Source organism: Arvicola amphibius, chromosome 2 (assembly GCF_903992535.2).
Source record: "Arvicola amphibius chromosome 2, mArvAmp1.2, whole genome shotgun sequence".
NCBI classification, from domain to species: Eukaryota; Metazoa; Chordata; class Mammalia; order Rodentia; family Cricetidae; genus Arvicola; species Arvicola amphibius.
This window is the reverse complement of record NC_052048.2, coordinates 108,522,669-108,594,757: the sequence shown is the minus strand read 5'-3', so window position 1 is coordinate 108,594,757 and position 72,089 is coordinate 108,522,669.

Below are 72,089 nucleotides of genomic sequence, written 5' to 3'. Positions count from 1 at the left end.
CCTCTCTGTATTGTAGCAAGCTGTGTTTCAGAGTTCCCCTGAGGTTGCAGAAGGATAGGTGATTTGGGGGCAGGATGGGGCTAGAAGTTTGCTACCCCCTTCCAGTTTTATAGGTGCACTGTTAAGAACCCTGTGTTCCCTTCTCTGTTTTCGCCACTTATGGGCCCCTTACTAGTTTCATGATCTCTATATTCCTTCACTCACATAAATTTACATGTATAAAAATTAGAAGCTTGAATCCACATATGAGAGAGAACATTTGGTCTTTGTATTCCTTACCTGGGATTTTTCTCATTTGTAATATTTTCTAGCTCCATTCATTTCCTGCAAACTTCATAATTTCATATTTCTTTACTGCTGAATAAAACCTATTGTGTATATCCACCAGACATTCTTTATCTATTCATTTTCTAATATACAAGATGGTTGATTCTTTTTTGCTCATTTTTGTGAAGCAAACAGCCAAGGAATGTGGATGTTCATACCTAAACTTGTCACTATTACTTTTCCTAAAAAAAAAAAAAAAAAAAATTGAATGTAGCTATGCATTACAGAAAGTTATATTAAAATGAGAATACTTGGGGCACAATAAATAGCTCAGCAGATAGTGTACTGTTTATCCAGAGAACCTGAGTTTGGTTCCCAGCACCTGCACTGGGCAGCTCACTCCAACCTGCAATTCCAGCTTCTTTGGATCAGACTCTGACTTCTTCAGAAAACTGCATTCAAGTGCTCACACCCACACAGAGACACACGGAACCAGATAATTTAAAGATAATGAAAGTAAAATATTTTGAAGATAATACTATGAATAAAAGACATACAATAAGAACACATGATTTTTTTGAATTTCTAACATGATATTTTCTAAGTATTTACTAGGTATATCGTCTCATTTCACAATACTCAATTTTATAATCACAAAAATATATGCATACGGTTAAAGTTAAAATATGGAAAATGTTAATAGTCTCATATCCAATTTTATTCCTAATTCATCAAATAATCCTTATTATCCAAGTTGTTGTATATGCATTTCCATAATTTATTCTGTACTCATAAAAATGCATACACACTTTAAAATATATTTCTTTATTTTAAATTCTTGCTTTCTTTTTACTTTTTAATAGACCAAAACTCAGTCCCATGTTGGATATTAACTCATAGTGCAAATCTTCCTCTACTGGAAAGAAATATTATATTATTCGATACAATAATCATTTATTCATCTACCTTTACATCTTTTCAGAATATCCTCTGGATATTCTTTCATTTTAATCATACCACTCTGTTAGAGGAAGTTGCTTTTCAGATGATAGTTAAATTGGCAACAAATTTATTGTGATTAAAACATTTCCTGATGTGATGAACAGTTTCATAGAGAGTAAACTTATACTCTTGTCACAGTTCATATAATGAATATAACATTAGTCAAGAGGAAAATGAATAAAAAAAAGAAACACAAAGGCATATCTGTTTTCCAGTGCAAACTTCTTTTTTCTTTTTTCTTTTTAAATTGTTTATATTGAGCTATATATTTTTCTCCTCTCCCCTCCCATTTTCTCCCCTTCTCTTTTATCCTCTCCCATGGTCCCCATGCTTCCAATTTACTCAGGAGACCTTGTCTTTTTCTGGTACATTTTTCCATGTACATTAGATTGCTGTATCTGGCTCAAACTTCTTTTCTGAAAAATAAGAATATATGCCTTTCTCATGGGGACACTGAGATGTAAAGAACTAAAGAGTCTCATCAGCATGTCAGCAAAAGCCAAGCTGTGCATGCAGACAGAGAACTTAGTGCATCCTCAGCAAATAGATTCTCCCTGCAGCAAGAGCCTATTATGCTGTGGTAAGGGCTGGGACACTAAAAGCCAAGTGCTTCCTTCCAAACAAAGAGACATTAAAACAAAGGGCAGGAAAAGTTGCTATGTTTCTGTGGTCATAATGCAGATCATTTGCATATAAGCAGTATGAATGAAAAATTTCTCCAGCAGATTCTAAGATAAAAAGTGAAGAAGACTGTTTCCTTCTCAATAAATCAGAAGGAAACTATTTATCTCCATGAATGCAAATGAAAGTTTTCCAAATGGTGTGGTCATAACATGGTGATTAGGTGCCTGAGTGCTTGCCAGATTCCTTCATTTCTCTAAATTATAATAATTACAATTGACCATTACTGATAATTATAGTGATCAGAATCAAATTCCAAATTTTTCATTCTCCTTTCTGTAATGAATACAATTTCCCTTCCACTGTAGCCATCACATTTTCTACTTTGCTCAAATTATTTCGGCACCAAGACCTGTCTCTTTATATCCTTCTGTATCTGTTGTTACTTCATGTGATGGTGGCTGTTTGGGTTTCTCCTCAGGTCTCAATAGGTGTTGAGATTTAAAAGCAGTATATTAAGGTAGAATTAAAAGATTAATTATGCAAATTGTCTCAAAATATTTTATGGATTCTGAGAGACAAAATAATTTTGGATCCTTTTATTATTTCTGAAATTAAAGTGGGAGCCAACAATCAAAGAGCCTCAAAAATCACTTGAAGACATCAAACAAATTAAAAAAAGAAATGTCTGCCAAATACTTTCAGTTTCCCACTAGCACCAAGTGTCTGAGTCCAATGAAGTCTTCATTCTGGCCTGAGAGGTGTGTTTTTGTTATGACATTCAGGAAGATTCCTTAAAATTATATTTTTTAACCCTTTCTTTTCAATTAATGCATTTGGTTATCCAAGTTCGTTTTCTGGGAGTGAAAATTCCTCTACATAAACCTGCCCTTACATATCCATAGCCAACCTCAGCATTAGATTTTAACTTTTTTTCTTTTTAAGGGTTTTTTATTCATAACAAAGGTTTCAGAAATCACAGAGACCATTTGGAAATCTGCATAAAAACTATAATGCTTAGAAATTTGTCTTGAAAGAACAGTTATTAAAAGGCATAGATAAATGAATGCTTCTAGGCATGTTTATTGTTTGCTTTTTTACATCACATTTAACATCTATGAATGTCTAAAAAGGAATCACCACTTACATTTTGGTACAAATGTACAATAAAAATTATCCAGATGTTATCAAATAATGTCATCCAAAATTTGCATACAGATACTTACTGACATGAGACAAATCAGGACATTTAATTCCTCTTTATGTATAAAAATATATCTCTTTTCAACACAATATTTCTGTATATTGTTTGAAAAATTCTCTCACTTATGAATTATATTTAGATATTATCTATCTACCACAGCCTTCATTCAACTCTCATTGGTGCCCCCCACTTTCCCTCTTACCTTTATGTGACTTTATTTAATTATATTAATGGTCCCTTAAGACCAATTAGTATTGCCTTTATGGGCTTAGTTATGGGGTTATCCACTGAAGCATGGGAAACCTACAAGGGATTATATTTCTCCGAAAGAATGAATCTTCCTTCCTGAGTAGATATCAACTACAAGTAACTCTTCAGATAAAGACACGGTCTTGGGCCTATCCTAGATCAGTGTTAGAATTGTTTCTTGATCTTAAGCCAAACTCTAAAAGGTAGGTTTTGTTTTGTGAGTGTTGGTATCACAGAGAAACTTAATATTACATATTTTATATAAACACACTATTCCTGATTATAAGTCTTGCATCTGTTGACATTTATCATCACAATTTAAGTGATGTGTCTTAGTTTAGAGCTATTCAGAAAGCAAGATATATTGCTATGAATTGAATCTGAGATTTCCCCACAAGTATGTGTTATGTAATTTGTTTTGCTGCATCTGGAAGCACTATTTGTGGGAGATCTGCATACTAGCAGGGGAACATAACTTGAGGAAGAAAATCATTGGGATAAAGGACATTGAGGGTATGTTTTCACTGCTTCCTTCCTGCCATGCACTCTAGGATCTTTGCCTGCTTTGATGTGAACAGGCTGTGCCATGTGTTCCTGCCATCATTAATGGAGCCCCTCTTCCTCATAGCCTCATCATGATAAACTAAAATCCTCATAAACCACGATACCAAAGCAAACCTCTCTCCCTTAAGTTGTTTAAGTGTGGTATGTGGGTCATAGGAGTGCAAAAGTAATTAGCTGCATATATTCATGCTTATAATATATTTAATATGAGATATTTTGAATAAGCCCCAACAGCTTCTCTTGTTCCTTGTTATCTGTTTGACTCCAAATTTAAAATTTGAGCCTCTTGTGGCTTCAATTTTCCAATCTACAAAATGAGAATCAAGATGCTCACTTCCATATTGTGTTAAAGAAATTAAGAATATATTGTGATAACATTAATTAATGTTACTAATATAGAAAATGACATACAAACTATAAGATAATATAAAAGGCTCTATCACTATGGATTCTAAGACATTATTTTATTCCAAGACTATGAATCTTGCAACACTCTCCTATGTGTGGGGAAATCATTTCTAAACATTAATTTTAAAAATATCTTTATTTCAGTAGAGACTACACAATGTTGTGTTGCCAACAGAGATATCAGTCAACTATTGCAAGAAGATTGCTACTGTAAAATGTCCTATCGACTGGTAGTATCACAGATAGCTAATAGTGATTTTGACTTTAAATATTACATAAATAATGTTCCAGGACTGGGGATTTAGCTCAGTGGTAGTTTGCTTATGTATCATGTATAAAATCATGGATTTAATCCTCAGGAATATAATCATAAAAAATAATGTGCCTATATCCAGGTTTCAAATATCATTTTAGGCTCTTCTACATAATCTTTACAGCACAAGCTTACTATGTCCGCTATTCTGTTTACTTTGCTGGTTCAAAGTATACAGCTGAGTCCACAGGAAATGTAAATAAGTACCCTACAAAACTTATAATGTAGCTTCAGAGATTATTAAAAATTTGTTTTATATTAGTAAAAATTTATTAGTCTATGTTTGAGAAATATATGCTCAACATCTCTGTAAAGCAACACATATAAAAACTCACTGGTTATTAAAAGCTTGAGTCTTAATTTGTTTGATAAAATTAAGTCTCCTTGCATCAGAGCAATTACATTGCACAAATTAATTACTTGTGGTAGTTAGACTTGATCTTGAATTAGGAATATTTTGAAATATGATGTTAAAAGGAATAAATTCCCTTTACTAAGGGAAACTACATATTTCCTACTTTGCAAGAATTTGCATATATGAACTCTCTAGGAAAAATCAACAGGTCAGAGACCAAGGAGGACTCTTCTAGCCCTAGCACAAATAACTCTGCAGGCAGAATTGCTGCCTTCTCATAAAAGACCTCTATACTTCTCAAGGCTTTCAGCTGACAAGATGCTTCCACATTATACCATGTAATCTTCTTTATTCAAAAAACAAAGACTGGAATGTTAAGCTGATCTCCAAAAAACTCTGTTACAGATATATATTTCCCCATAATATCTGGATACTATGAGAGGAAAAAGTTTTTGTTAAAATTAACCATCCAATAAATCTAAATATTTCACAGAGAAAAATATTTGGTCAACAATCAAGTCTATAGTATTCTGTTATGACAACACAAATGGATTGAAGTAATTGACTCAAAATTAAGCCATTTTTGTAAATTGAGTATAAAGGAAACTTTTTATTTTCTCATAGTTTTAGAGATTAAAAGGTCTAAAATGAAGGAAACAGCTTTTGATAGCCAGCCAAAGCTTTTCTGCTGTTATTCTACACATAAGGCTAAGGATAGAAAAGCAAGATACAGTATAAATCCCCTTTTATAAAGTACACAAATTCTGTTCACAAGAGAGAATCTCATGATATAATTGCCTGATAGAGGCCTTACTTTTCAACACCATCTCTTTGGTAACACCTAAATTTTTGAAGAACATATTTAAGTCACAGGAGTCTATGAACAAAGACTTCTAAAAATAGAACTGACTTGAGCTCATTGAGATTTTCAAGAATTCAATCATATATAAATGCAAATTTCCCTCTCTCCTACATTTTGGCAGTCAACAAGAAAACAACATAACACAGAAGAAAGAACTTGCTGTAAAACTTCAAATTGACTTACCATATTATCAGCAGATCAGCATTTTGGTCAGCATTTTGACCACTAGTAGCAAAACAAAAGACAGTCTTCTTTGGTGTCTTTGATAAAAATAACATTTTATTGTAGTTTATTAAATGAGGAAGAGTTTGATAACAAGAAGGCTCTCATGTTCTGGGATGCTGGAGAACACCAAATGTTTGAAACTCTTAGAAATGGTGTGAGTACTAGTTTATTTCCATGAATAAGCTGTTCTCCTTTTATTTTTTATTGTTTTGCACTCATGATATGTATCATCACAGTATTTTGCCACTCACATCTAAAACTGACCACTGACATAATATTATTTTTTTCCTACTTCAGAATCCTATTATTGAAAGAATCCGAGCCTTTAATTTGAATAAGTAGTAAATGATATGTAGAGAGTGACAGAGTAGCAAAGAAAGAATATGAAATACTTAAAAAGCATGAACTAAAATTCTAGTTCTAGCCTATAGAAGGTAACACTAAAGCAAAAGAATAAATTGAACTGAGTATCCATAAAAGTTGACACATGTCAGTTACTTACTAGTGTTACCTTTTATATGTTTTAAATAAGAAAAATATATTTCTGAGTTTTAGCTTAATCTACCTGTCATTTGTTTGGCTCACTACAAAGTATACTCTGTTCACACCCTGGAAATGTGACATGATTGATATTATTCAAATTTATTAGACTTCAGACTTGAAGGTATTACTTTTACCTTTCCCTTTTGGACTTCCGTGGCTTCTCAAGTGTTGGCATGTTGAAACCTCTTTCCTTGGCAACCTTTTCTTTAAGGAACAATTGGAGGTTACTAGAGTTAAAATATTTAGAGACTTATTATCATTAATATTGCCAATATTTGTCGAAGAGAACTGAAAAAGGATTGTTGTTATAGGCGTCCTCTTGTACATAAAATGTTTGAGGATAGAGGGAGTATGAAGGGTCTAAGTTAGCATTAAAAACAAAGCAATTCTATTTTTAAAACATAATATGGAACTGGAAAACTATTGGAGTAAGTCATAAAACAATCCCACACCAGTTTGGAATTATGATTAATAAAAGGGTGATTTATTTAAAGGAAAAACTTACAAATCACCATCCTAGCCCTCTGTACAATCAGAAAAAAGAGTCTGGTAACTGGAAGTAGAGTCCAAAGCAAGAGAGAGAGAGTGCATGGCTACTGCTGCTTTTTCAAGCCAAAGAGACCATGCCCAGGTGGGCTGGTATCTTAAAAGCTATTGGCTGAAGGAGCAGAAGGAGCTCCCACAACACTTTCCCCTTTTGTTTAAGTAAGAGAATTCTAAACCTACTACAAAATTATATCTAATAAGAATAAATATCCTATTCTAACTACCTTAAATTTTGTATAATAAATAACTTGGCCAAGTCATGAGAGGAAAGTAACTACATTTATATAGTCTTCAACCCCATTGAAAGTCTGGGAAGGGAAATAATGTTGCCTGAGTAATTAGGAAGTACAATCAAACAACTTCAAAAACATGCAACAAATCACAGAGACAACTGGCTACTTAGACAATCACCCAAAGTCACGTTTGCAGAATTGAAGCAACCAACTTTGGCTAAGGCCTAAAATAACTGACAGATTATTTTTAAAGGCAAGAAATTTTTCCAAACCATCTTACCCTGTCTTGACAAGATTTGACAGTTCTGCTTATCCATTTCTGGATAGTATGTATTTTGTCAGTGATTGATGTATGGGCAGTTCCTTGCCCAGAGGCTGGTTTTGCCAAGAAGAAGACAAGCTCCAAGTGGAGTGTCTTTAGTGCTCAACAATCTCTCAGGAATAGATTGGTGTAACCAGGAGCAAATGTGTCTCACTACCACAGAACTATAAATTAGATTAAATCCCATTTTCTACAGCTCTTTGAAGAGTTTGAAGATTATCTATTTATATAGAATATAATCTCTATGTATCTAAAAAAACCGATTAGTCTTAACTACAAATATAATAAACATAGATGACTATTGACCTATAATTCTTAATACCTATCTAACTTAAAGACTAAGACAACAAACAACTGCGTAATAAATGAGAGCAATGACCTCCAAATGTAAACAATATACAAGTATCTTGATCAGAGGTAGAAATGTACACTGCAATATATGGTGGTGTTTGGTTATATGAAGAGCAAGTAGGGCATTGCTTAATAATCTCCTTAGCTTGCTGCCGTGTAATGGAAAACACTTTCTTTAAACCTTTGCTATTGATGTGATGTTTTTATGAAATTCTGAGGCCTGCAACATGCTTCCAGTCAATAATTGATCCATTTCTGCATTACCTTGTGCCAGAGGACCTGACAGGCCAATTACGTAAAACTATCTTTACTTCCTCAAACATTCTTTCTAGAGTATCTATGTTTGAATCAGATAGAAAACTGTCATTCATTTAATGGTAAATTATAGACTTAGGGAATTGCCTATGTATTATTTCCAATGGCTGACTCACAAAGTATTGACACAAGGTTGGGCAATTGACCATCCCCTGTGGGAGCATAGTCTGCTGGTATCTCCTAGTAGGCTGAGAGTTATTATAAGTATGCACTGTGGAGGCCTACTAACCTCTTTTTTCTCTGTCCTTTTCTTGTAAAGGTATAGTGAAGAAGCAATCCTTTAAATCAATAACTTTAAGAGGCCATCATTTTGGTAACAGAGAAGGCAGAAGAATTCCAGGCTGTAGAGGGCCTATAGATTGAATTACCTTATTGACAACCCTTATATCTGTCACCATTCTCCATTTACCAGATTTCTTTTTTACAACAAATACAGGAGAATTTCCAAGGGCTAGTTGACTCCTCAATATGTTGAGCATCTAATTGCTCTTGTACCAATTGTTCTAAAGCCTGCAATTTATCTTCAGCTAGAGGCCATTGTTCAACCCATATTGGCTTCTCAGTTACCCATCTTAAAGGCAAGGCTGCTGGTACCTCTAAAGGTTCGTTAGTTGTTTTATGTTCTTGTACAGCTTGACTGGCTGGTGACCTTTGTGCATAGTACCTTATTACATCCTTCCCAGAATTATGAGATCCTGGGACTGCAGGAATGTACTGGGTATTCCATTGCTGTAGTAGGTCACAGCCTCATATTTTATTGCAATATCAGCTACATATGGTCTTAGCTTTCCTCTTTGACCTCTTTGGCCCAATACAGTCAACCCATCTTTTGCTTTGTTTAACTCAAGATATGGTTCCAATTCCTAATAATTGAACAGGCCAATTTGGATGCCAAGATTCTGGATTGAGGATACTCATATTCACTCCTTTGTCTATCAAGCCAACAATAACAATTCCATTTATACTTACTCTCAGCTTTGGTCTCTGATCATTTATAAAGGTTTGTCAAAATATATGCTTCTTATTTCCTATTAGAATTTCTGACTTATCCTCCAAATTTGAGCCATCATTCAGAACCTTATGGTCTTGCAAGAAGGTTTTAGAGTTTTTAATTTTTCTGGTGTGACATGTCCTCCACAGTTACTGGGAACAACTGAGCCACTTTTGGCTTGGGGGCCATTGAGAGGCCCCTCAGGAAGTTTCCCAATGGTATTGGGTTGCCTTGTCTATCTGTTTTTGATCTGCATTCATTGGTCCAATGGCATCCTTTACCACACCTCCTACATATGTCTGAAGGCAGAGTTTCCTAATCTTGACATTCCCAGATGAGGTATTATTTTTAGAAATCTCTTGCCTGCAATCCTTTTTCATGTGTCCTAATTTACTACAATTAAAACATTTGGCAGATTGATGTCCCCTCATTGCTTTGGAAATCACATCCCCTACTCAAGATTCATCATTGTAGTTAAATGACTAGAAATTCATGGCATGCTGAATCCATTTATCCATGGGTGCTGATCTAGACCTTAAAAGCTCAATTATCTTTTTGTGTTCTAGGTTTACATTTTCAAAAGCCAGCGATTCAAGAACTATTTGTCTAGCTTTTGGGTCTGTTACTCCTATGTTCAGAGCCTTAATTAATCTTTGCAAAAAGTCAATATAGGTTTTACCCTGTCCTTGTGTAGCCCTGGTATATGACTTGGTCCTTTTCCTTAGTTCTGGAATTCAAGCATTCAAGCATTCAAGGCTGTTTTGTGGCATAGGGACAATACTTCTTCATTGTAAAGAGCTTGGACCTGTGAATCAGCATAAGCTCCTACACCAAGAATATGATCCCAGGAACCTCCACACTCTTTTCTCTCCCTTGCTGTTCCATATGTTTGGATTCTTCTCTGAAATAAATTCCAAACATCAATGAAGATCTAACACCTCAGATGCTAACTTGAGAAATCATGGGGTATAGCCCTAATAATAGGAGTCCAAGTCCTTATCATTTCCTTAACAAATGTAGAGGGCGTGCTTAATTTCCTTCAGATCATTCATCCTTATCAGCGTCCATCTACCTTCTTTGGCTCCCTTTGGGCCTTTAGAAGTTGATGCTTTGTCAGAGTAAATTACTGGGTATGTCGCTAAAATCCTGGGTAAACCAGTTCTGACAGCTGGTGGTGACAATGTATCCTGCACTTGTGTCTTCTCACCCTGTTCATCAGCTCAAATAATTTCCTCAATCATTTCAAATCTCTTAATCATAATCTCTTGTAAAGCCTGAATCTCCTGACCTGCAAATGTTTCTAGAGATGTTCCTTCAGTATCAATTTTCTGGTCCCCAGTCTTCACCTGTGATTTTAAGGTCTTAATGTTTCCTTCCAAAGATAACATCTCCTCCTTGAAATGCTCCTGAACATCGTGTAAATTAACATTCTGGATGTATATTCTCTCAGTCACCTTATCAAAACTCTGTGATAACTTCTGAATGTCAAATTCAACAGCCTCGACGCTCTCAGGTAAGTTCTTAGTATCCTTAGATATGGAGTCAATTTTGCCTATTATGGTATTAATCCTATCAATTAATGCCATATACTTCCATAATGATATAATATGAAGAAAACTGAAATCTAATAACAGTAAATTGAGGTATCTCCATAGGCATATAGGCGTCTTGTGATTTCTTCCATAGTGGCAGCAAAAACTGTGGCAAAAGTCCACAGTTCAATGATGAAAAGTTCATTAAAAATGAAACCTGCCATTTTATCTGTTAACCAGTAGATGGCGCTGTTTCTGAGTCATGACTGTAACCAATACAATGGTGTCACGACAAATCCTGTTTTAAAATCTGCCCTGATATTTGTTTATAAACTGGGGGAAAATGAATCACTTGAGAGGTTAGATGTAGTACACATAGAAAGAAAACCCAGAGTCGAGGCACAGGGAACAAAAACCCAGGGAGCTTCTAGCTGCTGCTAAACAGCGTGTCTTGCCTTGGGCACCTGCCCTGCTGTTCCACTCCCACCCGATGCAGGGGGCCCATGACACAGCCACTGCAAGAGCTGCTGACTGCATGCCCAGCGTCCCTGTGCTGGGGCAAAGGGCCATGCTGCAAATGCCGCTGTGGCAGTATTCCACTCAGTTGTGGCAGGGATTTCAAATAGTGTGTCTATTTGAGCTGCTGGGACGTCACAGGCAGTTTTTGCCCCACGGGGGTTTCCTTGTTCGGCAACCGCTTGCACTCTGACTTGCACTGCCTAAACCCTGCGACGCAAGGGGGATTTAGAAACCACTCAGAAAAGATCAAACCAGGTGGGTCTCCAAGAGCTATTGGATCCCAGGAGGTGTGGAGTTCAAATCCAGATAGGGTGTGTGGGGACTTGTAAAGAATCCGAGGCATGTAAAGAATTGCGGCAAGAAAAGCCACTGTGCAATATTCTATATTGAACTGCTGGCTCCATGCACAGGGAGCGGCTGAGGGAGGACTCAAGGCAGGCAGCTGAGCCGGGGGATGGGGGCTTGGTGGAGTGGTTCTAAAACCAAATGTTGGGTGCCAGGTAATGGAGTAAATCACAAAATAATCCCACACCAGTTTGGAATTATGATTAATAAAAGGATTATTTATTTAAAGGAAAAACTTACAGATCACTGTCCTAGACAACAACCCTCTGGAAAAGAGTCTGGTAGCCAGAAGCAGAGTCTAAAGCAAGAGAGAGAGAGCACATGACTACCACTGCCTTTTCAAGCCAAAGAGACCACGCCCAAGTGGCCTGGCATCTTAAAGGCTTTTGGCTGAAGGAGCAGAAGGAGCTCCCGCAAAAGAAAATAATACCCCAGTTGTGGTAATTATCACATTTTATGGGTACTCAGCCACATAAAAATTAAAAAGATTAAAGAAAGAAGGCAATGTTCCACTTTGGTACTTTAAAACTGCTTTTTATGCTTCATTGCTACATTTCTCAATTTGTTTTTAGCTATCCTTACTGAAAACTAGAGGTGCGGATGTTTGAGATCTGAAACAGGTTTATAAATCAATACACATATTCAATATTACTTTAAGGAAGAGGAGAATTCTTAAATTTTTCAATGAATTCAGATGGGGAATAAAATCAATATAAGCCATGATTTCTACCATATCATAAAACATGATAATGTATCAGAAAACACAGTATCATAAAACCCAAATAGAAAGATGTCCCTTAAAAGAATCATTTAAATGTCTACTTTCAAAAGAAGGCAAAATAATATCAATTCCCATATCATTAAACATGTATTATTTTTTGCTAGTCCCAAAGAATCCAAGAAAATATGTGTATTTTCTTCTATAGGTTAATTTTACTTGATGTAGAACAGTTATTTATTTACTTATAATAAGTTTATGAAGGAAACAAGCTAGGTGGTGATGGTGCATGCCTTTGATACCACCACTCGGGAAGCAAAGGCCAGCCTGGTCTACAAGAGCTAGTTCCAGAACAGGCTCCACAAGCTACAGAGAACTACTGTCTTGAAGGAAACAAAATGAAAATCTAGGTAACTAATCTCTTCAATAAGATAACATTTTCCTTTTAGTGTTATCTAGTGTGCTGTTACTCTCAGAAAAGATGTTAGGAATGTGATCTTCTAGTAAACAGTGCATAATACTGGTCAACTATCAAAGAAAAAAAACCTCATGAATAAAAATCTATTCTATGTATGTATGTAATCTTGTTTGCCTACATATTTTCTGATTATCATGTATGCATGTCAAGTGAATAAAAGAAAATGTATGATATCAGCTCAATATGTTAACACTGGGTGCTGTTGTAGAGCTATTTCTTCTAAATAGAAACATTCCCTCCTGGAGGAAGGGAAGCACTTCATGGGACTTAGAAAGCAAGTGAAACCATGTGGCCTCAAGAACCTTAAAAGTCATAGGATTCTCAAGGAATCTCTCCAAGATTATATAACCATGAACAATTATGGAAATGAGATTCTACTGTCAGCTTAGTTGTTTGCAAGTAGTTCAGTGAGTTCCATGAATGTACTGCATTTGAATCATCATCCATGCTTGGGTAACAAACTATGGTGGATTTGCCTTTGTAGACAAACATACCCCATTAAGTAATCTGTTGCCTATGTTCTTGCAATTAACAAAATAAACTGGGCCACTGTTCCAGAAATTTACAGCCATGTTACAGTATACAGAATCAATGGAAATTTGTTCACATTCCCTCAGGGGACATCAATATCACAGAAAACAACTAATATCTAATAAAAGCCAATGGAAGCAGAGATTGTTTGAGGTGAAGTGATTAGATCACCCTGAGAATGAATGTTGTTGTATGCAAGAGAGGATGATTAGTATAAGGAGATATGCTACAGTGGCAATCCTGATGTGACTACTTTTCTGTGTGGTCTGGAATAAAAAGGTGTGCCTTCTTGCTACAATGGTGGTTGCATACCTTATAATGGCTGATGGATAAGAATATTGCAATTCCTAAGAGTACAACAGTGTTGTGGAGTTTTAAGCAAGATGGGATATTAGTTGTATGATATTTCTCACAAGAATTGGAAATGAAGTTGAATGATCTGCCCAGGAATAAACTGCACATCTAATGAAAGAAATTACAACAAAAAAATTGTCTGTGTTTACTTACATATATACTATCTTGACATTTATACTAATTGATAGAGAAAATAAAAAAAAACTGATGTGGGAGAGTCTTCTGTTGTTTATAAATGTTCTTTTACATTTAAAGGGGGATATGATATAGATATGAATAATTTACATTGATATGGATTTTGCTTTAGTGATTTAAATTTAAGGTCAATTTTGTTATATGTATATGTATTTCTGATCTTGACTAAGGTATTGTGATTGTGTAGTTTATTTTAAAAATGTAATGTATAATTAGGAAATATAGGTTGTTAACGGATAATCATCGATAATAGTCAAGCTTTTAGTCATGTTAGTTAGATTTTCTAGATATAGATATATTTCAGTTAAATAGGCATTCTTCATATCTTTCAAAGACTACAGAATATTGCAATTTAAATGTTTTAATAACTTAAAACTTTTCATGACATTGGCAGTACCAATCTACTTCAAGAGGAAGATGGGCATCAAAGAGGCTCCTTATGGAGTTTGATAACCATTTGGGCAAGAAACTGCTCTTGCCTGGATTGTTGCATAAACTGGACACAGAGAACCCTCAGCGAGAAGACTGCTGAACTTGCCTAAAGTTGAGATGTTTTTTTGGGGGGTTCCTGACTCATGAATGAGTCTGTGAGACATTCTGAAGGACACAACAGATACTGACTGAACTGCCTTTGAAATTTCCAACATCATGGAAATGTCTCTGGATACTATGGGCCTGGAGGTCGAAGATGGATGCCCCAATGGTACAGAAGAACTTTGGGTGACTCTCCAGGTAGCGAGATGTCTCTGTGATTTCTAGAGTTTTGGAAGTAGCTTACTTCTTGTTCACCTAGGTAATATTATATCCTTCTGGAGTCTTTGATGGACTTGAAGAATAGATAGATAGTTATAGTTTTCCTTAGTTTTGATAAAAGCTAAAGTAGATATAAATACTGTAACTGTAATTCTTACTTGATAACTGTTTTGTTATATGTAATTTTGCTATGTTAAAGTTAAAGCCTTCTTTCTTTGTTTAAACAGAAAAGGGGGAAATGATGTGGGAGAGTCTTCTGTTTGTGTTGATTTGATTTGTTAATAAAGAAACTGCCTTGGCCCATTTAATAGCCCCCCCTTAGGTGGGTGGAGTAGACAGAACAGGAAGAAGGAAGTGAGGTAGATGGCTCAGTCAAATTGCCCTGTCTCTCCTTTCTGGGACAGTCGCCATGAAGCCAGCCACCAGGTCAGACGCAATGAAGCTCCGGCCCAAGATGGACTTATGCTAGAATCTTATCAGTAAGATACCACTTCGTGGTGCTACACAGATTATTAGATATGTGTTAATCAAGATGTGAGTAAGAGACTGGAACAAATGGGCCAGGCAGTGTTTAAATGAATGCAGTATGTGTGTTGTTATTGGGGGGCATAAGCTAGCCAGGCAGCTGGGAGCAGGGCGGCAGGAATGCAGCCCTGCCCACAGCTCATCACTACAAAAAACAAATGATGTCTTCTAAGTGTTAAAGCAAGCAGGTAGAAAAGTACACTTTGAAGATAAAAAGAAGAAAGAAAAAGGAAGAAAGAAAAGAAGGAAGGAAGGAAGGAAGAAAGAAAGAAAGAAAGAAAGAAAGAAAGAAAGAAAGAAAGAAAAAGAAAGAGGGAAGAAAAAACACCAAGAAATTTAATGTTGGGACTAAGACTTGTACTGACTGAGGTAAAGAGAATCTGTATTCAAATTGAAATAAAGAGGGGATTGCCCATAGGTCAAAGATCCCAAGTAAGTAAGCTTCAAATTGGGGGAAAAAAAAGTCCAGGAGAATTTCCTGCTCCTAAGAAGCAGAAACAAAGAATATTGCAAATATAGGTATCCAGGACCTTATTCAAAATGGCTGGTAAACTAAACTTTTTAGTGTCCTCCCCATGGTTCTAGCTTTAGTATTATGACAGATGTGTAATTAAAGTAGTTATGGAATAATTCTCAAAAGCTATGTAGAGACAGTGAGGCAGGGGTGTGGTAGGAGAATGCATGGAGTCCCTGAGAAACCATTGCCATGAAGATATGAAAGCAAAGTCTGCATTGCACTGGAGACCCTGAGATGGTAGAGATGCTGGTGCCATGAGACATCTGAAAAGGAGACTTGCAGATAGTGAGTAAAACCAGTGTAAGGGAGAGGAAAGTGCCATGGCCAGCAAAGCTGGAAGGGAAGAACCATCTTAGCACTCTGACATCAGTCATAGAATTACAGGATTTAAAGTTCGGCCTGCTGATTTTTGGTCTTGCTTTTGTCCAGCATTTATTTACTATATCTTTATTCTTCACTTCTGGAATATTCTGGGCAATTGTGTGTTGGAACTACATAAGTTACTATTATAAGACAGCCTTGATTCTCAGAGGAGACCTTGGGCTTTTAAACTTTGTTAAGTCTGTGAAAGATTATTGGTATTTTAGAAGTTTCATTTATTTTAGAAGTTTGATTAAAGAATTTTACATTATGATAACATCCTATATGGGGTCCAGGGAGTAGAATCAGGAAATATAAATGAAAATATTGCCTCTCCCTACTATACATACACAGGCCCTTTTGTTTGAATACACGTTCTCCAGTAGAAGCATCTGGAAAGATTAGAAGGTTAATACTATGGAGTGAGCTTCTGAAATGTTTAAAATCCTGAGTAGCAGTTGATGGAACACATAAATGATCAACAAATGCAGGGGGTAAAAAAATTAAGGTTGTACTAGGATGGGCTATTATGAGATCTGAAATTGTTTTTCCAGCCTGGTTTCTTAGCTAATGAGCAACTAACCATCATTAGAAACTCTATTTCTAGAACTTTTCCAAATCTGTGATCTAGCTTCAGCAGCAGACATGTTACACATTAAGCCATTATATAAACCTACATACTTGGGGCCTGAACTTGGCTAACAAGGACAAGCCATGTGAATACAGATTTATATAGGTGGGTAATCTCTCCTATCCATGCTTCTGTACCTAACACTGCAATTTTTATAAGTAATTTATGAAGTTATGAAATTATGTATGCTGTATTAGACCTTGATAAAATTTCTTTTTTTAGTTTCCCCTCAAATATCCAACACCAACTGGCACTTGTGAGAAGTAGAGTTTAGTGGGCCTTCAGAATTCCTGACAAGTCTCTGTAACAGGGCTTCCTTTATATAAATCCTATCTCTTGAATATCCTGGAGATTGTCAAAGTATGAATAAGAACAGTAAAAGCAGCAGTTATGGGTTTGAAAGGAAGGTATGCTGCATAAATGAGTGCTTCCAGAAGCCATAAAGTTCTTGAAATAAAACCTGACTCAAGATTAAACCAAATCTTAATGAGCAATTGATCAGAAAGACCCCTGCATCTTCAGAGATTAAAATATTTATTTTTATGGCTACTGGTGATTTTTTTGAACTAGAAGAATTCACCCCGTTGCTGAAGACAATATATATTTTGATGAAGGATATGTAAATATCAAGCTCAAACTGAATTGGTAGCTTCCACCCTGCTGGTTGGCTTTCATAGTTTTAGAAAGCACTAAGGAGGATGCATTTGGATGTCACCAATTGTTCTTGTTACAGACCCTGTGTACTACATTAAAAGCACACCAGGAAAGAAGCAGCTGCTGATACAATAGTAACACAACTGTTATTCATGTAGTAGATGTGTTTCAATAAGATTTAAGACATTTTCAACAACAGGGATCTTACAACTCAGATTTTAAGCTAGGAAAAGACCTGTAGCTGAATATATAGCAGATCTCATTGGGGAAAATCCCTGTTATTATTTGGATAATTGAATATGTTGTGATTGCCAAAAATTGATTCTAAACATTTATGGTTTCTCAATCTCAGTCATGGTAGAAAATTTATTTTACAATGTGGGTAATTGTTACTGAAGGAACTCAGTCTTTCAATAAGTGAGTTTCTCAGCACTCAGTCATAAATGTAGGGAAAATACAAAATTTATATACCACCCTCTCCAAGCTCAGGGTGCATCATTAATGCTTCTGTAAGAAACCTCGTACCTACACTCTTAAAAATAATCAAATGAATATCCTGTTTCACTAAGCTTAGATTGTGAAGACTTGTTTCTTTGGTCTGTAGCTAGCACCCTGTCCCAAATAAATGACTACAGAAAAATAACTTAACACATATTCTAATACTGTTTGAGAGAAATTTTGAAGTTTATGACCAAGGAAGAATAGTATAGTGACTTAAGTGATTCTCATATACCATATATTGAATAAAAATGATAGATACTATAATTACTCAAACAATAAAAATCCTCACATCATTGTCTTACATAGTATAATCAAAGAAATTAGTATAGCATAAGAAATTCAGACTGGGAAAGATGAGTAATACTTGGATCACCAGGGAGAGTCTTTCTCAATAATTTAGAATAAGTTAAACTTTGATTGACAAGAGATTATTAGCATGAATTAACCTTGAAACATGGCACCTTAGTATAAAATGAACACATAATCTTAAATTTACTGAAATAAGACTTCTTTCAATTCAAATAAAATAGTCAAAAATAGCCCTGTAGTAGACACAACAACTCATTGTGAGATTATCACAATCTTTAAGTACAGCATGGATCTAGAATATTAATATTGATCAAGAAAAGACTTAGATGATAGGCATGGCATTTGTCACTAACATTCTGCTCAGTTCTTTGAGAAACTATGGGCTGTCTTTGAATCTGAACTCTTAAAATATTGTCTTTGTGAATGCATGTAGACATGAATATCATCACTTGGCATGCCATCTGCAAAAAACTAAATATATACACTTTGCTATTTGTCACTATAAGATATTTCAGAATGATGTGAGAACCATCTGCCAACAACTTTATTCACATTTCTTGGATCATCAGCAAGAAATCTCATACTTTTTGTTTCACCCAGGAAACATATTGTAATATGCATGAGGTAGATGGAGGAAATTTCCTAAAAATGTCTTTGACATGCACCAGAAAATAGGATGTATTTTCAGTAGCATGTCCTAGAATCATTTGTATCCATTACTCTGCCATGCGCCATTGATAGTGTGTTATATAAATGAACCCTAACCCCCAACTGTCAGACAGACACACGTGTTTTGGGCATCATTTACATTATTGTTGAGTAAGGATGAAAAAAGAAACCATATGCTTAAAATAAGTTGCAGTTTGCCTTTATATTATGCAAATATCTGGTTACATTATCCCCTAATTCTCCTAATCACATTCGATGCACAAAGGCAAAACTCAACTTTTGTGTTTGAAAAGCAGGTTCACAATTATTTCTGCAAAGAAAAAGAGTCATTTGCAATGATCTTATTCAGAGAGTTACAAGAACAATTATAGACAAACATGCTAATTTTGTTTCACCCTCTGACATAATCAGTCATTAAATGGATAGGCATTTTGTCTCTTTGATAAGAGAAGTAAACTGCAGACAAAGATAAGGAGTTGGACAGTTCATGCTATTGCTACTGGGCATCAATATAGTACACCATGTTAAAGCATTTTTTTTTAGAATAGTTGCCCTGTCCTAGCACTTAATAAAATTTCCAGTAATTTTAATTAAAATCTTAATGACAATGAGAAGTCTGAACTCTAAGTACCAGAGACTCATTATTTTTTTGCAGTACATATTATTTATATTGTATTTTATATTCTACTGTTCTATTTAGATAGCCCAATTATCATCAGAGAGGCTTCATCCAACAACTGATGGAAGCATATACAGAAAACCACAGTCAAATATTAGGATGAATATCTTGGAAGAGGGGGGAGAAGGATTGTAAGAGGGTTAGATGGTCAAGGAACCTAAAAGAACATGATCCACAGAACCAATGAAGCAGGATTAATAGTGGCTCACAGAGACCGAATGGAAAGTAAAAGGGCCTGCATGAATTTGTACTGGGTACTTGGAATATATATTATAGTTGTGTAGCTTGATGTTCTTATAGGACTACCAGTGGGAGTGGAGGTTTCTCTGACTCCTATTTTGACTACTCTTAGGCCCTTTGTCCTTCTGATTTGCCTCCTCCAATCTTGATATGAAGGTTTGTGCCTAGTCTTATTGTATCTTATTATGCCTTGTTCTATTAATAGTGCTGGGAGGCCTGCTATTTCCTGAGGGTAAATGAGGGTGGAGAGAAACTGGGGGAGAGGGAAGTTGGTTGTAGACTAGAAGGAATGATGTGGGAAAAAAACAGTGGCACGGATGTGATGTATGAGAAATAATAAAAATTATTAGAAATCAAATGATTCTAGAAGACATGATAATTAAGGGAATACCATTGTTATAATCGTTCTGCATTTGGATACTTTTTTTTTTGTTGTTTCTGGTGCGACTCTCAATATTTGGGCTCTCAAAAGTTTCCAAAACTGAAATGATCATTAATACAAATGCAGGCGAATTCTACTTCTGAAATTAAAATTTTAGTAGAAAATTTGACCTCAGTGTATATACTTAAAATATGTACACACATACACATGTAGAAACTATTTTCTATAATTCAAATGATTGGAATGTCATTGTCATTTCAATATGATCCTTATTGAAATTATTTGAGGGATATTTAAGTATATATAACTTCTGAAGTACATATAGTTTCATTCTAAGTAATACTTTATTAGAGTTACTGTTCAACCATTAGAGTTGAAACACAGTGTGAATAAATTATAGTAAAATACTAAAAATATTAATCTTTAATAATAGATAAACATACTAAACTAACAACATTGCATTTAAACAGAAAAAAATCCTGCTCTAAGGAATACAGAAAGATGGATAAATATCACCCAGGGAGAAGCTTCAAAGCATTGTCTTTCATCCATAGTTGCTTTTCCCCTGATATTCATAAATCTTTTAAGCAACAATATGACATACCTTTATTGGCTTATGAAAATAAACTGAAAACTAGCCCAAATAGGGTTAAATTACTTTGAAAAATAAGATTAAATAATGGGACAAATTCATTAAAAACAATGTTAATACAAATGTATAAACTAAGGATTTTGTCAAAACATCAGGCCAAAGTAGGAATTATAGACAAAAATATGCAATTCTACTGACTAATTGTATGAATAAGAAGATGTTGTTTGATTTCTTTATGACATTTTACTTATCTATAAACTGAATATAAATTTTAAAGGCACGGAAATAATAAACTAAAGGATTTTTAGTCACAGAATCAGATCCCAAAGAATGGTAGTTAAGTTGAGGTTGAACTGTAAATATGAGTTGTTTGGATTTACACTTCAGTGTGAATCAGCAGTGTTATAAGATTGTCAAAACACATAATGAACTGCATTAAGAGATACAGTATATTAACATTGAGGAGGGGGTTGAACTGTTGACATCCACCCCTTCTATACATTCATATGTTCAACATTGAGAAGAATGGAAGTAGATCCATATCTATCACCATGCACAAAACTCAAGTCCAAATGGATTAAAGACCTCAATATTAATCTGAACACATTGAGCTTGATAGAGGAGAAAGTGGGAAGTACTCTACAACAAATGGGCACAGGAGACCGTTTCCTATGCATAACCCCAGCTGCACAGACATTAAGGGCAACATTGAATAAATGGGACCTCCTGAAGCTGAGCAGCTTCTGTAAAGCAAAGGACATTGTCACTAAGACACAAAGGCAGCCTACTGACTGGGAAAAGATCTTCACCAACCCTGCAACTGACAAAGGTCTGATTTCTAAAATACATAAGGAACTCAAGAGACTAGACTGTAAAATGCTAATTAACCCAATTAAAAAATTGGGTGCTGAACTGAACAGAGAATTCTCAACAGAAGAAGTTCAAATGGCCAAAAGACACGTAAGGTCATGCTCAACCTCCTTAGCTATCAGGGAAATGCAAATCAAAACAACTTTGAGATATCATCTTACACCTGTCAGATTGGCTAAAACCCAAAACACCAATAATAACCTTTGCTGGAGAGGTTGTTGGGCAAGGGGTACACTCATCCATTGCTGGTGGTAATGCACACTTGTGCAACCACTTTGGAAAGCAGTGTGGCGGTTTCTCAGGAAATTCGGGATCAACCTACCCCAGGACCCAGCAATTCCACTATTGGGAATCTACCCAAGAGATGCCCAATTATGCTACAAAAGCATTTGCTCATCTATGTTCATAGCAGCATTATTTGGAGTAAAATCTAAACGTTCCAATTAAACAAGCAAATAGCAACACACATCATCTGCCTTTAAGATGAAAGTAGATTTGTAACAAGTCACGTAAGTCTCCTGTCAAAGAGTACACTATTAAAAATACTAGACATTACCCTTTTGCCTCAAATAAATATATTTTACAAGTTATAGAAGGAGTATATATGAGATAAAATCATGTATTTTTATATAAAATAGACATCTGATAACAAGCTATGAACAATAAAATCCTTTGAATTAGTCCTTCTGGTACCTTTTTGACTTTTCACTCAGGAAGGCATAGCATACTTTATAATTGAATATCTGACCTCTGCGAAACACTCATGCCACAGAGAAACCACTAATTACTTAGCAAGGTAGGAGAAATAATCCTTGTGACTAAAGTAAACCACTGTACTTTTCAACATGCCTCATTACTATTGTCTTACATGTCTTCCAAATGAAAAACAAGTAGTTCCTGATAGCACTACTTTCTGTAACCTAAAAAGGAGATGCAGTACAATTTAAGATAAAATATAAACATACAAGAAAGGGGCATAGACACCCAGAATTTTAAATGTAATTACTTCTGAAAATGATTCTAATAGAAATATCTTGAAATATTTCCTTACATATAAAATCATATTGGAATACTACTATTATTTGCTAATGAAGACATAAAGATTATTTATTTTATAAAATCCATTAGGATGTTTAACAATATGCACTGGTCATGGAATGTTCTAGTTAATACAGCTGATTTCCATCTTCCTTGCTATATAGAATACTGTGTGTCCAAACATTCAGGGGCAGGGTAGAAATGACCCTATTCTCTTACACAACCACTCTCTTTCTGCTCCTCCAGAACATAAAACTGATATATAGAGAGGAACTTCCTGGGGTGATTTTGAAAATCAAGTTTGAGGTGAGAACAGAATAATTTTGTTCAAGGAGTTACAACAATGCAGATTAAAAGTCACACAGATTTTGAAGATGCATAAATGAAAATAGATTGAAAGCGGAAGGTGAGAAAAGATGATCATCATATGGAAGAAAAAGGCAGAGTCTCCAGTAATACTGTTACATTTTCCTGTGCCATTAGTAAAGCTAATGAGGAATACCCAAGGAGTTTCCAGCAGTAGGCATTTTTATTCTGATCCTTTTCTCCACTATTGGTCTTTTTTCAGAACAAACAACTGAACTTTTCAAAGATAATTGATAGAGAAACTTTTAAGGTATTCATTTTAAGGACTTCATTCATTGCCACCAACCTGATCCTGCCTCTTCCACACATTACGGTGCTAGAATACTATTTAATTTTTTGATCTCAAACATCATTAAGCAAAATAAGAAAATGAAATAAAATTAGAAACTAGTAGATAATTTCAGCAATTATATTACAAGTACTATTTTGTTGTTGTTTTTTTCCTACAATAAAGCTTAATAGTTTATGAATATGAAGTCTTTTGTCAAACCAGGAAAATCAGTTTTTACCAAATGGTAAGATCTTGGCTTTTAGGAATAGTTGATAGAAAATACTGAATAAGCCATAGGTGCAGGTTTTATGTACTAAAAATCTATAAAGGTTGGGGGTGAGATATTTGCTTTCTCTGGCTTTATGATTGATGTAATTAAAGGAATTTTTAGTTTGTGGTTGGTAATGAGCCCCTATACTTAGGTTGGTGTAGCTCATTTTGAAAATCTCATACACATATTTATTAATTAAAATAAACTTTATAATCAAGATAATTTTTCCAACAAGATATAAATTTGCTTATTCTTGAAGTCTGAAGATTTGTGTTTCTGGATTCAGCAAACTCTTGAGGTGCATTTTCTGTATCCTACTGACTGTGGAAGAATTTTTCCTTCAGGCCCCTCTTACCACTAAAGTGTTTAGTATTCTTGAAGAAGAGATGGTTGGTTGGCAATAGGTCAGTTGTATATGCTGTGTATTCTAATTTGTTAAACTTCTGAAGCAATGGTTATGCAACATGCAGGTGAACACAGTCATGGGGATGCTTAGCAATAAAAAATATAAAATAAATATTAGCTTTTCTTTTATATAAAAATAAAGCCAAACTTTGGGATATTCCAAAAAGTGCAAGAAAATAAGCATATGGTACCATCCAATATGTATACTTTTCCCAGTTACAACTGATCATTTTATGAGAAGTCTAAGAAAGATTTTATAGCAATAATCTGTGAAAATTTCAACAAAGTTCTGAGGTACTAAAATTATAAAAATAGTCAAATGATATCTCAGTCTTCAAATTTAGGAAGCTATTAGTTCACCCACTAATCTCATATCTGAAAAAAACAACGGAACCAGTTATTAAATATGGAAGTCTGTTCACCTTCCAAAAGACGAAAACAGTCTACATGAGCCATCAGAGCTCAACGGTTCACGCCAAATTAAATTTGCTACTTTTGTGAAAGGTGCATTAAGATTTTCAAGGCAGATTGTATCACACATAATGTATTGCATTATTACATTGGTTCACAATTTAATATTTTCATCAATGACTAGAATTTATTTGTGGACAACTATTGTAACTGTGGCAGGACATAAAATTATCAATCACAGACAAAATATTAAAAGAATTTAATTATAAAGTTGATCATGACAAGTGGTAAGGTCTGTTTTCATGTAGTTACAGGATAGTTGACAATGCATGCATATGCCTTTGAAATTTTTAAGATGTATCTGGAGATGGAGGTTGCTCCAGGTGTGTTCTAAAGTAATGTGTTTTTAAACAATTCACAGCCAGAAAAAATTAATCCTATATCAAATTCTCTTTTAAATGACATAAAAAAGGTGACTTTTAACTATAAAACTATGAACTAAGATCTATAAAATAGTTAAAGGTTTCTATTTGTTTAAATGAATAATTTCACTTAATTAGAAACCTATGAGAAAGACATTCCTCATTCTCATGTAAGAACCTTGAAAACTGGTGCTCACAATTTAGTCAGGAAGTTCAATTTTACTCAGCAAACAAGAAATTAAATGATGAATTTAAAGTCATCAGGAACACATCAACACCCATATTTCTACCACAATGATATGGAGGATATGAAACTAAAAACCTTGATCCAAATATTAAATGATTTATGGGCAGCAACTGATAAAAGTCCTCTTTATTGACATGGTCTTAATATAATCCTTCCCCTAGATATAATTTAAAGAATTATACTCCTTACTATCATAAATAACTCAAAATAAACAACAATACCTCTTGAATACATTTAAATATTGTAATAATAAATATTAGGACAAATAAAAAAATTACTATCTTGAAACATGATAAGTTACAATCTAGAATATCTAAATATTAGATTAGCAAAAACTCAGAATCCTTTAATTATATCATTTTGAGACTTTCTAAAATTAATACATTATGATTGGGTAATGATAGAAAATACAGACAGATAAATGTCAATATAAAAGTCTACAAATATAACTCTGGGTGCTTGTAATATAATGAACAGTTAAGTAATAGAGACTAATCCTCCTTTAGAAAATGAATAAAAATTGGAAAACTTAGGAAAGAAAACAAGCAATTCTTAGAGGAGGAGAAGATCATTCAAGGCTTAAATCATTCTTACAAGCAACCATTAAAACTTATTATGCAGCAAATATGCAAATAAAACAACATGAAAGGAAATAAAGAGTTACAAAAGTAAATAATATAAATTTAAAGATATTGCATATGTTAAAATTGACGAAAACTACAAACTTTTGTGAGATCATACTTTATAACACTTATCTTCTCCCTTTTTTCCTCCAAACCCTTCCATATACCTCACCTTTCTCTCTTTCAAATATGTGCCCTCTTTTCTCCTTAATTGCTGTTACATTTATATATTTATATATTGGTGCATATATTCAGATATATGATTTTCCTAATATCATATCAACTAAAATAAAACCTCTTCAACCTCCATAATGTTACTTGTTTGGATATCTGTAAGACTCACCACTTGATAGATTTTAAAATGAACACAAATTTTAGGGGATTTAAAAATAAAATAGCTGTTAAAAGTTGAACTCAGATGTAGGTAACAATAAATTAGACAAGATTGCAAACATAGAGAATGGAAAGTTTCACTTTGCTCTACTTAGAGAGAAATCTCAAGCAGAGGAGTAATAGCATGTCTAGTATTTTATTTACTCCTGGGTCCTTGAATACCAACAAAATAAACTTTGAAATAGGAGACTCGGGTACTTACTGAGTTATCCTCAGTAATTTGATTAGCTATGATATTCTGTATTGACTTTCATCCATCATATATAGAATTCTGTGATGACGTGTGAGAGACTCATTGATCTCTGGGTATAGAGATAACAATTCATGTGGCAGTTTGATAGTATATACAATTTGAAGAAGAATAGCAGTTTCAGTCCTGGATCTGTTACTTCCCTAACCACAACTTCTTTGCCAGATTTAAATTATTACAAGACATGCATTTGCTCCTTTGGAGTCGGCCTTAAGTCCAATTAGGAAGGGATTAGTTAACCCTATAACCTTAATGTCATTGTTATAGACATGGACATATCTTTCCATGCCTGTCATTATTTCAGTTCACAGCATTCATGAATGGGTAAGCTCACAAATGGTTTTTCATCCAGTAGCCTAGAAAATATCTTTCCATGCTATAAAAGCTAATCAGCAAGGAGGAAACTTCCTGGTCACTAATAACTTGAGTTTTCCCTGTCTAGTGACCAAAGTGTATAATGCCATAATCATAAGATCTTAACTTGAAATTCTGGTGGACAACACAGCAAAAGCAGGACCCCATGGTGTGTGTGTGTGTGTGTGTGTGTGTGTGTGTGAACCTTAGTGTGAGTTACCCCTTCTTGCAAGCTCTCCTCTGTTCAACTCCCCCACAGAAACAATAGCATCAAAAGAAAATAGTTAATAATTTCAGCACGAAGAAAAAAGTTATTATTATTAAAATTCATACTCAATGAAAATTAAAGAATGAAATTTTATAAAATTACCAATAAATAATTAGTAATAAAAAACCTTTAAAAATAATTTTAAAAAACTTAAGTAAGGGTCAGTTGTAATGGCTCGAACCTCTCATCTTAGCACTCAGGATGCAAAGGCAGTTGAATGTCTTTGAGTCTGAGGCCAGCCTAGTTTACAAAGTGAGTTACAGGTCAGTCAGATCTGTTAGAGAATCACTGTCTGGGGATGGAGGACAATCAATCAATAATCAAACAAACAAGCAAAAATCAAAACTAAAACAAAACCAAACAAAAAAAAAAACTTAAGTAAGATTAAATAAAAAATAAGCAATTTTAGGAAGAGGGAAAACCAACAAGCCTACAAATATTAAATAGTATATAAAATAATATATGCTATAAAATCATTATACATATAAATATAAAAACTTTTAAAGACAATGAGTCAGTACTTTCAAATACTTCCATAGGAAATTTACATGAGTGTCCAGAAAAGTGAATTTTGCCTAATTGTTCAGATTAGTTTAGCCAAGGTGTCAATATATGTCTATAATCCCATAGCACAGAAAACTGAGGCAGGGAAATCAGTAGTTCAAGGCCAATCTTGACCATATAATATATATATATATATATATATATATATATATATATCCTTTCTTAAATATCCAAGATAAAGAGAAACAAAAAGAGATGAAGAGAAAAAAGAACTTAGGAAATGCATAAGTAAACTGGGAAAGCAGGTTTTCTGGAAAGTGCCACTTATGCCACAAATTGGCAGGTAGATTATGAACACCATGCCAGCCGTAATGTGATGAACATAATAAAATTTCCTTCTGGAGGTATAGAAATAAATTAGTTCAGAACCCCACAATACCAAGGCTGCATCTGATAGCCAAAATCCAGTTATCTAAAAAACCAAACAGGATACTGCTTAAGCAGAGAGTTCTATGATACCCACTTAACAATATATACATGGAAACCAAAAGCAATACATTTGTTTTTCTCTTTGGGTCTGTGTTGGAGACATCAGAGAGACACCACCTTTATCTGCCCTGCTTCTAGAGAGTTTCTCCTGGGGAATCCCAAACATCAAATCAGGACTAAACTTTTGGCTAAGTATATTGAACAGTTGAGCAATTTCAGAAAGAAAGGTTTAGGACTGTAGTTAAAACAAAAAACAAAACAAAACAAAAACATAAAGTGTGAACCTTGTGTGTTGATCCTTCACATAATAAAATATGTTTGTTAATAAAATATAAACTACATATATCTACCTTCTTGCTTGCTATAGTTATAAAAGAATCTAAAAAGGAAAAACCTTTTCACAAATGGATCAATATATACTCATATTTAAAATAAAATTATTACAGATTATTCACATATAATTCTTACTATATATTTATAGTATATATAATATGCCACTACTAACAGAATTCCTAAAAGAATGTTCAATATCTAATGCAAGAATATGCAAATGGTAAATCAAACATTAGCTAATCCTATAAAAATTCTATTCAATTATTATTATTAGCATTTCTAAAATACAATCACAATAATAAGCCACAATACCAAATAGCATATCCTATAATCATCTCAAATGAAAACATAAAGCATATTTCATGAATTCATTTATGATGAAAGCTTTCAGCTATAAGAAGTACAAATAACTTCACTTAGTGTGTGAAGGGATAGCATAGAAAAAACTATAATGAACATCAATCTCTTTTTGAAATTAAGTTTAAAACAAGTATTTTTGCTCTTTAGTTTCTATCCAAACTTGGCCAAGCACCAAACCCATGCAAACAACAATTAATAATGTGCAAAATTATAATCATTCTCTATGGCAGAAATCTTGATTCTGAAAAGAGAAAATGCTGTAAAGTCCCTATGCTTATTTGGTGATCTGGCAAAGAAGTTTAACTTATTCATCACTTGTTGACAAAGGTTTCTTTCTTGCCTGATCCCATATCCGTTCAGTCCCAAGGAAACATACAGAGGCCTATATTAATTGTAAACTGGTTATTCATCACTTGTTGACAAAGGTTTCTTTCTTGCCTGATCCCACATCCGTTCAGTCCCAAGGAAACATACAGAGGCCTATATTAATTGTAAACTGGTTAGCTTATTAGACAGGCTTCTTATTAACTTTTATCACTTACATTCACCCATAATTCATGTCTATATTAGCCAGGTGACTTGGTACCATTATCAGTAAAGCATTCTCATCTTACTTCCTCTGTGTCTGAGTGACAACTGCAGACTGAGACTTTCCTCTTCCCAGAATTCCCCTATTCTTGTCAACCCACCTCTACTTTCTGCCTGGCTACTGGTCAATAAGTATTTTATTAAAACAACACAAGTGGTAAAGTATAAGACCATTGTCCCAGAGCAGTCACTTATAAAGTTAACTGTATTTCTAAATACCAGTCTAAACAAAAAATAAAAGATTTTTTCCATAATCACCTTAAATATCAAATTAAAAACATTCAATATCACTGCAGACCAACATAAAAGATAAAGAGAAATGTACAGAAAATTACTGAGCAATGTAATATTGTGATTGAATAGAAGACTTTAACATTAGAAGAAATCAACTCTCCAAATTAACCTCTGTTCTATGTATAATCTATATATAGTCGCAGTAAAAACTGTAATCAATTTCTGTTTCTCTTTGTGGAACTTGGTTATTTACAACATATGTAAAAATGTTATAATGTTAGTCAAGAATGCTTTTCAAATACTTTTTTCTTAAAAATCATCAGTGACCTCAGAACTCTATTTTATGTGGGCAGTATATATGGATGATTATTTCATAGGATAATAAAACTGAGTAGACATAAATAACTGAAGGTAGGATAACAAGTGTATTATACTTTAAAATAAATCTGTATTTTAATTATGAAGGCGCCATTCTTTTCAAAACGGAAATAATTAGCAAAAATCTTAGTTCTGTTTTGCAGTTTTGTCAGCCTCTTTACAGAATGACTTTTAGCAGAAGACTGAATTACATCTGTGGCACTTACTATTTGTTTGAAGGATAAGGTGAAATTACTCAAGAACAAAGTTAAAATTTTGGACCTCCTGCCAAATCTAGGAACCCTTAGAAATTCCAGATATTCTTTGATAACATCTGACTGAAGTGACTAGTGGATAATGATGGGCCACACTTTTTATAGAGATGATTATCAAAATATGTGACATTGATTAAAAAAAAATTCCACCTGGTGATGGCAATTAAAGATCCTAGTAACAGATACACAGAGTCATGGGCAATTTATTGAATCAGGAAAGAAAGAACCCTGAAAAAAAATGTTCTTTTCATTCCTTTTGTTTGTCCACATGTGTGCATGTCTGTTTGTGAATATCCATGTTTATCTTATATGTATGTGCATTTAGAAACAGGTTGTAAATGGAAAGTACCTTCTTCAATTGTTCATCACCTTATCTTTTGAACCTGAAATTCACCAACTGGCTAGAGTGGCTGGCCAGTTTGCTTTATTACACACTCACACACACACACACACACACACACACATACACACATATATGTATACATATTTACACATATATGTGTGTACACACATATATGTACATATGTTGTTTAGAGAAAGATTAGAGCTACAAAAGGGGGGACCAATTTTATGCTACCTACAAAACACTGTCTTTTATTAGTAAAGAAAATAGGTACCATTTTAATTTTGTTCTCTATAAGTCATTAACATAAATGACATTGTTGTTTTTACTAAGTTGCTGAACAAATATTGTATTTCTCAGCCATTAAACATATGTATTACAGAATAAAATGGTGCATTCCAGCCTAAGCCAGTTATATTTAGGAATGTGCATATATATATGAACTAATGAGAAGAAGGCTATGAACTCAAAAGAAATAAAAGAGAGGTGTACAGGAAGGCCTGATGTTAGAACCTGGAAGGGATAAAAGATGTAATCATGTTATCAATCATAACATCAAAAATAAATACTATGGCTTAAAAAAGAATTGAGAATTAGCATTGTTTGCTTCTCAGTTTTTATAGCAACATATGATAAAGGGTGGTCCAATGTGATACTGGAGAACTGAACCTAAACAGAACTAGTTCTGGTAATTAGGGAAGACATTTAGTGTAGTTTAAAGCAGCTAACCAAAAAAAAAAAAAAAGTCAGCACTGCTTCAGGGATATAATCAGCATCTGATCCCTTGAACTATATGAAACTCATGGAAAAATACCAAGAGTGACACTCTAAGAAATCCTCTGAAGACATCAGAAGGATCAGAAGAGATACATAAAAAGACAGATAGGTAGCAAACACGAAAATGAAGGGTAAAATAAGTCAAAAGATAGAAAACAAAGTATTAAAGCAAAATTTTAATTATTGAACACTGAATGAGATAAGATTAGCCCAAAGTACGGTGATAAAAACTGTCAGGAAGAGGGATGAGGTTAGGAATGTCCTACTTAATGCCACTAATTTTTGTGGGTTCAGCCCACATTCTCTGTGACTCTCAGAATTTAATTACCATTCTTTTCTAACTTTCTCAGTCTGAACTTTAAAATAACCCTCTCCATTCAGCATGAGGCTTCAATATACTCTCTTCTTCTTGCATCTTGCCTTGCAATTTGGGTGAGATACAATTGCCTTGCACAGTAAAATTATGTGGTGCCTTTGATTTCCAAACCTGCCTCTGTTGTCAGAGCCCTGAAAATAAATGCTAAGCCACCAAATTTAGTATTCCAAAACATTTTGCCTCTATAATTTGAATCACTCTATGAACATTAGCTCTGATGATGCTGACATCATATACTTGGAATATGTTTTTAGAAGATGGCATTCATTCAGTATCTCCTATTATCTTGTTTTTATATTCTTTTAATAATACTACAAATCTTGAAATAGAAACCAGAAATAAACCAGAAAGGAATAGTTAGCCTTAGTAAACAACATCATCCAGTCTCCCTTTCAGTCCAAAATATTCCCTCCCATCATTGAGGCTTGTTTTGTATGGGTATCCTATCTACTTCACTTGTAAGTTTTTTTTTCTCTTTGAAATATTGTTTTATTATGTATATTGCCCCATGCTCCTACTACACAGTGCATAATGTGTATATAATACATTTATGTATTTCATATATCAATTTATTTCCCTTTAGCATGTAAGCATGTGCTAACAAGACTAAGCATTCTAAAACAACCAAGTATTTCTATCAATATGTCTATTATTGTCCAGTATCATATTAGTGGTACATGGACAAATCTGTATTATCTTAAATACACTACCTTAGTTTAATTGCTTCTTTTCCATATGATTATCCCCTTACCCATTGGTCCATTCATTTACCATTCTCTGTGAAACCAGCAGCCCACCCCACTTATGTTCCTCTTCTAGCTCTACCTCCATGCTTATCTTTTTTAACACTTTATTAATATTAGAAATCAAAATTTCCACTTCCTCCCCCTCCTTCCACTTCCCTCCCCTCTCCTCCTCCAGTACTAAGACAGGGCATGGTACCCTGCCCTGTGGGAAGTCCAAGGCCCTCCCGACACTACCCAGGCATAGGAAGGTATGCATCCAAATAGACTAGGATCCCAAAAAGCCAGTACATGGCAGAGAGAAAAATCTCAGTGCCATTATAATTGGCTTCTCAGGCTGCCCCAATTGTCAGCCACATTCAGAGAGCCCAGTTTGATCCCATGCTCATTCAGTCCCATTCCAGCTGGCTTTGGTGAGCTCCCATTAGTTCAGGCACACTGTCTCACTGGGTGAATCAACCCCTCGTGGTCCTGACATCCTTGGTCATATTCTCCCTCCTTCTATTCTTCAACTGGACCTTGGGAACTCAGTCCAGTACTCCATGTGGGTCTCTGTCTCTATCTTCATGTGTCACAGGACGAAGGTTCTAAGGTGATATTCAAGATAGCCATCTGTCTGACTACGGGAAACGACCAGTTCAGGCACCCTCTCCTCCACTGCCCAGGGTAGCTGGAGACATCTCTGTGGACATCTAGGACCCCCTCTAGAGTCAAGCCTCTTGTCAACCCCTCAATGCCTCCCTTAATTAACATATCTTCATCCCTGCTCCCATATCTGTCCTTCCTCCATCTCAACCATCCCACTCCCCTAAGCTTTCCCCAAACCTCCCATTCTCCCTTCTCTCTCCCACTCTCCCCTTCCCCGACCCCACCTCCAGCCTCATGCTCCCAACTATTTCCTGGCGATCTTGTCTGCTTCCAATTTCTAGAAGGATTTATCACGAACCATAGACTCAATGTTCTTTGTTTATGTCTACAATCCATTAATGAGAGTATATACCATATTCATATTTTTGGGTCTGAGTTATTTCCGTCAGGACAGTATTTTCTACGTCCATCCACTTATATGCAAAATTCAAGATGTCATTGTTTTTTACCGCTGAGTAGTACTCTAATGTGTACATGTGCCACACTTTCTTTATCCATTCTTCCATTGAGGGGCATCTAGGTTGTTTACAGGTTCTGTCTATCACAAATAATGCTGCTATGAACATAGTTGAACAAATTTTTTGTAATATGATTGGGCATCTCTTGGGTATATTTCCAAGAGTGGTATTGCTGGATCTTGAGGTAGGTTGATTCCGAATTTTCTGAGAAACTGCCACACATCTCCAAAGTGGATGTACAAATTTGCATTCCCACCAGCAATGAATGAGTGTTCCACTTACTCTACATCCTCTCCAGCATAGGTTATCATTGGTGCTTTTGATTTTAGCCATTCTAACAGGTGTAAGATGGTATATCTAAGTTGTTTTGATTTGCATTTCACTGATAGCTAAGGAAGTTGAACATGCCCTTAAGTATCTTTTGGCCATTTGAACTTCTTCTGTTGAGAATTCTATGTTCAGTTCAGCACCCCATTTTTAATTGGGTTATTTTGAATTTTAATGTCTAGTTTCTTGTGTTCTTTATATATTTGGAAATCAGGCCTTTGTCTGATGTGGGGTTAGTGAAGATCTTCTCCCATTCAGTATGTTGCCTTTTTGTCTTATTGACAAACCTTCTCAGTTTCAGGAGGTCCCATTTATTCATTGTTGCTCTTATTGTCTTTGCTGCTTGGATTATATATAAGAAGTGCTCTCCTGTGCCCATGTAGTGCAGGCTGCTTCCCATTTTCTCTTCTATCAGGTTCAGTGTGGTTGGATTTATATTGAGGTCTTTAATCCATTTGGACTTGAGTTTTGTGTATGGTGATGGATATGTATCTATTTTCATTCTTCTACAGCTTGACATCCATTTATGCCAGCATCATTTGTTAAACATGTTTTATTTCTTCCATTGTCAAAATTCAGATGTTCATAAGTTTGTGGATTAATAACCAGGTCTTTGATTTGATTCCATTGGTCAATATCTCTGTTTTTATGCCAATACCAAGCTGTTTTCACTACTGTGGCTCTGTAATAGAGTCTGAAGTCAGGGATGGTAATGCCTCCAGAAGTTCCTTTATTGTATAGAATTGTTTTGGCTATCATGGGTTTTTTTTTATATAAAATTGATTTTTTTCTCTCAAGGTCTATGAAGAATTTTGTTGGGATTTTGATGGGGATTGCATTGAATCTATAGATTGCTTTTGGTAGAATTGCCATTTTTACTATGCTGATCCTACTAATCCAAGAGCACAAGAGATCCTTCCATTTTCTGATATCCTCTTCAATTTCTGCCTGTGAAGACTTAAAGTTCTTGTTAAACAGATCTTTCACTTCCTTGATTAGTATTACTCCAAGATACTTTATGCTATTTGTGGCTATTGTGAAAGGTGAAGTTTCTCTTATTTCCATATCTGCTTCTCTATCCTTTGTATATAGAAGGGCTACTAATTTTTTGAGTTGATCTTGTATCCTGCCACACCTCTGAAGGTATTTGTCAGCTGTAGGAGTTCTCTAATATAGTTTTTGGGGTCACTTATGTACACTATTATATTATCTGCATATAACGAGTGTTTGGCTTCTTCCTTTCCAATTCAAATCCTCTTGATCTCCTTATGTGATCTTATTGCTATTGCTAGGACTTCAAGCACTATGTTGAAGAGATATGGAGAGAGTGGACATCTTTGTCTTGTTCCTAATTTTAGAGAAATAGCTTTGAATTTCTCTCCATTTAATTTGATTTCAGCTGTGGTTTGCTGTATATTGATTTTATATATATAGATAGATAGATATAGATAAAAACCTTGCATCCCTAATCTCTCTAAAACCTTTATCCTAAAGAGGTGTTGAATTTTGTCAAATGCTCTTTCAGCATCTAATGAAATGATTATATGGTTTTTCTTTTACATTGATAGATTTTGGTATGTTGAACCAGCCCTGCATTTCTGGGATGAAGCCTACTTGATCATAATGGATGATTTTATTTTGATGTGTTCTTGTATTCAGTTTGCCCGTATTTTATTGAGAATTTTTGTATCCATTTTCATGAGTGAGATTGGTCTGTAATTCTCTTTCTTGGTTGAGTCTTTGTGTGGTTTTGATATCAGGGTAACTGTAGTTCATAAAAAGAATTTGGAAACAACTCTTCTGTTTACATTATGTGGAATACATTAAGGAGTATAGGTATCAGCTCTTCTTGGAAGGTCTGGTAGAATTCTGCACTAAAACCGTCTGGTTCTCGGCTTTTATTGGTTGGAGTGTTTTTGACAACAGCTTCTATTTGCTTGTGACTTATAGGTCTATTTAAATTGTTCACCTGGTCTTGATTTAATTTTTTATATGGTATTTATCTAAAAAAATCCATTTCTTTTACAATTTCCAGTTGTGGAGTATAGGTTTTTGTAGTAAGACCTAATGATTCTCTGAATTTCTGCAGTGTCTTGTTATGCCCCCCTTTTCATTTCTGATCGTGTTAATTTGAGTGTTTTCTCTCCTCCTTTTGATTAGTTTGGATAGGGGCTTTTCAATCTTGTTGATTTTCTCAAAGAACCACTTCTTTGTTTCATTGATTCTTTGGATTGTTTTCTGCATTTCTATTTCATTGATATTAGTTCTCAGTTGACATTTTGTATATTGATACAACTTTTAGGATATAGTTTCATATTGCATTATATATTACTCCTACCTCTGATCAAGATACTTATAGATTGTTTACATTTTGAGGTCATTGTCCTCAGGTATTGCACATTTGTTTACAGATTATTTAATATTCTGACATGAAGTTTTACTCTCTAAGTTATACAGGTATTAGTTATTATAGGTTAAGAGTTGTTCATGTTTTTGTATATACAGTCAGATTAATTAGGTTCTTTAGATACATAGAGATTGTATTCTCTCTAGATAGGTAATCTTCAACCACTTCAAGGATCTGTGGAAAATGGTATTTAAATAACTTAGGGTTCTGTTGACATGAGACATGATTGCTTCTGACAACACCAACCTATTTCTGAGACAATGTTGAGCACTAAAGACACTCCTCTTGGAGCTTGTTTTCTTCTTGGCAAAACTGCCATTTGGGCAAGGAACTGACAATGCCTTAACCACTGACAAGTTACATGATATCCAGAAATGGATAAGCAGGACTGTCAAATTTGCCAAGGCAGGATAAGATGGATTTGAAAATTTCCTGTCTCTGAAAATGATCTGTCAATTATAATAGGCCATAGCCAAAGTTGGTTGCTTCAACCTTGAAAAATGAGAATTTGGGTGATTGCCCAGGTAGCTAATTGTCTGTCATATTTTGCTTGCTTTGGAAGCTACTTGATTGTACTCCCTACCTGCTCTAGTAATATTATCTCTCTTATCAGGCTTCAATATGGTTGAAGATTAGATAGTCCTAGTTGCCGTCCTCTTATGATCTAGCTGAGCCATTTCCAATACAAGACTTAGACTCTTTAGGATCAAATGTTTATTAAAATATTTAGCCTATGTTCCTTGCTTAATATTGTTTATGCTGATTGTAATTCTAATCTTTTACTTGATATCTATTCCTAGTGTCTATTGTTTTGTATTGGGTTTGGGACTCTCTTACTTAAACAAAAGGGGGATTTGCTGCGGGAGCTCCTTCCACTCCTTCAACCCAACCAATAGCCTTTAAGATACCAGCCCACTTAAGCATGTTCTCTTTTACTTTAAAAAGCAACAGTAGCCCTGCTCTTGCTCTCTTGTTTATGGCTCTCATTTGTGGCTGCTAGATTCAGTTCCTGTTTGCTAAGAGGGATGTTGTCTAGGAGAGTGATTTGTAAGTTTCCCCCTTAAATAAATAACTCTTTTATTAATCATAATATGAAACTGGTGTTGGATTTTTATGCCTTCACATCTTTTTGCATTCTAAGTTAGAATTTGAAAAAGAAATAAATTCAAATAGTATTCATTTTGCTTCTAAATCTGCTACCCCTATATAGAGAGTATAGGGGGAAGAGGAGAGGAGGGAGGGGGGAGGAGGAGGGGAGGAGATGGAAATTTTTAAATATAAAAAAATAAACCACGAGGAAAAAAAAAAGAATTTGATCTGGGGGGGGCCTTAAAACTCTGACTCTATCTTGATGTTCAAGAACTTCAGTTTCTTCTTTCCAAAAACTCTTTCAATGAAGCTGTGGGACATGGTCTCAAACAGCTGAAACTAGTTAAAGCCAAACTTTTGGAGTAATATTATTTCTTAAAGTCCATGTCTTTACCAACTCATTCACATTTGAAGAATGTATGCTGTAAGATACTACTGCTTACTTAATATCATTAGATCTTTCATAGGTATATGTTCCCATTTACATTCTGTATATTTTTTGAGTATTGAATATTTGCTGGCTTTTCAGAGTTAGTAACATGACAATAGCTAAAACTCTTATCAAACTCTCTGACTGAGAGGTACTGGTGATATTAGATATTTACTATTGCCTTTTACATGTACCTCTTCTCCTTGCTTATAAATTCTGACAAGTTCCTCAATCAATTCACATTTTCTAATCACTGTCTTTTATAAAGTCTGAATCTCCTGATCTGTGAATATTTTTAATGATCTCATCAAAGCAATTAATTTTTGGTTCTCATTTTGCATGTTATTCCAAGTTTTTAAATTTTTCATATCTTTTCATCCTTATGGATTATTTAGATGGCATGTAGATTGTCTTTTAGGAGTGATGTTCTGTTAGCTTGTCATAAGTTTTTAAGAGATTTTGATTGTCAATTTCAGAAGTATGAATTCTTTTATATAATCTCTCAGGAACAAAAAAATAAGAAAAGTTTATTAAGTACTTGGATGGGGATATTATCTGACATTTTATCTTAGAAGTGGTTTAAAAATTGAAAAAAGTTTATAGTTAATAACTTACCTCTGCTAGCATTCTGTTTTTATTAAAACTTTTAAAGTGTAATAAAAATGTGGCCAGAAAATCCTGTGGAATTTCCTAGCAAAACACAAAACCAAAACTGAATGGAATTTTGTTAAAGAGACACTAGTCATGGTAGTTGTACAGTTTCAGGCATCAGGAGAAGCTGCAGTAGCCATGTGGAAGTCGCAAGCATAAAAGGCTAGGGATAAGCAGTGTAACTATAAAAGTCATAGTAAACTGTGGGGGTCCATGCAAAGCTGTGTGGGTGTCTTGTGGGTTCGCAACAGGGATGGGCAAGACAGAAAAGGCAAGTAAGACAGGTCAGATGGGGCTTGGAGCACTAGTGCTTCTCCTGAACCCAGGTGGCTAGGTTTGCATTCTAATTCCCAGAGTTGTAATTTCAATCCCAGTTTGGCCTTCACTGGTAGTTGATAAACCTCAGACAAATTTATTTTTTCATAAATTTGTGTCCTAAATTTGGACATCAGTTGATGCATAATTAATAAAAACTGAGAGAGGGAAATTGGGGTTCCACTTGAAGCATAGACAAGCTAAACAACCAGTGAGAGGCTCTTATCTTTACCTCAATCTGAAATTATGATCTTTCCTCCAAGATTCTCAGAATGAGACTGAGACTGAGCACTCTCTTCCATTTAATAATCATTCTTTTGGCTGGGATTAAAGGCTTTCACTATTGGGATTAAAGGCTTGGACCGTTTGTTTTCTATGGCAACTAGTGAGGCTAATGGGATTAAGGGTATGTACTACTGCCTTGTCTGTAAGGCTGACCAGTGGGGCTCCTTTACTCTCTGCTTATCAGGCAAAGTTTATTTATTTAAATACAAATTAAATGCTACTACACTCTTCCTATAATTTGATTAGTCTTGTCGCAGTAGCTGAAATAAGATTTAAAGTTTGTTCATTTATGAGAATATTTAATTGTGTGCTATGAGATGGAAGTGGGCACTGCATTTGGTAAACTAAAGTTTAAAACCAGAAAAACAAAACATGATGACAATACTGTTTAACAGTTAATATAATAATGAGACTTTTCATTATTCATAACACACTTGGCTAAAGATGAGGGAAGATCTAGTCATTCAGTTATTACCTTAATGGGATGATGCACAGAGTCATGGTCTCCAGATATTCTGGGTTTTTCTTTTCTTTTCTTTTCTTTTTATTACATTTTAGCTGGATGCTTTAGCACCTAGATTTTTATTGTGTAGGTGTGATATTTTACAGTTTCTTTCTTTCATGCTCTTCAACTTTCTGCCATTGTTAAAGTTCACATTACTAAACACTTCAGTCTGAAAGTGCAACATATAGAAAAAAAGAAGGATTCGGATTCTCCCAATAAGTGTTTGAAAAGCCAAAATTTCTTTGTATAAAAATCAAACTATTTCTAATGGTATATACACTATAACCTAAATACTTCCTCATTTTAATTTAATTAGAATAAAAAATGAAAGTAAATTCCAGTGAATTTTCTTGATAACAGAATATTGATAAATTTCAGATCAGGAAACCTACCAACATGATTTGACAAAACCATAAAAAAATGCCCAAGTTACATGGTTATAATACCTAAAACTGAAACACCAAGAAAAACTATGGGATAGCATATCTGCATTAGGAGTCATTTTTCCCCCACAAAACCATTGATTTGCTCTATGGGAATTATCTTTTGTATTGAATAGCCATAACTTATATCAAGGATATTTTGTAAGTCTCAAATCTGTATCAGCTTGTTGAGTACAACAAATTTGGCATAAATTTGTATATATTCATGATAATAGGCATAAAAGAAAATGTAGAAAAGTAATATTTAGGCAAAGCAAATATTACCATGGTATAAGACTATTTTTATATCTGCAAAATAATTGAGCAAGAACTAGACCCACACTGGTTTCTAAAAGGAAAAATTAATAACTTATTTTATTTGCACTAGAGGTAAATTTTAAAGACAGTTTTCTGAAAAGGAGCACAATAGCAAAAACTATTCTGATCTTTGAGGTCAATAAATTTTCTCTGGGTATACAAATGAAAATTTGATGCTTTTCTTCTGGCAGGCCTAAATCATAAAGCACAGAGGTAATTAGAATGAAGTAAATATCAAGTAGATGTGTAGAGATAGGCTTGTTTGCTTATTATTTTAATAATATATTTTCCCACATGGATATGCTCTTAATTAAAGTCTGTATTAATTCCACAATAAAGATAATGAAAATAGTAAAATACATCAAGAAAATTTTTCAAATAATGGAAGTTCATAAAAAGAAAACAAAATACAGAGATTTGATATTATAGATATTTGATGGACAGTAGGTAAAGAGATAGAAAGGTGATAGGAGAGAGAGAGAGACAGAGAGACAGAGAGAGAGATGGATTGATATTCTTATCATATGCTTATTACCTTAGTTGACTTTTAAGATATAAGGAACACAGCAAATCAAAAGCCAAAGTCAGAAGCAAGAAAGCAAGAGCAGAAAGTGTTGAGCAAATTTACAAACAAGTATTTCTCTTCATAAAAATAGAATCATGGTGCAGTCATTATACTGAGTTTTTATATAGATGTTTGCAAGAACCCACTCCTATAAAGTCAGCTAGGGTTCCTGGGGTCATTAAAGCTGAGGAATAGTCAGATGAAAGAAACTGAGACAAAAGACACCAGACAGAACTGGGAGGTCTATCTGACAGCCAGTTGAAGAAACCAAGCAGTCAAATAGACCAGAGTTTATTTGAGAATGTGATTGTATAGAAAAGCAGCATAAAGTACAGCACTAATGGAGGACTTTCATTGGTTAATAAAGAAACTGCTTGGCCCAATAGGTCAGAACATAGGTGGGTGGAGCAGACAGAACAGGATGCTGGGAGAGAGAAGGTAGACTCTTCAGGCAGTTACCATAGGCAGTCGCCATGCTTCTCCTCTCCAAGACAGACACAGGTTAAGATCTCTCCTGGTAAGCGACAACCTTGTGGTGCTACACAGATTACTAAATATGGGTTAAAGAAAGATATAAGAATTAACCAATAAGAGGCTAAAACTAATAGGCCAGTCAGTGTTTAAAAGAATACAGTTTCCATGTAATTATTTTGGATGGAAAGCTAGCCGGATGGCGCTACGCAGCCCCGCAGCTCCATCAACAGATTGTCGCCCAACGTGCCCATATTCCCAAATATTGTTTATAAATATTCTTTTACACTTAAAGGGGGATATGATATAGATATGAATAATTTGCATTGGTATGGATTTTAAGGTCAATTTGGTTATATGTATATGTATTTCTGATCTTGATTAAGCTATTGTGATTGTGTAGTTCATTTAAAATGTAATGTATAATTAGGAAATATAGGTTGTAAATGGATAATCATCAATAATAGTCAAGCTTGTTGTCATGTTAGATTTTCTAGATATATAGCGATATTTTTCAATTAGATAGGCACTCTTCATATCTTTCAAAGACTACAGAACATGGCATTTAAGATGTTTTAATAATGTAGGGCTTTTCATGACAATAAGACACGTCTGCTCCTGGCAGCACCAATCTAGTTCAAGAGGAAGATGGGCATAGAAGAGGCTCCTTATGGAGTTTGATAGCCATTTTGGCAAGAAACTGCTCTTTCCTGGACTGTTGCATAAACTGGACACAAAGAACCCACAAAGAGAGGACTGCTGAACTTGCCTAAAGGTGAGATGGTCTTTCAGGGCTCCTGATTCGTGAAAGAGTCTGTGAGACATTCTGCAGGACACAGCAGAAAGTGACTGAACTGTCTTTGGAATTTCCTGCTTCATGAAAATATCTGTTGGACACTATGGGCCTGAAGGCCAAAGATGGATGCCCCAACGGTACAGAGGAACTTTGGGTGACTGTCCAGGCAGCGCGTTTCTCTATCATTTATAGAGTTTAAAAATTACATATTTCTTGTTTACTTAGGTAATATTATATCCTTCTGGATTCTTTGTTGAAATTGAAGAATAAATAGATAGTTATAGCTTTCCTTAGTTATGATAAAAGATAAAATAGATCTAAATATTGTAACTATAATTCTTGCTTGATAACTGTTTTACATAATTTTGCTATGTTAAAGTTAAAGCCTTCTTTTTTTTGTTTAAACAGAAAAGAGGAAATGATGAAGGACTTTCATTGGTTAATTAATAAAAAAAAACTGCTTGGCCCAATAGGTCAGAACATAGGTGGGTGGAATAGACAGAACAGGATTCTGGGAGAGAGAAGACAGACGCTTCAGGCAGTTACCATAGGCAGTCGCCATGCTTCTTCTCTCAAGACAAACGCAGGTTAAGATCTCTCCTGGTAAGCGACCACCTTGTGGTGCTACACAGATTAGTAAATATGGGTTAAAGAAAGATATAAAAATTAACCAATAAGAGGCTAAAACTAATGGACCAGGCAATATTTAAAAAAATACAATTTCCATGTAATTATTTTGGATAAAGCTAGCCAGGTGGCGGGACATAGCCCGCCGGTCCATCTACACAGCACAGATGTTCAGTCATTGTCTAACCACAAGACCATTCCTTTCCTTGAGTGAGAAGCTTCCTCTTCAACATGTGCTTGCTAATCAGAAGCAGTCTTTCTTTTTATCTTCATGTTCCTGAGGTTTGTAATCAATAGTATACTTTCTGCAAGATAGAGTGTTCTTTAATTTGGACAAAAATGCTCTTTGTTATGGACTTATTCAGAACTTTCTCATAGACCTCAAGGATGCAAACAGAGTAGGTAAGCTTGAACTCACATGACTTCTTTAAGTCAGTAATGACTCCAGATGAAAACTTGAGTCACACATGGACTACCACAGAAGTTGAAAAGAGAGAGTTAACTGCAAGTTTCTTCAATTAAAGCAAGAACAATGGTAAAAAAGTCCCAAAGATTTGCAAAATTCTCTGCTAAAAATGAAAGCAAGTGTGATTATAGTTTGAAGATATTTACTTACATCTTTATGTATGCATCCATTTGTATTTTAGAAACAATCATGAGAGCCAAACATGTACAAACACAGTAATTATGGCATAAATCAACCCTAGTATAGGTAATAGTTTCACACATTGATGTAATTGAAATTTAATAATTATAAATTATAATAGCGTTTTGCAAAATTATTTCAACAAGATCAGTTGTAACTCCAACAAGCACCATGAATGATTTCACTGATTATTGATAACAACAAAATAAAAGGCTATGAAAGAGGAAGATTGATGGTTCTGATGGAAGTGTGGGAAGAATCCAGGAATTCAAATGATCAAGGAGCATTTTTTTATATGTATGGAAAAGTCAATAAATAAATAGGGGATATTCTGCTAAAATTAAAATGATATAGTAGCCCACTGAGATGTATAGAATATAAAATTACTGCATTTTTAAAATAAACAAGAGATTAGACCATATCAAATATGTTAAGAATACCTAAAATAAACTAAAAGTTTAGAATGAATAAATTTGTAATGAATACATTAGTGAATATATTTAATTTGAGAATATGCAAAATTAAAAGAAAATAATTATTTCAGAGACATTGCTGAAAATATTATTTCAAATTTAGCAAAGAGAAAAATGGATAAAAACAAATTTAGAAGAATGTTAAGATAACTAGAGAACATAAAGAGCTAATATTAATTCATTTTCTCTATAAATCTTCAACAAAATTCCATGATTATCTGTTGTATATACACCTTTCAAAAACTCTATGTGAAGTCACAGAGGAAGATAGAATATAGGAAGTATATCAGATTTGTGCAAGGGTTATTGTGAAGAAAAATTATGAATACAAAGATAATAGACTCCTTAAAATCACAGACCTAAAAGAAAGAAATGAAGGGAAGATAGATTTACAACAATATTCAACATAAATTATCTACGACTAAATGTTGTAGAATATATTATGGTGTCTTATATTTCTTTATGATCTGAATCATTTGTTTAATGGTGTACAGATGTGTTGCTTTTGTTTACCTTGCATTTGCTTAAGTTTATGAAACCATGATTCTTTGTTTCTCTAAAACACCTGACGGTCTAATAAATAGTTAAAAGGTCAATATCAGAGCAGAGAAAAGCATAAGCAGGGTTGGCATACAGAGAGAATAAAGACCAGCAACCCAGACACCCAACCACCATGCTACCCTGCCAGCCATGGAATAACAGTGAAAATAAAGTATACAAAAATAAGAGAAGTAAAAAGTCCAGAGGCAAATTGTAGTTGGTATAATCAGGTTAAGAAAAGCAGGCAAGGGCTGGAGAGATGGCTCAGAGGTTAAGAGCACTGCCTGCTCTTCCAAAGGTCCTGAGTTCAATTCCCAGCAACCACATGGTGGCTCACAACCATCTGTAATGGGGTCTGGTGCCCTCTTCTGGCCTGCAGGCATACACACAGACAGAATATTGTATACATAATAAATAAATAAATAAATAAATAAATATTTTTTTTAAAAGAAAGGCAGGCAAGAAATAAGCCAAGATAAGACTCTGGCCACTCATAACTAATAATAAACTTCTGTGAGTGATTTATGTAAGTGCTAGCTGGCAGGCCCCCAAACAGTAAAGAATAAAAATAAAGAATAGAACTACAATGAAATAAAAAAAATAATCTAGATGTAAGGAATTACATACTATACTAAAAGAGATAAAATTATGTAGATGGTTTGTGTAGCTCCAGAAGTATTATTGTAATATCTTTTCAAGGTCACATGTTGTAAGATATTTGTTCTATACATGAAGATAATATTTGCTGTGATTGGTCTAATAAAATGATAGTCTTCAGCTCTAGCAAATAAACCAAAAGAATATAATATTATCTGAACAGGAAGTGCAGTGTAAGCCTCTTCCAAACCTACAGAAGTGACAAATATCTAACTATATGGATTGTCACTCTGAAAAATAGGTTCATCCATCTTCAGTGTATAGACTTTTCTGTGAAACAGGAAGTTTGAAGGTCTCACTGCCATATATTAGCAAATCTGGCTGTTACTTTCTTTTGTGTCCTACCTGTCAAATTTGGTCAGTGTACTCTCAACAGTTGAGACAAGGCAGTTTCTTCCCTAGTGGCTAATTTTTGTCAAAAAGAAAACAGACTTCAAATGGAGGTTATTTTATGCACATCACCATTTTTACAAGTAAATGGGGTCTGCCAGGAGCACACATGTCTCATTGTTTTGAAAAGCCTTATGTTATTACAACATTTTAAATGCCATATTCTTTAGGTCTTTAAAGTGTTTGAAAAACACCTATCTATCTAAAATATACTTCTATTTGATCTTGAAAAAATATATAACATGACTACAAGTTTGATTATAGGTGACTACTTACATTTTATTTTATTTTAAATAGTTTGTAATAATAATTTTCTAGGACTAGAAATTTACATTACATTGTTAAATAAGCTGCATAGGCACAATATCTTAAACAAGAATAGAAATATATATGTATGCATATATTGAAATATATTTACATATGCATGTATACAGAGATATATACCTCAATATATCTGCATACATAATATGCACAAATACATATGTACCTATACATATATGTATACACATATTTGTGTATGCACACATATTTAACATGTGTATATATGCATATATTTCTATATATAAATAGGATAACAAAAGCAACCTTAAATTTTTATGAATGTGCAAAAATCCATACTAATGAAAAAATTGGGGTAGTTACTTTTTAAATTTAATTTACATTCAACAGTCTACCAATTAGTCTTTCAATTCCATACCCCCTTTTTCTTTTTAGAAAAAGATCCTTGAAACTAATCTTTGTTTGTTATGTCATACAGCTATTGTAACATTTTATAGCATTCACAGAATTAAAAACTAGGACATTTTCATTGTCTTTTATGAAGTTAATCTACTTTTAGATTGAAAGTATGTTTTAAGAAGGTCATACATTAAAATAGAGAAGCTGGTCACCCTATATTTATATATTTATATAAATAAAGTAGTGAATCTTTCAACTCTCATGAGAGAAATTCTTTTTTTATAGTAGAAAGTGATTAATACACAAATCCATAAATGAGCAGAGAATAAAAGACTCAGCACTTATTGATAAAACTATATATCACTGCTAACCCTCAGGTTCAGGGTTTATTTTGCATGCAATGAAAAGACTTTAATAGCCAGAATTAGTGGAATCTATATCAAAAGAGTGTTTTCTTGACATGACAGTGCTGTTTCACATGTGAACTCAAAGTGCTGTTACTGCATGTAAGAAGAACAGCATACAATCAAGTCAGGTAAAATACTAGCATAGATAGAAGAAGTGAACACCCTTATCTAAGGAAAACTTGCTTCTAGGAGAATGAGAGTGTTTATGTCAGCAGGTGGGAGACTCCTTAGAGGATGCCATTGTTTCCACATATGATCCAATGCTCAAACAAACATAAGCAACACCAAGTAGATGCAGTGGTCTTAAGAAATAAAATAGAACACAAGAAGTTTGCAAAGAGAAGATGGGGTGTAGAGGAGGGAATTTAGGGGAGAGAAAGTGGGGTAGATTTGGTCAAAATATATCACAGAGTTATGAAATTCTCAACAACTAAAATCTTGTCTTCTTAGATATTCTTCATAAATTACTAGCTAGCAAAGCACTGAACTCTGAACAAAAATAGTTGTAGAACAAATTTCTGAGAGGTTTAATACTAAAAGCATACAAAAGATTTTCATGCTATTTTTTAAAAAAAACTCATTCAAACATAAAACATAGAAGTATTTCATGACCTAGTAAATATATGGAAAAGTGCTCAAACTATTAATCATTGAAGAGACTAAAAGTAAAATGATGTTAGTCAACTATAATTTGTTTAATATTCAAAGACATGCAAAACATGAGCAAAAATGTGACATAGGTGGAATTCCCACAGTGCTGTTTATATTATAAAACATTAAAAATATTAGCAGTCTCATAAATTTAATCATGCACTTAGGCTGTGCTCTAATATTTTACTCAAAGAGTTTTATTAGAGAGAAACAAAAATAAATATTTTAAAGAAAATCAGATATAAAGTGTCCATAAATGTTTTATTTAGAATAGACTTGAGAAATAGGTCAAGTTTCCAAATGGAATTAGTAGAAAGTTTTGTTTATATACACAAGAATTCTACTTAAAATATCCAGCAATACAAAATGGAATGAATCTCACTTAAGCATATACACCAATACTAAAAATAAGGAGAGAAAGTGAATTTCAATTGATTTCTCATTTGAAACAATGGAAGCCCAATAGGAAAGGAATAGCATTTTTAAAGTACTGACAGGAGAACATAAGCAAGCTAGAATAATATACAAAAATGTTTCTTAAAAATGAAAGCAAGATAAAGCATTTTTATATCAAGAAAAGCTACAATTCTTTGTCACCACATATGCACTATGAACAGGTAAAAAGAAAACACACAAGATGTCTTTCAGATGCATAGACATAATGCCAGAAGGTAACTTTTAAAAAAAAAGGAAATAGTGAAGGGTACTGTAAAAGGCACATATATTGATAAATACAAGTAAGACTTTTTTCTTTATTTAAAAAGAGCCATGCAATGCAAAAATACTAACACTTTGTATTTTATATACTAACATAGAACAGTAAATATTTATTAATAACACAAGGAGAGTGAAATAATTCCTTTAGATTGGTAAATTATACATAAATTGATATGTAAGCTAAAAGTAAACAGTAATAATTACATGCAATACTGATTTTTCTAGTATGACCACATAAAAAAATTAATGTTAAAACTAACTTAGGAAAACCTATAATTTAAGAAATTGAAAAACTAATATAGGGCTAAAGAGATGCTTAGTGGTGAGGAATGCTAACTGCTCTCCAAAAGAACCAGTGCTCAGTTCACACCACTCATGTTACTCTACTCACCACCACTTGTAACTTTCACTTCAAAAGACACAATTACCTCTTATTGGCTTCCACAGACAACTGCATACATCTGACATAAACACATGTAGACACACGTACATGCAAACATACATAACTAAAAATAAAAATAAGTAATTTAAAAGAACACCAATATGCAAAATATCCATTAATTCTCAAAATTATTTAAGTACAAAGAAGATATAAATAAGGATTATATAGAATTAAAGCCCAATGCATTATATTCAGTGTTATCAGTTTAACATTACACATAACAGACATTAGACTATAAAAAGAAACCACCCTAAACTTTTTGGTATAAACACAAATATTAGAGATAAAACCATGCATGCTATTACTAAGCCTTACTTGCTGTGAGAACTATCTTTAAAAAACAATTTAAGGAAGGAAAGAGTTATTTTGTCTAGTGGTTGCAGAGTTTCTATCAATAACCTGTTTCTGTTGTAATGTGCTTGTGGTACAGAAAAGCACAATGGGGTCAAAAGGAAGTGATAGAGTGGGTTTCTTACCTCATGGTTACCAAGGAGCAAATAGAGAACATAATGGGCAGACATCAAAATATATTAGTCCAGACCATGATTCCAGGAAAGGAATTGCTCCAACTACAATCCATTAAAGAATTGATCTATCAATTAAACATATCCTTTCAGGATCCATTAAGTTCCTCAATGCTCTTTCGTTGGTTGCAAAGCCTACAATAAATATATGAGCCTGTGGAATACATTTCATACTTCAACCTAAACAGCATGGAAAATGATATCCTACACATACTTGGCTTTATAATACTGGGCAAATCTACAAATATATGAAGTACATAATTGGTTTTGCATTTTCAGAGTATAGACAAAAGAAATTTTATTTTGTCTAAAATCATGTTAACGACTGTATTTCTATAACTAGGAGAGAATATAAGGTGGAAACTGTTGTGGAAGTTCTTTCTCTGGGGAATATGTAAAGCACAAACTTCTCCCTCTCAATGTACCAAGATAAAATGAGAACCTATTCTGTAGTTGTTTTAGTGAAAATTATCCCCATAGTTTCACAGGGAGTGGTACATTTGGGAGGTGTGACCTTACTGGAGAAAGTGTGTCACTGGGAGTAGGCTTTGAAGATTCAAATAATGAATACAGCCCTGGTGTCAGAGTGTCACTCTGTCCTTCATCCTGCTGATCCAGATAGTGGACTTTCAGCTACTTCTGCAGTACCGTTTCCGTTTCTGCCAGTATGCTTTGATGTCTTAACACCATTTTTATAAATTGTTAAATCTCTGAACCTGTATACCAGTTTTCTTTTATAGAGTTGCTTTGGTAATTTTTACAGCAATAGAGATTCCAAACTAAGCATATTCCTTATGTGGGGTGAGTCTTTCTAATATGTGCAGTTATTGGCTGCCAAAAAATCTTTTTTGCCAATATTGCATACAAGTAAAGGACAGTTCGGAAGGAAATTCAAACACACACACTCCCCCCATATAGATAGATAGATAGATAGATAGATAGATAGATAGATAGATAGATAGATAGATAGATAGAGAGAGTAGGCAGAGTCAGAGAGATGACATGTAGCTGCCAATGGAGAAAGACATTACCTTAGGTAAGCCAGAGTCTTGGCAGTGATACACAAATGATTAGAAATAGGTTAATTTAAGATGTAAGAGTTAGTTAATAAGTAGCCTGAATGACTAAACAAAAAATGTTGCAATTAATATGGTTTCTGTTTTATTATATGGGGCTTGGTGGCTGGGAAATGAACAGTCTCTGTTTACAAAATGGTGCCCCTGTCTGGGACATGGATCCGCATAAGTCCTATAAAAGCTAAAGAAGAAAAAGAAAAAGAAACAGGAGGAGGAGGAGGAGGAGGAGGATTCGAGGAGTGAGGATGAGAGGAGGATTCTTTTATTAGGAGTCGGAGCCGACAATAAGTCACGACCAATACGAAGACCTCCTCCAATCAGAAGAAGTAAGAAGAAGACATTCCGTCTCCCCTCCTCCTCGCCTCCCTCTCCTAGACGCTTTCGAAGACGAAGATAAGAAGAGGCAGCAGATTGCTATGCACAAAAATGGGGCTGCAATTTTTTTTTTCAGATAGGCTCTGTTTATTTGCAGTGATGAAACGTGCAGTTTCTTTAAGAGAAGGCTTCCTGACTCAGCATTAGCAGCAAAGACTGCAAGTTTTCTTTGAGAGATTACTTTCTGATTCATGCTGGTAGCATGAACTCTGGCTCTTTCTGGAGGTCCTCCACTTGAATAAAGTTAACAAGCAGAGTGCTACAATGTGCTTAATAATAACAAAGAACTGCTGAATCCCTGGAGCTGGGATAATCAACATGGCTCACAGAGGTGGTAAACATGCCTCCGCCATAATGATGGGGCAGAGCCAACAGGCAAAGCCACAGCAGCAAGAGTCCTGTCCATCCCTGCACGGTATTAAAAAAATATTGGTATTCCTGGTCAGAAAATAATTAAAGATACAAAATAAAGACAGATTCAGACAAAAAAAAGACCTCTCAATAGGTCATAATTGTTAATGAGCTAACTGAAGAGAGACATTTGTTTCTGTGGGCTGCTAAGATAATCCACCATATATATATTAATGGTATCTTGTTTTCAAAATTTGAATCTAGGGATATGTTACTCTGGAAAAAGGGTTCTGTTTTTTTTTCCACAGAAATTAAGAGCCTGGGTATTCCTTCCAGGCACGTTGGTATTCCTTCCAGGCTAATGCGGTTTGATGGAACAAGACAGGTCTGGGAACTCTGACAGCCAATAGCCTATAAGATACTGACCCACTTTGAACATGGTCTCATGTACTATATCTGCAGACAAAAAGCTTCAGTGGGCCTTTGTCTACTGGGTTCAGCTACCATTCTTCACACATACAGAGGACTGTGTATCAATAGTTTCTGTGGGTTTAACCCTTAATAAATTCTGTGAGTTTACCCTTAATAAATAAACCTTCATTAACTCCATGTTGTGATTCTATGGAAATCTTTTTTACAACAGTTTGGCACACATGTGGCCAGACTCCCTGCCCTTTCTAGGCCCTACTTAGAAGGTTTGCAGCCTTCTACCACAACACACAGCTAAAGTACCCACTCTGCAGTTGAACTACCCCTTGGGCACACAGCTGCAAACCAATTGACTTACCCACTGTGTGAGGACTTGGAAATTTCCCACTGGCACCCCTGTGCAGTTTAGTCCTGTCTACTGCTCCAAGAGGTTTGCTTTCTGACTTTAGATCTGTGAATGCCTCATCCGAGTTCTGAACATTATTCTTGCAGTTCATGATTCCCTGCAAGCTCTGGGTTCCTTGATATTCTGCCCAACAGAAACTTTCTCCAAATATGGATGTGCTGCTCTTAATTAATTAACTAAATCTCTTAGTATTTATGTCTCAGGTAGTTCAGGCACAAGGACCTGATTTACTGCTGCCAACATGGTGCCACGTTGGGATTGTGCACTATTCCATTTACCCTCATTCAGGTTTTCAATGGACACTTGCTTTGATTTCAGAAAAGACTAATTCCTTAATCATGCATTTGCAAGCAGTTATGACCAGTGTTGGTATACCTGCACAAATAAAGACAGACAATGCTCTAGCCTATGTCTCTAAGAAAATAAGACAGTTTTCTGCTTATTATAATATAAAGTATATATTATTGGCATACCACACAATCCTACAGGCCACACAGTTTTAGAAAGATCAGATTGAACTATAAAGGATATGTTAAACAAACAGAAATGGATGGATTAAATTCTTTATAGAAAGATCAAATCAAACTATAAAGGTTTTGTTAAAAAACAGGAAGGATGCTATAAATTCTTATATAGTAACACAAGTTCAAATTATATTTTTATACTGAATATTCTATTTCTGTTTACAATATTTGTACACCTATGCAATATGCAATGTTATTTTGTCATATTGCTTGCATGCATGTTTCTACCTCAGCTTAAGATATTTTGTATAAGACGGGCGGTGGTGGCATACGCCTTTAATTCCAGCACTCACGAGGCAGAGTCAGGAGGATCTTTGTGAGTTTGAGACCAGCCTGGTCTACAAGAGCTAGTCCCAAGACAGTCTCCAAAGCTACAGAAAAACCCTGTCTAAAAAAACAAAAAAAGATAAGATATTTTGTATGTAGATGTAAATTAAGGTTGTATTTGTCATATTGCTTTATACAATTTACCTCTGATCAAGACACCTATATATTTCTTACCTTGTTCTCATTTGCTGCACATTTGTTTGAAGATTGTTTAATATGAAGCCTTGGTCTTTAAGCTATAAATGTATTATGAATTATAGGTTAATAGTCATCTATGTTTGTCATTCTTATAGTTAGACTAATCAGGTTCTTTAAATACATAGAGATTATATTCTGCATAGAAAGGTATTTTTCAACCTCTTCAAAAAACTGTAGAAAAAGCATTTAAATAATGTAGGATTCTGGTGATATGAAACACAATTGCTCCTGGTAGCACTGATCTATTCTTGAGAGAATGTTGAGCACCAAAACCAATCCATTTGGAGCTTTACTTTCTTCTTGGCAAAACTGGCCTTTGGGCAAAGAAATGCTCCTGTTTTACCCACTGAAAAAATGCACAATGTCCAGACTGGACAAGTAGGATTCAAGCAAAATGACTGTCAGACCTTACCAAGACAGGGTAAGACAGTTTTTAAAATTTTCCTGCCTTTGAAAATGGTTTGTCACTCTAGTTCTTAGCCAAAGTTGGTTGCCGCAACCTTGGAAATGAAACTTTTGGTAATTATCAAGGTAGCCAGTTTTCGCTGTCATTTCTTACACCTCTTGCAAGTTGCTTGACTGAACCTCCTGTTTACTCAAGTGATATTAATTCCCTTCTCAGATCTTTCATGAGTTTGAAGACTTGATAGTCATAGTTACTTTCCTCTCATGATTTAGCTGAACCATTTCTATTATAAGTATTAGACTCTTTAGCATTGGTTTCTTATTTGATGTTGTCCATGCTGGTTGTAATTCTAATTTTTATACTTGATATTTGTTCTTATTGTATATAGTTTTGTATTAGGCTTACAATTCTCTTCTTTAGACAAAAGGAGGAGGTGCTGTGGGAATTCCTTCAGCCAATAGCCTTTAAGATACCCACACTGAGCATTGTCTCATGTATGTTTAGAAAAAAATTATAATTTATAGGCCCCTGGGCTGCTGGATTCAATTTCAATTCCCCATGCATGCAGAGAACTGTGGATCAATACTCTTTCTGTGAGTTTACCCCCTAATAAATCATCCTTTATTATACTTCTTTCTAGGCTAGTGCAAAAATCTTTCATACAGAAACACAAGACTCCCCAAACATTACCTCTGAACCCTAAAAATTCTTAGCTCAACAACTAGCAGGAAGCACTTTGAAGAAAACTATGCTCAAATACCTAAAATGATTGTTTATAAATGTATGTTTTCAACAAACACAGAAAAAAAAGTTGTAGTCCCATATTTCTATATGGTATGGCAGCCAGGCTCTCAAGCCACATTTAAAGTAGTCACATACCCTTCCAGAATGCTGTCTCTACCTTAATAAAGGATCAGAATGTTGTTTTGGCCCTTTCTTTCTAATGTGAAGGATGCCTGGAAAAAGGTGTTAATTCACACCTACATGACTAAGCAAACTAGGCTGGTTTTCAAATATTCCTGGTTTGTGATTCTATTTCCCCATCCAATAATACATTCAGCCTTCTGTGTTCATCTATAATTAAGAAATGTAACTGTTAGTGAACATTTTGTTCAGATGGAAGTTCTTGTGATACAAACAGGAGCATGACTTAGGCCAATGACTGTCCTCTGAATTACATTTTCTTCATCTGTAAGGTTTGACATAAGAACAAAGAAATAAATATAACCCTAAAACCCAAATCTCCATTCTAGCCAATTTCAATTAAAAATAGTTATTTAATCTTATTTATCTTATTTTGCCAAGTAACAGCTTCAAAGGGAAAAATTAAGGACAAATGTGGGACCTGATCACTGGTTCATAATTGTCGTTAATCAGGAGATATAAATGCATGGTCAAAATAAAATTGAGATGATAAACAATAAAAAGGTAAAATATTAATTATAATCAAACCAATGATGTATGTAATCCAAAAAGATTGTGAGAATAATGCTTCTTTGCATTTCTTCTGTCAATTAATAAAATGTTTAAAGTTGAGAAAACCTGAAACAGAGAATGGAAATAGAGATAAAACTAATACAAAAATAGAATTAGTTTGTAAATTCATTGCATTTTATATAGTCATATGTATATTGGATTGTCAACAGGAAAACTGCAATTTTAATAGAAATTAAGTAAAATAAAATGGATCATGCAAATTAACACAGGAATAGATATTTATAATTCAGAAAATTTATTATTAACTAATGTTTATATATGTGAAAATTTAAAGCTCTCTATATAAAGCTCTCTGGTTCTTTAATGAAAAGATGGCTAAAACTAGCAGTGATGGATTCCATTATAATAACTCCAGGTTATTTGGAACATGGTACCTGAAATTGGTTACTTTCATGTCTTACATCTGAAAACAAGTAAACTATATTTGATGACATTTTCATTATTATCACTCAAATTTCCTGAAGGACACAGAGAATAAAAGGCAAAGTATTGTTTTTTGTTATTGCAAGTGATGTCAGGTTTTGCATTATCAAGTCATTCACATTTTGTAAGTCACTTTGACATGTATTGATGTGTCACAACCAAAAAGTCCTACAATTCCTATCCAGATCTGAGACTTCAAAATAACTTTGGTTTATCTAACATTCTGGAAAACTTCCTAAGACACCGAATTTTTAGTACAACTTGCAAATATACCATATTGGAAGTCCAAATTAAAACACACACACATACACATACACACACACACACACACACACACACACAAACAAACACACACAGACACACATAAGGAAGGAAGTTCAGAGAGAGAGGGAAGAAGGGAGGGAGAGAGAGACAAAATTATTAAACATCTTTAGAGATCAAAATGTTATCTGTGGTCCCACTGAACATTTTACTATGCTAAAAGAATTTCCAATGATAATTTTAGTTTTGCTAAAAAATGTTATGTCTAGAGAAGATGAGATGAAATAACCAACAGTTTAAATATTTTTAAAGTCAATGTTTATTGATTATCATGTGTATGGGATGTCCTTCTGTCTATGTGTTGCTTTTATAGGTTAATGAATAAAGAAAATGGCTTGGCCTATAGAATGGGAAAAGGAAGGCAGAGTTAGAGATAAGCCATGGAGCCACCAGAGATAGACACTGTGAATTTTAACTGGTAAGCCACAGCCACATGGCTATATACAGATTAATAGAAATTGTTGAATGGAGAGGGTCCCTTTGTTCCATCTTGGCTGCCTGGCTAACTTACACCCAGAATAAACACAGAGAAACTATATTAATTAAAACACTACTTGGCCATTAGCTATAACTTCTTATTGGCTAATTCTTACATCTTAATTTAACCCATTTCTATTAAGTTGTGTTTCACCATGTGACTGTGGATTACCGGCAAGATTCTAACCCACATCCGTCTCAGGCAGAATATCCATGGTCTCTCTCTCTCTCTCTCTCTCTGGAGAGTGGTGGAGCCAGCATCCAAAGCAGCTGCAACCAAGCTGCTTACCATTTTAAAAGATTTCAAAACAGTAAAGAATTACAGATAATGCAATAAATAAAGATTCACACATAAAAGAAGTCTAAATGGGTTACAATGTTGGATAAATGTATACAGGCTTGGGAGACAGAAAATAAAGAGTAAAGAGAGGTGGAAGAGAAGTAAATCTTTAAAAAAAAAGTCTTTAAAGAGCCAGAGTACAAACAGCCATAGATTTTTTTTAAAAAGTAAAGAAAAAGAAGACATGTAAAGATGGACTATAGACAGAGAGTCTGGATTATGTATATTATTGTATTTTATTTGAATTTTGGACTGTGAAGGAGCTAAGTACAGAGAGATGTTTCATTGTATGGGCTGCTAAGCTAAACCAGAATGTACATTATAAAGGTACCTTGACTTCAGAATTTGGATCTAAGAATATGTTGTTTTGAAAACGAGGTTCTTCTTTGGTTTCCACAAAGGATGAGAACCTGTGGATTCATTCTAGACTAATATGATTTGATAGATTATGATTCCCTAAGAGGTCACCATGAACACCCTCGAAAAATTACTTTGCTCAGTAAACAGCAGGAAGAAGTTTGGACAGAACTATGACCATATTCTCAAATATTGTTTGTAAATGTTTATTTATATTTAAAGAGGGATATGCTATGTATATTTACATTGGTATTGACCATGGTTTATTGATACAAATTTAAGGTCAATTTTGGTATACTTATGTATATTTCTACTCTTGATTAAGGTATTTTGATTGTGTAGCTCATTTAAAAATATAATGGATAATTAAGAAATATAGGTTAATAGAGTCATCTATAATAGGCTTATAGTCATGTTAGATTATCTAGATGTACAGAGATATATTTCAGATAAATAAATATTCTTAAAACCTTTCAAATACTACAGAATATGGCATTTAAACTTATTTTTTAAAGAATTTAGGACTTTTCATGACAATGGGAACTATCTGCTCTTGTCAACACCAATCTACTTCAAGAGGAAGATGGGCATTGAAGAGATTCCTTATGGAGTTTGTTAGCTATTTGGGCAAGAAACTGCTCTCGCTTGGACTGCTAATAAACTGGATATATAGGACCCAAAGAGAAATGACTGCTAATTTCCTAAATGCGTAATGATCCTTCAGAGTTCCTGCTTCATAAAAGAGTCTGCTAGACATTCTGCAGGATACAGAAAATTATGACTAACAAACTGACAATATAGGCGGAACTTTCTTTGAAATTTCCTTCTTCATGGAAAAGTCTGCTGCATACTATGGGCTTGTAGACTGAAGGTGGATACCTCAATGGTACAAAAGAACTTTTGCTGACTGTTCAGTCATGTAGATGTCTCTGTCAGTTCTAGGTTTTTAAAGTTACTTACAACGCACTTCTTGTTTATTTAGGTAATATTGTATCCTTCTAGAGTCTTGATAGAGTTAAAAAATAGATATAGTTTTCCTTAGTTATTATAAAAGATAAAGTAGATAGAAATATTGCAATTGTAATTCTTGCCTCATAACTGTTTTGTTAAATGCAATATTACTATGTTAAAATTAAAGCCTTCCTTTTTGTCTAAACAGTAAAGGGAAAATGTGTGGAAGGTCCTTCTGTCTATGTGTTTATAGGTTAATAAATAAAGAAACTGGCTTGGCCTATAGCATGGGAGGAGGAAGGCAGAGTTAGAGAGAAGCCATGGAGTCACCAGACATAAATGATATGAACTTTAGCGGTAAGCCACAGCCATGTGGTCATACATAGATTAATAGAAATGGATTAAATTAAGATGTAAGATATAAGCCAATAAGAAGCTAATGGGCCAAGAAATTATTTAATTAATACAGTTTCTGTGTGATTATTTTGGGTCTAAGCTAGCCAGGTGGCCAGGAACTAAGAAGTGGTCTTCCTCCAACATCATGGGTGCATTTACATTCTGAGGAATTTAGGTTATATTTTAGTTTTCTTAATTGTATGTTCTTGCCTTGTTTGTATGCTCATATATTAACTCAATGCCTGAATCTTAACAACTGTATTAGGATAAGAATCTGTATTGAGGATAAGTTCTTTAAAGTTATAATTAAATTAAAACTAAGGTAACTTGGCTTGGTCCAATATAACATGACTCTATGGCTATAGGGGGAGTAGAAAAAAATGCTGAAAATTTTATTGTTGAGTGTGCTCTGTGTGTGCACAAGATTTCTTTATAAGAACAGGAAAAAACTTATGGAGATTACTCCTCCCACATGGACTTTTTCTTCCTTTTTTCACATTCTCCCCCCTCCCCCCAAATTTAGAGTGTTACCATTTAATGAAGACATAGTATTCAGAAAAGAAACCAAACCCAACAGGACAAATGCTACTGATCTTTCCTGTGCTGACTTAAGTGACACAATCAAATCATTTCATTTCTTATTGATGGCAGTTTGTCTGAGGTGGAAAATCACTGATTGGCTGTATTAAAGAAAATGTCAAATCAAATATGTCCCCTGGTGCCTCCCCTGTACTGGATTTCTCTCCCTGTTACACTCACTAATAAAGAATTTAGAAACAAACACAGGAACTGTTCTGTATGTCCTCTCAAGTCAAAGATATTAAATTCTTGAAAAGTTTTATTTCTTGGTTAAGAACAATTCTAAACCAGCTCATCTTTCTTACTTCCCTGGGTTGTTAAAGAATTAAAATGAAGTATGCATTTTGTTGTTTCCCTAAGTGTGACAGCAAAAGAATTGGCAATTGTTTTCTCTATAAAAAGAATCCCAAAATGATATATTAAATATTATAAGATAATAAAAATATAACCATTTAAGAATATTAAGATCAGATATTTAAATGTTTCTTAAAATTACTTACACAAATCCAATTAAAATAGTAAAATTCAAATAAATTTTGTCTATAAATTACCTTTAATAGTATTTGTTTTTCTAGAATAACTTCTGTACTCATTAAAAATATAGGTGTGACAGTGTTACTGACTTTCAATTAAAGATGACAGCTATATTTGCCAATGTAGTGCAAAACATGCAAGCTGATACATCTAGTTATACAAACTTTAATAATAAGGAAATAAAAATACATAGTTGTTCAGTATTCCAAGTAGAATCACTACAAAAGAGTTTAATGGGTGACTAGTTTGTATTTTTGAATCCACATCTCACATTTCATGACTCAATTCCTGAAGAAAACAAAATGCTTAGTAGATATGAAAATGAAACACATTTTTACCTCAGCAGATGGAAAGGTTAATTCAGACTCAGCAAGTTTATAAAACTTGACACTATTCCTTCTGGGAGATTTATTACCTTTCTGGGCTTTTCTTTTTGATTTTGCTTTTCAGAGTTGAATACCTATGTTTCCTCTTATACCATAGTATTTTATTTTCTTCTTAGGTAGCTATATTCTCCATGTGCTAACTCAAGTTTAATAAATTTTTAATGTATATTTAAGGTTACCTCATAAAACTGTGCTTTTGTTTCCTAATTTAAAACAAACATTCCTGCCATGTAATCTCTAGAGTTGGTGCATCAAGGTCATCTCTATTTCTATAAATAGGATAATAAATTGAAGGTTAATGCCCAAGTACCTATATACTTTATACTTCCATCTATAAATCAATACCCTAATATTGGTAGTGCTGTTATTTAAAATATTATTAATTAAGTTTATTTTAGTGAAAGGACACTATTATAAATGAAGTAAAAATGGATATAATTGACATTAAAAAACCTTTTTTAAAATATAGCATGACTCAGAGTAAAGAGAAAATTCCAATGGTATTGAAAAGTAGATTAGTCAGATAGAGCTTGCTGTATGCTAAAAAATATACAGCAATGATTCTATTGGATATTTGTCAATGAGAAATCTTTTCAGAAGAAAAAGAATAGTATGGGGATGCTATAAAGCCTGAGTCAAATGTGAGATTATCAAAATGAAAATATAGACATTTCGTACAGTCACAAATGCAATAACTACTCCTGTGGAAGAAGATGATCTTCAAACACTGTAAGGAATATTGTCGATCCAATGAAGAAAATTCTGATAATTTTTGTTAGTACTTACTATAGACACTATGGATCCCAGGTCTGGCAGTCTTGTACACAAAATGCCACCTCTCCACCACCAAGCTGGCAGTAGGGTACCATACTCACTGGAACAAAGGGTTCTACCACTTTGGACCTCCAACTCTGTCTTTTATAATGAAGTGCTCTAACCCATTTTAAGCTTGGTATCTCCGCACTCACAATGGGACTAAACATTTTGAAACTCAATTTTTCTGTATTATCAATCACTAGTGGACTTTTAAGATTATCTTGAAAGTGTTGCCCTGTATATTCAACATTATATTTCTTCTTTTTTTTTTTTTTTTTTTTTTTTTTTTTTTGGTTTTTCGAGACAGGGTTTCCCTGTAGTTTCTAGAGCCTGTCCTGGAACTAGCTCTTGTAGACCAGGCTGGCCTCGAACTCAGAGATCCGCCTGCCTCTGCCTCCCGAGTGCTGGGATTAAAGGCGTGCGCCACCACCGCCCGGCTAACATTATATTTCTTATCTATATTTCATCAAATTTATAAAGCATTTTTATAGTTGAAACTTTAAGCCTAGTTTTTTTGTATTTTATGAAAATCACATTCTTTTAGAAATTTAATAAAATCTCCCACTCTATGGATCCCAAATTAGCCACTATTCTGCTCATGAGGCATGGGTTTCTGACCTTCTGCCCACATTTTCATCTACTATCTTATAGAACACTGAATTATGGGTAGTAATTGAATCACTGCTATTAAACAGTATACAGAATATACTTTAGTAGCTTTTGAAAAAATTAATATACATTAAGCTTTCTATTTCTTTTGCAACTTTTTATCTAAAATTTTACTTGGTCTGATATCAGCTTGACATCATAGTTTTAATACGTACTTACTGATAAGCCTTTTTCCTTCTTTCATTTCTATCAAATATCTATTTTAAAGGCTTAGTTATGCCAAAAACCAAATAAATTTATTTATTGATTCACTTATTTTTATGTAGATGAGTAAGTCTACCTGCATATTCACATGTGTACTACATGTGTTTCTGCTGACCAGGGAGATGAGAAGAAGGGCATGTGATTCACTGGACCTATAGTTATATAAATTTGTGAGCTTCTATGTGCCTCTGGACCCAAGCCTGAATCCTTTGCAATAAAAGCAAGTGTTCTTGACCACAGATAAACCTCTTAATCCCTGAAGGATACAATATTTTTAAAGCTTAAATTTTGATCTCTGTTATTTAATATGTTGTAGAAATCCATCATCCTTATTTGCTGATTTTGAACCTTCATTTTCACTTGTTTTCTGTCCTACTTTGTTTCCACTTATTGATGTTATCTTAAAGTTTTGTATTTTCTTTTTGCTAATAAATAACAGTAATTACTTATGTAAACTTTTAGTAATTATAGTTCTTTAATATTTTAACATAGTCCATGTACAGAGCATAAAATTTAACAACAACCAGGTTTTAGGCATACAGTTCAGTAATCATGTTATTCATATATTCTAGTCTCAGAATTATTTTTATCTTCCCAAAATGAAACCATACATACTTATTAACCAAAGATGACTCATTTCCTCCCACTGCAGTTGCTGGCAAGTTCTTTTGTATCTTAGGTGTCTGTGGGCCCAACTTTTATAGGAAAGTGTGTAAGTGGAGCCATATCAGCCCTAGAGAGATGGCAAAGAAGTACAGCACAATGGCTGCTTTTTCAGAGACCCAGGTGTGGTTCTCACTACCCACATGTAGGTTCACAAATTTCTGTGACTCCACTTCCTGGGGATCAACTGACTTCTTCTGCCTTACTGAGGACTTAATGTGCACTTAGTACATTCAAACATAGACACACAAAAGATTTGTACATGTAAAGCAAAAAACAAACAAAATAAATATCATAGAAACAAATAGATTGTCATAGTGTTGGTTGTTCTGTAACTGAGTTTTTTATTTAGCATATCGGTTCATTAATATTGAAGTGTCAGTGAAAAGTTTGAAAATTGAGTTCCAAGTTATATATAAAACCCACATTTTACTTTATTCTTTATTTGTGGAGAAACTTAAGTTGGTTCTATCTCTTAATGATTTTTAACAATGTCATTTTGACTTACCTCTAAACAAAACTAAAAACTCTTTTTTCAATTTGTAGAACATATATACAGAAACAGAATTGTTGGATCACAGGCCTCCAGACTAGTTTTTTTTTTTTTTTTTTTTTTTTTTTGTCAAAAGAACTTCCATGATGGTATCCAGGGGAATGCACCATTTAACTAACATTGTACAAGGCATTCAACTGCTCTACAGCCTCCTCAGTATTTGTACTTTTAAACCCTCTTTTAGGAAGCTAGCCTAGTGAGATTAAGGTAATATTAGCCCTGAAACGTTTTTACTTAATTGCAAGTTTTATTATGAGACAAAAGCTGTTTAAATATCTGATTAACCACAGATATGTCACAATCCAAGTGCAGGTTAAGAATCAAGTTAAAATTATTTTATTATCTGGCCAAGCAGAGGTTAATCTCAACACTCAAGAGGCAGAGATAAGTGGACCTCTACAAGTTTGAGGCTAGCCTTTTCTACAAGAAGTAGTTTCAAGATAGCTAAGACTGTTACACAGAGAAACTCTGTCTTGAAAAAAAAATAAACAAAACAAACAAATCATTTTATTGTCATCTCTAATTCTATCTAATACTTTACATTTATATTTTTCAAAATTCACTTATAATCAGTAAACATATTATGTATATATGTTATTAATATATTGGATAAGTTTCCTCTTAGGTTCTTTAAAAAGTTTGAACTCTGATTTGTTAAGGTCTTAGAAGAAAATTACTAAATAACCTGAGACTATGATACATTGCTGAAGGTCATCTTGCTTCAGCACATTGAGGGTAGCATCTTATTTCTTTAAGAGATACCATTGCTGAAACTCAGCTGTGAATGAGAAGCTTCCAATTCTTTTGTCTTTCTGGTTTGGTTTTTGACTGACTCTCTATACTCCCACAGCAGTCTTTCAACAAGTAGATTTATGTTATTCAATGCTTCAATCTTCAACTCTAGGATTAAATTCTAAAAATTTGTAGGTTTCACTTCTGCTAGTACAGGTATTTCAACATTCATACTACTTTCTTCAAGAGTTTTTTTCAGTTTTTCTTTTGGCTGCCTTCTTTGCCTTTAAACAACTCATTTACATATTTATTTTTCCTGTGAAATGTTTTGAGTAAATTTTCCAGCATTGAGTACTGATTCAGAAACAACACACTTTTCATCTTTAGCTGAAAATATAACTACTTGATTAACTTTGAAATATTTCAAAAATTAAAGTGGTTTCATTGTCAAATGTCCTTTTAAAAACTGCATCATTCCTTTACTATATATATAATATGTGTGTGTGTGTGTGTTGCAATACTAAGGCTTAAATCCAGGGTTTCATTAAGCTATATAATCAATCCAGTACTGAGCTACATCTACAGCCATTTTTTTTACTTTTTATTTGAATTGTTCAAGTTTTCTTTCAATTCATTCATATAGACAATGAATGTATAGTCATCCAGCCTTAACCACTCAAGCAGATGAGAGTACAAAATTGCACTGCCAGACCTGGTTGCATCATATTTTTAAACATACATTCTCTTAGCGTAGTCTAGGCAAGTTTATTATAGATAACCATTTGAGAATGATTATCCCAAATGTTGATGGATTATGTAAGATACTGCAACTATTCATTATTTTTTTAAAATTGGTTACAAGCTCATTTTAAATATTCAGTTTATTTTTAAATTTTCTCTATGTTTGCTTTTCTAGGGAGACAACTGTAAGTTGATGCTTTACAAACATGCAGAATTCTTGTGTCTTTGGAAATAATTCTGGGGTTGTTGATAAAATATAATTTCTAGCTAATTAACTAGAGCATTTTTACATAGTCTTGGATTGGAAGCTGTGTAGGAATTTCCATTTCTACATTTCAATTATTTGCTTATATTCTGTTGCAGACAATATTTGTTGCACTGCAAAGTTCATTTCAATTTTCTTTGTTATGGTAGTATTAGGATGCAGGGCCTGTAGACACTAATTTGTTAGCAGAGTAGGGCCTGCATGAATGAGATTATTGTCCTTATAAAAGAAACTCTGAGGATCCCTCCTCTTTCTTCCATGAGAGGAACACAATCACAAGATTCCTGAAAAGTCAATGGATTTGAGACTTTTATGTGGTACCTAATCTTATGAGGCACATTTAGATAACTCTCTCTTCACTTTATAATTTACAAATTGAATTCTACAGTTGATTCCAGATACCAAGCACAATGGTAGTTAATAGTAGTGGCATTTCATTGTATTTTAGTAAATAAAGCTTGGCTGAAGATTGGAAGAGTAAACCAGCCACATCGGCCTGTCTTAGAGACTAAACAGCAATGACACACACTTTAAATTGCAGTAACCACAATGACACAACTTTAATCTCAATTTCTTCCCATAGAAACCAGGCATTAGTGGTGTACACCCTTAATTCCAGAACTAGAGAAGGTTATAAGATGGGAGGAGACATCTCTCAGTATCAGTCTCAGTCTGAAGTTTCCTAGCAACAGAATAACAGTTTTTGGACTGAGGTCAAGGTAAGAGCCAGGGGCTGGCTGCTTAGCTTTTCTGGTCTTCAGGTTGAACCCTAATATTTATCTCTGAGTTTTTATTAAAAATGTTTTACTCCATCACTTAAACTTGTGAGTACAGATGGTCTAGAATTCTAGTTAATTTGAGAGGAAGCAGTCTATGTTTATTCAACTTTAAAGGTCTTAAGTATTTAGATTTCTTATTAAAGTATCTACTATGTCAAAAACGTAAGAGTTATGAAGATTATTTTGTTCCAATTTGATGATGATAAAGTCAGCATTAAACTAAATCATGAAAATGTTATTCATCCCACTTTTTCTACAAGTTGATTTTGAAAAATATTCACTCAGATACCAAGCTAATATTATAAATATCATATTCACAAACCATGATTACAAATTCCATATCATGGTTTCTGAAACTTTTGGAATATATAAATTAAGCTTAACATCTGTTGTAATACAACTAATGCATAACAGGCAACATTTCAGTAGAACAATCTTGATTCTTGCTACAGCTTTTCTACTCAGCATGAATCATGAATGTTTTGGGATATGATTTTGTCATAGTTTAAATGAAGTGACTGAACCAATATGTGGGCATTTCCAAACATGGAATTTTACTAATCAAATGGAGAGGAAAAAATAAGATTGATGGAAAGATAGTTAAAGAGGGTAGTGCCAGGCTCAATAAAGAAAAGAAAGTTTTATACTTCAATTCAAGAACCAGGCCTGAGAAAATAATGTTAGAAAAATACCAACTTTTCTCTGAGTTCATTTAACCTATTTTCTCATGGAGTAAATATATCATTTATGAGCCTAAATGTTCATTATTCCAATCAAACTAATGTCATTTAACAGAGAACTGTAAAAGATATACTAAGATTTAATTGGTTTATGAAGAAATAAAAGAGAGAATCAGACATATGCTTCCCAGGAACTAACATTACCTTATACTCTGATTTTCATTCTGCCCTGAAGAAATAGAATTAATAAAGGTTGATAATGCTTTGAAATCTAAATTGATTCTTATTTTCTCAGAGTACTAAAGTATTATGTTTTATGCATAAATCAATCAGAAATGAGATTATTTTACTGTTACATCTATTTTATTTGGAATGGACTCATTACGGTAAGTGCAGATTCTCATACAAACAAAACATCTAACTGTAACAAATATTTTCATGTGAGAGGTAAAAACAATTTAGCCCCTCACTGTTCTATTTTCTTAGGCAATTTCAAATCTGATATCTTTTAGTGTCTTGATTAGAAATTATTCTTACCTTCCCAAATAACTAGTTTAATCCAAGTTTCTGAGAAATAATTATAAGCTATCACCTGAGCCTGATCATCATGTCCAATAAGTTAAGCCATACAATGTGTTGTGCCTGCCTTGAGGAGCACCTAACAAGACAGAGCAAGAGGTAAAATTCTTAGATGTAGATACCTAGAGAAATAAATAAGAATGGCCTTAGAAAAGAGTTGTTTAACGTTGTTGTGAATGGCAATAAGATTATTTCTTACCATGAAAACATGGAAGGCATGCCAGAATGTTCTTTGTTACAAAAAAAAAAATGAGTGTTGATTTCCAGATTTTTGGCAGCATTTCTTGAACATGCTCTCTTTTTTCCAATGTATGTCTTGGATTCATTTATTAGGAATTAGATCATCATAGTTGTGTGTACTTACATTTGGATTTCTATTTTATTTCATTTAAACATGTGTCTGATTTTGTGTTGCTACCATAATGTTCTAATTAAATTGACTCTGTAGTATAACTTGAAAACAGTTATAATAATACCTCCTCTCATATGTGTGTTGTTTCTCATAATTCGTTTTTCTATATTTGGTGTCAATTCTCCTTCCAGATATATGTTAAGATTGTTTTTCTTTTCTACATATGAGAATAACACTTACAAATGATAAAAAGGGAACAGATACAATGGTGGGAAATTTTTGCTATTTATATATTTAACAGAGCATTGTCATGAAAACATGCAAAAAATTCAACACCAAGAAATAAATAACCTAATTTAAAATAGGTTATGAGCCTTTGGAGATAGGTCAGTGGTAAATTAAAGATGTATGCTTAAAAGAAATTCCAAACCTGCTCAGAATTTAGTATAATAGAGTTATTATTTATTAGTTATTTAGACTCACAGATCACAATTCTTTGCTAAAATGGGGAACAGCAACCATATCCTGCAGCCAGAAAAGAGGCCAGATGCATGATTTACATTGCAATAAATAGTATAAGAGGCCATCCCCAAGTGGGCAAGTAACTTAAAGGCTATTAGTGGTAGAAATTTCTACAGATTCATCCCTTTTGTTTAAATAAGGAAGTTCTAAGCCTAATACAAAGTTATACACAATAAGAACGAATATCAGGTATGAAAATTAGAATTACAACCATCATAAACAATATAAGCAAGAAATATGTGATAAATGTTTCACTAATTATCCTATCCTAATGAGTGAAATTCTTGTATATAAATAACTTGACCAATTCATGAGAAGAAAGTAACTACATCTAGTCTTCAACCCCATTGAAGATTTGACAAAGGATATAATATTACTTGAGTAAGCAGGACATGCAATCAAGAAACCTCTAAAATGTGCAACAATGACAAAGACAACTGGCTACCTAGGCAATCACCCAAAGTCTCATTTTCAATGTTGGAGCAATCAACTTTGCTGAAGGCCTAGAATAACTGCAGACCATTTTCAGAGGCAAGAAATTTTTCAATACCATCTTATCTCATCTTGGCAAGATTTGACAGTCTTTCTTCTTCTACCCTGCTTGTCCTATCTGGACATCAAACATTTTGTTAGTGGTCAGTACATGGGCAGTTGCTTATCTAAAGGCCAGTTTTATCAAGAAGAAAACAAGTTCCAAGTGGAATGTCTTCAGTGTGCAACATTCTCTCCGGAATAGATTGGTGCTTCTAGGAGCAATCATTTCTCATGTCAACAGAACCCTAAGTTATTTAAATGCCATATTCTACAGCTCTTTGAAGTGGTTGAAGATTGCCTATCTATGCAAAATACAATCTCTATGAATTTAAAGAACCTGATTAGTCTAAGTATGACAAATATAGATGACTATTGATCTATAATTCTTAATACATATATAACTTACAGGCTAAAACTTTGTATTAGAATATTATACAATAAACAACTATGCAGCAACAAGAGGACAATGCCCTCAAAATGTAAACATTATATAAGTATCTTGATCAGAGGTAGAAAGGTACATTGCAATATGATAAATATATCCTAAAATTGTATTAATATACAAAAATGTTGTAAGCACATGTAGAAGCATGCATGCATACAATATGACAAAATAACTTTGCCTAGATATACAAATATTGTAGGCATAAATTGGAACATATTCAATATAATTTAATATGTTAAATTGTCAATATACAAGAATCAGTATCAATATAAATTGCCTATAAATAATAGCTCACAAGTATTTACTCTATTACTCACTATTATTATCAGTGTGAATAAGCTCATACTGATCTATTATCCCATCCAATTTCTCCTTTTTTATCCAAAGATATCACTGAGCCTAAATAATTTCCCCCCAACCTCCAACTCTATACCAATTATTATCAACAACTAAATGATGTCTCTAACCCTGAGAGAGGCTCCAGTTGTCATGGAGATAATGTTCTTATTATGGGATCCTGTGAAAATAAAATGATGGTTAAGTTCCAAGATTACTGTCTGGTATAATTGCAAAGAGTCCCTGGGTATTCTGTAGGGTTTTTCTGAGGTTCCTATTTGTAATTCTGGATAGGATGTTGTAAAAAAGTACACCATTTTAGCTCACCAAGTTGGAACCATCTTGAACAGTTAGTTCCCTAAACAGGTATTATAATAGCACTATCAGCATCATGACATCATATCAACCAGGTGGAATTGTTGTTGTGTGGTCCCATCTTCTGCCTGGAAACTTTAAAGATTCCTACAGAGAAATTCATTGTTCATTGTGGAAAATTAAATATTATTTATATAGACATATACAGACTTATATATTCAATGAAAGGTACAATAGAGACAAAAAAGATATGAAGAAAAGTAATTTTTTCTAAATTCTTTCTTCTTTCTGTCCCATATCAGATGGCTCTTGATATGAAACAGAAACTCTGAAATTTTCTTTAAACAACATGCTTTGATTTAGAAATGAACAGTGCCATTGTCCAACTCCAAATCCAGTTGTATATATTCATAAATATATATTTAAATGTATATGTTTTATCACCCGTCCTCAGAAGTCATATTCAATTTTTTTGATGATCCTTTTTGGATAGTTATTTTTCCTTCTGTTATCATCCAAACATCCATCATCTCTTGAATTTTTGAAGACATGTATTTTTCTATAAAGGCAAGAACAGAACCTTGCCCCAACCCTTATAAGGTTTTCTTACAACTTGTTTGATTGTCACCCCTTTGGATGAGCTGACATTTTTATTTCTCAAGTGTTTTCTCATTTTAAAACTGAATTTTATTACTTTTAATGGTATCCATAGTTTTTCTTCTCCTGTGGAAACAAGAGCAAAACTCCTTCCCCAATGCAGCACATCTCCTGGCTTCCAATGTGAGGTCAACACATCCTTGAGATACACTGGCTGATTTAATTCAGAAGACTTTTCTATTATCCAAAGTCTCTCAGCTGCTGTTGTCTCTTTCTCATTAGTGCAAAGAAAATTCAAGGTTAATAAATCATTATGCAATCTATTTCTGGGGTTATTTTCCATCCCATTTCTAATTGTTTAACATGTCCTTTATAGTACAATATGATCTTTCTACAAGTGCCTGACCTGTAGGATTTTGTGGTATACTTATAATAAGTCATATTATAATAAGCAAAAAAGCTGTTTCATTTTCTTAGGGACATATGCTAGACCATTATTTGTCTTTTTTTGTACAAGTATACCCATGATGACCATAAATTCTAATAAATTTGTGATTACTGAATAAGCCTTTATGGAGCTTAAAGCAGTGAAAACTTAAAATAGTGTCAATGGTGTGGTGTACATATTTTAATTTTCCAAATTCTGCAAAGTGTAACACATCCATCTTCCATATTTCTCATTTTCTGAGTACCCTTTGGGTTAGCCCCTGCAGGTAATGGTGTTTGGTTATATAAAGAGCAAGCAGGACATGCTTAACTTGTTATCATGTAATAGAAAACACATTTTTTAAACCTTTGCTATTGACATGTTGTTTCTTATGAAATTCTGAGGCCTTCAACACACTTCCAATCAATCAGTAATCAATCAATTTCTGCATTACCTTTTGCTAGAGGACCTGGCAGACCTGCATGGGATCAGATGTGTGTTATGTATTTGGAACAAAACCTTTTCCTGATTATACATTGAACCTTTATAAAAAATGAAGTAAATTATGTATTATCTGGTATTAATTCTGCAGTTTCAACATGCAATACATCTCTTTCTGCATATTGTGAATCAGTAACTATATCAAGAGGTTTTTAAAATCACTTAGAAACATGAGAACAGCATATAATCCTGCCTTCTGGACAGAATTATCAAGGCTTTGTTCTACCTTACTTAATTCTTTTGATCTGTAACCTGCCTTCCCTGATTTATTTGCATCAGTATAAAATGTATGGGGTCCAGTTATTGGAGCATCACATACAGTTCAGGGAAGAAACCAAGAAGTTCTCTTTAGAAAGTTAAATCTTTCATTTGGGGGATTATTTTTCTTAATTTCTCTTAAAATATTAGCATAAGCTCTTTGCCATGGCTCATTGTTTTCCCATAATTTTTTTTATTTCATCAGTAGTAAAGGGCACTATAATCTCTGCTGGGTTTATACCTGCTAATTGACAAAATCTTAATTTAGGTTTTATACTTAATTCAGAGATATTTTCATATATGTTTTTAATTTTTTCCTTGGCTTATGTGGTAAAAATATCCATTCAAATATAATATCATCTTTCTGTATGAAAATTCCTGTTGAGAAATTCTTGAGGGCAATATGACTAGAATACAATTAAGATTTGGAATCACCCTATTCACATATGCCTCCTGTAATTTCTCATCAACAATTGTCTATTTCTTCTCCACTTTACTTTTTTAATTCTCTGGGATTATTAGAGTCTTTATCACCATCTAAGGCTCTGATAATGAATTATTACCTCAGGTGCTATCATAACAGCCAGTCATAGACTGGAAATCTAACAATCTTTGAAAGTCATTAAGAGTCTATAACTGGTCTCCCCTAATTTGTGCCTTTTGTGCTTTAATTTTCTGTAAACCTATTCTATAATCTATGCAATTGACATAATCTCCTCTCTGTATATTTTCAGGAGTAACTTGTTTTCCCCATTTAGGCAAAGCTTTCTTTACTTCTTCAAACATTCTTTCTAAAGTACCTATGTTTGAATCAGCAAAATGTCCTCCATGTAATGGTAAATTATAGATTTAGGAAATTGTTTATATATTATTTCCAATAGCCATTGGAAATAGACTTACAAAGTATTGGCTCAGGGTAGAGATGGTGAGCATTCCTTGTGGCTGACTTGGCCACTGGTACCTCCTAGTAGGCTGAGAATTATTATATGTAGCCAAAGTGAAGGCAAATTTTTCTCTGTCCTTTTCTTATAAAGGTATAGCAATGAAACAATCTTTTAAATCAATAACTATAAGAGGCCATCCTTTCAGGAATAGAGAAGGCAAGGAATTCCAGATTTTAGAGTACCCATTGGTTGAACTACCTTGTTGACAGCACTTTGATCTGTCACTATTCTCCATTTATCAGATTGTTCTTAGCAACAGGAGAAATCCAAGGTATGTTTTTCTTCAATATGGTATACATCTAGTTGTACCTGAACCAGCTGTTTTAAAGCTAGCAGTTTGTTTTCTGTTTATGGCCATTGTTTAACCCAAATTGGTCTCTTAGTTAGCCATTTTAAAGATAGGTCCATAAGTACCTCTAAAACTTTCCTAGTTGCTTTATGCTCTTGTACAGCCTGAATGGCTGGTGACCTTTATGTATAGTACCATCTATTATCCTTCCAAGAACTATGAGTTTCTGAAACTGCAAGAATGTTAATCTGAGTATTCCATTGCTCCAGCTGATAATGACCCAATAAATTTACTCAATATTAAACTCATATGGCCTCAGGTTCCCTGTCTGACCTTCTGTCTCTATGCAGGCAACCCACCTCATGCTTTGTTTTACTTGAGATAAGGTTCCAATTCCTAAGAATTGCACATCTGCCTCTTGAAGAGGACAATTTGGATGCTAAGATTCTGGAGTAATGATGCTGATGTCTGCACCCATGTCTATCAAACTCACAGCTACAATGCCATTTACATGCACTCTTAGCTTTGTTTTTTGATCATTTATAGAAGTCTGTCAGAATATACATTTCTTATTTCCTATTGGAATTTTTTTTTATCCTTCATGTTTATTCCATCATCTAGAACAGTATGATTTTTTTTACAGAAGGATCTTGATATTTTAATTTTCTTGATG